We start from the raw sequence: 72,089 nt of genomic DNA on the forward strand, positions 1-72,089 counted from the left end.
CTTACTCTCTGAAGGAGATAAATTGAGCTCCATGCATTCTTAATGTGAACAGGGTCTACTGGATGAAGGACTGTTTGCTCTGCATTGACCTAAAGATCCTATGGCACTTTTCATAAAGAAAGGGTGTACCCCTGGGTCTTTGGCTAAAATTTTCCTATTGTCACAGTACACTGAAGAACTGTGGAGGCAGCTGGTTACCTGACTATCACCCCAGAGGTAGTTCAGCTGTATTTCAGAGATGGAGCTTGTAAAATGCTTTGGGGTCCTTTGAGATGAAAGTTTTGGTAGCAATGTAAAGTATGACTAAGGGGAGAATGCGTGCAAGTGCAATTAGGGTGACCAGACGTCCCGATTTTATCGGGACTGTCCTGATATTTGCTTGTTTGTCCCGTATCCCGACCAATGTTAGGTCAGGACACTGGACAAACAAGCAAATGCTCCAGAGCCCGGAAGTGCTCGCGACCCCCCCGCCCTGACTCCGCCGCCTCCTTCCCCCATTGGCTCCCTCCCCAAATCCCCACCTCTTCGCCTAGCACGCCATTCCTCCTTCCTCCACAAGCGCTGGAGGGAGGCCCCGGAGACGCAGGGGAAGCATGGGGCCAGGGTGAGTGAGAGTCCGGCCTGGCCCCAAGCGCAGGCAGGACTCAGTCGGGTGATACTGGAGGGAGAGGAGGGTGCGGTCCGCGGGACCAGGCGGCGGCTGTTCTCCCTACCTGGGCAGCAGGACTCGGGAGCAGCCGCTGCTGCAGTTCCCACTGCCGCGCGGAGAGGAAGCAGCCATGGCGCTCGGCGGCTGCGGCTCTGGCGCCCGCGTACCCCCCGAGCCCAGGCCTGTTGCAGGGATCCAGCAGTGCGCACGCTGCACGCGCCCAGCCCCTGGCCAGTTGCGTCTGGGCTGGCTGCCCAGCTGGTGCAATCCCGGGGGCGGCCCCGGAGTGGGGGCAGCAGGCTCCAGCCCCCCCGTCCCGCTCGGGTCCCGCAGGGGAATGAACGGGGCTGGGCTGCCAATGCCTCCATCCCGGGGCTGCCGCGGGATTGCACCAGCTGGGCAGCCAGCCCGGACGCGACTGGCCAGGGGCTGGGTGCAGCATGTGCGCTGCTGGGTCCCCGCAACAGACCCGGGCTCGGGGGGTTCGGGCCCGGGCGCCAGAGCCGCAGCTGCCGAGCTTGGCCATCGGCCGCTTCCTCCCCCCGCGGCAGTGGGAGCTGCAGCAGCGGCTGCTCCTGAGTCCCGCTGCCTAGGGAGGGAGAACAGTCGCCGCCTGGCCTGCGGGCCGCCCCCCTCCTCTCCCTCCAGGTATTGCCCAACTGAGTCCTGCCTGCGCTTGGGGCCAGGCCGGACTCTCACTCACCCTGGCACCGCGCTTCCTCTGCATCTCCGGGGCCTCCCTCCAGCGCGTGGAGGGGGGGGGGGGGTTGCTCTGCCACTTTTTTTTTTGCTCCCCCCCCACTCACCCCCGCGTCCCGATATTTGACCTGGGTGATCTGGTCACCCTAAGTACAATGGATGTTGTTTAAACAAATGATTCTGTATCATTGCTGCTTTTTTGCTATAATAGTTCTATATTTACTTGTGCATTTTACTTTGTCAAGCCCAACACAATGGTTACATGGTTTTAATTTAATAAAACTTCTAAAAAATCCTTTGATGTTTCAAAGAAAACAAAAATGTTTAAGAGTCAAAGACATCTTTCCAAAATGCTGGCCAATGTACTTGTCTATGGGGCATCTTTTGTGCTTTCCAGTGGTGAAAAGTGGTGAAAAACATTCTACATGGGATGGAAGAAAATTTTATTCAAAGAGCAGGAGCAGGGAAATATGATTGCAATGAGAGTTACATTTAATATAGTTCCATATTCAGGCCCCAATATAGATCTATATCCATATATCCTCTTTTCAAGTCACGCAAGACTGTAAAACTCAGCTGGTGTGATTCCTCAGAGAGCTGGAATTAATAGGACTTGAAGCTCCATACTTCTCTCCTCTCTTTCAGCACTTAATTCTCTGGAGAGATTGGCATGTCATAGTGACTGAGTCTACGGAAGTTGTTTCTTCAGTAAAAGAAGACATCTTGAGATATTGAAACAATTCACATTCTTGGAGAAAAAAGTTCATACTCTTGGTCTTCAGTTTAATATGATTGAGGAGAAGCTGGTTCCTTGATGCCTACTAGTGTTAATCCACCAACAAAGAAGTGCTGTTATACTTTGTTATTTATTTTAGCAAACAAATTGCACTGCTTTGTAATTAAACCCATTAAACCATTCTGGCACCCTATCATGTCTTTATTATATTATTTGTTTATCTAGAATGGTGGGCAAGCTAGGGACGTTGTGGAGTTCATGAGCTGTGCAATGCACTGGGCCTGGGGGAGTAATAATAAATAATTACACAAGGTTCAGAGGCAGTGGAGAATCAGGCTCATGGTTTATATCTGGAGGAGGAGGAAGTCTCTGACACACTGTTAGAGGGTTGTTAGGGAAGGTGGAATATCTGGTCCATATAGAGAGAGTAGACTGTGATATACAATGAATAGATTTTGTTTCTAGATTATGTGTGTGTGTGTGTATAAATCTCTGTATGCACTGATGCTATGGTCTGGGTGTTCATCCCATACACTAAAATACACAGTGTTAAATACAGTGTGAAGGACTGTTCATACATTGATTCTCTGCCTGTCATATTTAAGTATGTGCTAATAACTGGTGGTTGGTGAACTGGAGAATGGCCTGTGGACCACATGGTGGGTGGGGATTTGTCAGAGTTTGTAGCTCATATTGGAAATCCATATGATGTAGGGTGGGGTGGGTATAAGGAGATTTCTGATCTGATGCTTAGCTAAGGATGTTTCTTTGTAATGTGTAATGTGATATTTCACACATGTACACTTACTTAAGAAAATGCATGAAACATGTTGGAATGGTTATCAACCTTCTCTTAGTTGCTCATTTCCATACCTTTAAATATTTAGATTCTTAACTAACACTTCATGGTAATAATCATTCATAGTTATAATCTTAATGTAAGTTACTAAGCTTTTTATTTGTTAAGAGTAACACAAGTTACTTGGATTAAATTTAGCATTTTCTGGAATCTACTCAACCCAAGGGGAGGATGCAGAGACATTTGCTGTCCCTGGGTTGGTATGTAGGATACAACCAATGTGCACCCCCAATGCAGGGGTTTGCTCATAGGCATAGTTTGACTTCTATATTTCTGAGGGGTGGTAGCTCCAGTCAGGCCACGGGACCATGTGTAGGGGGGGCAAATTCCACGCCTGTCCGAGGCAAGGAGTTAGGGCGGGGGGCAATGGCCCTTCCCAACTATGTCCATGGGTTTGCTCATGGAGCTAAAAGTACAGATTTGCCCCTCCTGTGGTTTACCTTAAAATACTCCCTGCCTATGCACTAGTTCTTGGGAGCTGCTGCAAAGTCTAGCTCTGCTATGCATAGGGGATGTGGAGTCCATCACAAGTCTGTTCTACAGCCACCCCACCCTTGTATGAATCATAGTGCCTCTGCATTGGGGGGCTTCTATGGTATATAGGCTGCTTGGTGAATTTCACCATTTGCACTTCTGAGAAAAGTGAATAATTTGCAATTAATCAGAATGGAATTACTTTTATGTTACAAGATCTGTTTTGGCCTATCAACTAAATATTGAAACTAATACATAGTTTTGGTGTCTATGATCCCTGCCAGTTGATATGGATTTGTTTTGTTGGTTTTATAGTAGACCATTTTGTGGAGAAAATGTTCTTTACTCTTTTATATTTGTATTCTTATCAGCTATTTTCTCAAGTTTAATTTTTCATTGACAAATGATAGACAAGTGTTTAGTATTCTTTTTTAAAAAGTTGGAAAAGCATGTTAAATAATTAAAAGGCAAAAAATGCCAATAAAATGTTAATAATCATTGGATGCCTTTATTTAAGATTAATATCAAGATATAAAATGAAGAGAAATAAGCTCTAGTAAATTTTGTAGTAGTTAGGGATTTTGGTACTGTTTAACTCTGGCACAAAACCCAAGTGAGTCTACAGAAGATATATTATAGCTGCATTCATATAGTTCTTATCCAATGCCCGCTGAAAGCAACAGGAATCTTTTCAATGACTGAAATGGAGCTGGACTAGCTCCACAGTTCCTTTGAAAATGTTGTGAATTGCTTTTGACATTACTGAATAGCATAAAGTAAATGAGATCCATCCTGCACTGCTTGCATAACTAAAGCTCCTTCTGAAGGGATATAACACTCCAGTTTTAGATTTCCTAACTTTTTAGTTGTAGATGATTATCATACCCTTTTCTTACATGGCATACATACAGTAGCACAGGCTAGATTTCACAAGAAGTTGCACTTTCCAGTGCTGCTAGAGAGATTATATTAGAGATTCTCGAGTCCTGAATTTTTCCATTCCCACTTTTTGACATTCACAAACCCACAGAACTTGCAGTATGAAATCTGGTTGATGTCATATACTTTAAACAAACCCAAAACACACAGAGAGCCTCCTTTCGCTGGAGTTTTTTTAATGGCTGCTTACCATTTCCTGTTGGGTGGGATTGTATTTTTAAATTTGTCTTTTCCCCCCCTTACACTCAGAGGCCATTTCAAGCAGATGTCTTTCATTTAAAGCAAAGAATTGTTTTTAAATGATTGGGGCCTTTTATGGGAAATGTTCTAATATAGGGATTTCAATAACTCCATACAGGGTTTTTTTTTATTGTATTTATCTCTTTTCATCCTACAGACATGGACTGTTAGCAATTGTAGATAGATTCTCAAATGTGTGGCTGTTACCCACTACTCAGGCCCCAATCGTACAATTTGATTGCACATGTGGACCCCTGTGCAGTCTCATTATTCTGTGAGGGTGTAGAACTGTGGGATTGGAATTGTTGACAGTGTTACCTCCTAAGAGTTTGATCTTGCAAAAACTTAGACATACAAGTCACTTTACTCTTATGAGTGGTTCCACTTATGTCAATGAGATTACTCACATGAGTAAAGTGACTTGTATGCTTAAATGTTCACAATATTGGGCCCTAAAATAGTATGTCTCAGGAAGGGAGACCCTTACAAGACCAGGTCACCCCATGCAGTATGTTCAAGATTCCCATTCTGAGAATAGAGCTCTTTAACAAAAATGGACATTTCTTCCTCTTCACGTGAACATGGACATATACAGATAGTCGAAGGCTCTGGAGTGGGACCTGAGCACACAGTTAAGATCTCCATCACAGTATTGCAGTATATTTTCTGGTTCTAGAGAGTAATAGTTGAAGTAGCTAGTGAAATGTACAAAATATATTCCTAAACATATGCTATGGGTGCTGACAGCTGATATTTAGACTCCCTAAAATCTAATCTCATTCCATAGGCTACAAATATTTGATATATGTTCACTTGGAAATCTTTTTATATCTTGCTACTGTTTACATGAACCTTTGTGCTGAAATTCCAAATACTTGGTATTTTGTCTGGAATTATTGTAAATGCTTATTTAACTTAACAGGTTTTTGTAATGAAAAATAGTAAAGTGAAAGCACTTCTATTAACAAGAAAAAGTCACTCTCCATGGGATTAATAAATATCTTGACCTTACTAGCAGCTACCTACTATCACTCTCTTAAGTAAATTTTTGGTAATCCATGTCTGACTTCAGGAATTGCTGAACTAAGAACAACATGGGAAATCACAAGGATGGAAATGGACCAGTTCATTTACGTTTTTCCATAGTGTTGAAATCCACTCAGTTAACTGTTATATTGGATCAGCCATATGGCTCAGTGGAGAGGTATGTGCACTGCTATCTGAGAGTGACACCTTGAGATCCTGATCCCTTGAGCTGGAGTTGAGAGCATAGCAAAAATGTGACTCTCCACTTTCTTAGGGAGGAGGATGTATGCCTCTTGCTTTCACACCTCTCTGGGGGATAGTTACAGTCTCAGAGGAAACTACTTGTCCTCCCATTGGCAAAATGTGTCCAGTGATCACAGCTGTTGCTATAAAAACTGGAAAAAAAAATCTGTAACTACATCTCCTGAGCAGAAATAAAATCAGGCTGACTTAACCCACCTTGTGCTATTACAGAATTTAATATAAACTACACTGTACACAATGCTTCACACTGCCTTGAGATAGTGAGTGGTATGTAAAATTTGAATCCCATGCAAACTTCTACATATATACACAAAGTTTGATGATAAGCTTTAATATAAATTTTATGCAAACTTGTTTACATAAATAGAAGTAACGTCTGTGTGATACAGGAGGGCCAGGGAGCAGTGGGAGAGAGAAAATATATAAGCCCTAGGCCAATTAAGGCGTGGTTCCCTGTAGACTAGGGAGGGTTGCTACAGATTAATTGAAGCACCTGTAGTCAATTAAGACCCTGTCAGGAACCTAATAAAACCCCCCTGCTTCAGGCAGTCAGGGGAGGAGGAGGAAGGAGAGAGAGAACTGGAGCTTGGAGGCATGCTGTGAGATTTGAAAGAGCAGAGAACCAAAATAAGGGAGACCCTGGCCCAGCAGGGGAGGGAGATTCCCTCCCCCAGTGTCTAAGGACCAAAGGTACCCTACCCAATGGGGAAGAGGGTAAGAACCCACAGGGGTTGAGAGGGGCTGGGGCTCAGAGTGAGGAGCAAACCCAGACCCCTCCCCTGCTTCCCTCCTCTACCACCTTCCTGGGCCACTAGCGGGGACCTCGGTGTCTCATGAGCAGGGGTAAGGGTTAGCATCTTAGCCAAGACAAGTGCAGGACCCACCATAGTAACATTGGCCATCTTGCCACAGTCTGCTTTTTGTATGCAAGACAATAAAATGATTGCTCAACCTGGTAACATAAATACATCTGAAACAGACCCAAATATTTTACAGATATTAAGCTCACAAAGTTTACATTCAGATTTAGTTTGCAAACTTCCCATGTACTGTATGATGCCTAATAAGTTACTTGTAAATTTGCATGCAAAATGGCTTTCAAAGTTCTTCTCCCTTAAAAGTTAATGTACTTCTGTGGCTTACTAAGATGATTATATTTAATGCATTGGTTTGTTGACACTGTGTTCTTTTTTAAGACTGATTATGCTTAAAGGCTAATATAGAGTCTGAAGTAGGATCCATAGATTAAAATGATACTGCACACTGGCTAATAAACAGCCTTGTTCAAAGCTCCACAAGGTAAGCTTTGTCTGTTCTGTTTTCAATCAGATACAGTTTGAACAGTTGTAGAATGACTTTGGTTATGCAAAACTGAGATACAAAGTTGTGGTCAATTTTAGATATTTGTGTCCTCTGCTCAGTAATTTTCATTGTTTTAAATAAATTTTATTCAGATTTAAAAAAAAAGAAATTCTAATTTAGTTCAAAATTAAACATTAATAATTTCACTGATATTGTGGCCCCAAGGAATGAACAGGAAGAATTCTGTGAAGAGGGAGCAAAGCTATGTCAGAAAAAGAATCAGCAAGGCACCAAGGTATGTCAGTTGGCTAAGGACAAGAGTGATGTGACGGTGGGTGCAGAAACATCAGGTGACCAAGAATTGGAATGTGGAACAAGAAGGAAACAGAAAAGCCTGTAATGACCAGAGAGCTGTAAGATACTGTGCAAATGGAGATGATGGAATCTACCCCAAAGAAAAGAAGATAAGAGTATCCCCACTGTACTGAACATCATTCACCAACTACTGTGAATACAAAAGGAACAAAATGAGTGTTGCTGAGTGAGCTACTATGAGCTGTAGGCAATACTATGCAATGATTAGTCTGTGGGACCCCAAAAGGAGTTTGAACATAGATTAAAAATGTCCTGTGTTCAGAGGTGCATGTGTGTAGGCATACCAGGGGGACTCCTCTCAAAAAGATCAGGGGTAGTCTTAACACAGATTAAGCAGCATGAAGTGCCAGTTTTGAGGACATTAGAAATGGTTGTAGGATTAGATGGTCTGGAGGCCCTGCATATTGTAAATTATTATATGCCAAAGACTACAGGGGACTATGCTCACCAGATGAGGTACCTGCAGCAAAGAGGAAGCCTGTCCTGTTTTTCTTATTTTGGTGATCAAGACAAGGGCATTGCTAAGGAGCAAATGGACTTCTTGCAGCAGCCAGGCAGGAAGTACCCCCCTGGCTGGAGGTCATGACCAGGTGTTAACTTTGGTCAAGCCCATCTTTTGGGGTATAAGTTGGTTCTGGGGAGGGGGAAGAGGGGCAACATTGTGACAGGGTAGTCTGCTTTCTTATGGGTAGTAATGTCTAGAGGACAGGCCATCCCATCATGTGGCATGGCCCTTTAATATTTTGGAAGGTCTGATATATCTATCTATATATATATATATAGATAGATAGATATATACACACACACACACACACACAAGGACCTAGGAGATAATGATAGAGAGGAAACAGTCCCAGGAATAAGTGGTGCTTGGGAGACAATCCCATCACTGTGTATTTAAGGGATTGGGGCCAAGACCTTGCAGAGTGGTGGGGAAGCAAAGCTCCCCTCTCGCCCAACCAATTGGGGAGGAGCTGGGAGAAGGGAAGATGCTGCCTCCTCTCTCATAGCAGGGAAGACAGTGGAAGGAGAAGGTTGGCTTGGCCTGTTGAACCCCTTGAGCCTGATAATTAATAGAGAGGAAAGGGGGCCAGCTGAGGGGACAGCAGGTGAAGGCCCTATGGCTGGCCTAAATTATAACCCAGCTCCAAGGAAGAGAGCCGGGGACTCCCCATTTGAGAAAGTAACCATCTGAAGTACAACCCCAGCTCCAGGAAGGGATCTGCGGGGTCTCCTATGTAGCCTGATTTAGGGTGTACTGATAATATTAATTTGGATAATATGGGAATTTAATTAATGTATTTAATTTTTCTTTGATTTTAATATTACTAATTATTATCAATATGAATTAGTATGGGTTTTAGGCTTGCCAATCTGTTTGATCAGAAGATAAAAGTTCTTGTCCTGAATTAGGCTCCACAGAATTTATAAAGGACCCTCGGAAGTATGACAGGAAGCTCACACTGAGACAGATATAGCCTTAAAGACTTTTTATTAAAATCAATAATAGTAAGTAAATGGTAAAATACCCAGTTACAAAGTTACAATTATATTACAGCTATTCAAAAGATACGTATGATAATATAGTATTATATGCAACAAAGCTTTGGTTAATATACTCACACCCTTTCTTGATAACCTGGTGGTAAGAGACACAGGAACAGCCTTGCAGGTCAGGTTTCTCAATTCTTGAGTGAGGGATGCAGTGCTTAGAAAATGCTAAGAGCTATCAAAGCTGACTAGGGTTTACTTGACTAACTTAAACTTAAATCAAAACCTAATAAACAAACTAAGAATAAAACTTAGGGAAACCAAGCTTAGCCTAGTTCCTTTGAAATGTATAGTTTAAGAAGAACAAATATAGCCTACTAATAGTAGCAGTCAGTGTAGATAGAGTGGAGGAAGTAAGTGAGAATGGAACTGGAGTCAAGTAAGAACTGGAGTACTCTATTGAGGTGGGTTACCTCTTTTATAGGGCAAATGCCGGAAATCCTTCCTCTTATACCCAAATTTCATTCCTCACCCGCAGAAATGTTAGGGTACACTTACCCCATAGGCTAGTATGTATGTGCGTATTGATGACAGGTATGCACGCCCATCAGTCTCTTGTGGTGTACTTGTTAAGTCTGTGGGTACAACACTGAAAACCCCCCTATGCCATTCTCCATTGTCTATTGGTCTAGATAAAAGGTCATGGACATAGATGAGTACCCACGCCTATTTAGGTAACAAGATATAGGTCAACTTTGCTTTTTGAGTAAAAGGTCTTAATATAGATATGCTAACTTTGCTTTAGCTTAACATACAGGATATAGCCTGTAGGTCTCTTGCATTACAGCCAAACTTAATTTAATATAAATCTATAAACCTATTACAATAAACCAAATACTTAAACTATAAGAAAAGATATATATATATATATATATACACATACATACATACATACAAGCAAGCAAGTTAGTCCTATAGGCTACACCTAAATGGGGGAGACTCCTATGAGCCTCAGAGGGAGGGTGACCTAGAGCAACTAATAAAGTAAGTTACTTTGTAGAAAGACTTAACAAATCAGATCCCGGGAAGTGGGTACTTGTTTTGAACTAACCTCAGTGTGGATAATTGATTGAAAGAACCAAGGGGGATGCTAAATATAATGCATCTGCAGGGCCAAAAGTGGCCACATGAGGGCATGCTGGAGGGCAGTGCCCTATGACATGGTTCTTCAATCTAGCAGACAAAATCAAAGCAAGATCCAATGGCTGGAAGTTGAAGCCAGACAAATTCACACAGGAAATAAGGTGCACCTTTTTAACTGTGAGGGTAATTAAGTATTTGAACAATTTACCAAGGGTCATGGAGGATTCTCCATCTTTGGCAATCTTTAAATCACAGTTGAATGTTTTTCTGAAAGATACAATCTATTCAAATAGGAATTAATTGAGGGAAGACCTATGCCCTCTGAAAGCATGCCATACATTCTTTTGAAGATCTTCCCCTTCGTGTGCAGGTGGTCAGGAAAATCTAGACTAGTCTGAACTAGCAATAAAATATACCTCTTGAATAATAGAATTTTCTTGTGGCTACTGCACATATATTTAAGCAACTCCTTTGTGGCCAAATTTTACAACCCCTGTATGACCAGACTCTCTCACTGTTGTGTAGCTGTGTTGGTCCCAAGATAGCAGAAACACGAGATGGGTGAGGTAATATCTTTTATTGGACCAACTTCTGTTGGTGAAAGACCCGAAGAAGAGCTCTGTGTGGCTCAAAAGCTTCTTATGTTAGACCCACAATAGAAGTCTCACTACAGGATGGGGAGCAGGCAGATATCGGACACAGTGTTGGTATATAGTACTCTAAGTGCTCTTTATTGATTACAAAACAAACCTTACTCACTCCACATTCACACCCCAAACATACTATACCAGAGTCAGAATGGTCCTGATGGCCAGTTGAGATTCCTTCCGATCATAAGATTCAGGAAGCTGGTGAAAACCACATCTATATCCACCCGGGACTCTGGATCAATAAATGACTCTGATTTGCAGAAATCATAGGCAACCATTTATAGTCCATTCCATCACATCATCAGTTCTTTGCCTTTGTTTACTAGGCCTTCTACCCACACAATTCCAAAGATACAATCCTGGGCGTGCCGCCACGATCCAAGGCGTGCCATTTCCTCCAATTCTTATACAATTTTATATCAGTCCAGTGTTGTTTCCTTTTCTGCTGATTTTCCGTATTTTTCTCAGAACATAAGATTGTTTTTGCACAAATAGTTCTAATAGTCCTTGACCTTAAATTCTTGATTGGTTGCTAACTTGCACGTATTCATGTCAAGCATGCATCATTCATACCAGGCCTCAATGACCTATAAACATATTACATGGATATATGAATCACAATGTATATTGATATATATCCCAACACTTTTGCTAACAGAAGCTAGTCCAGTAAAATATACTACCTCACCCACCTTGTCTCTCAGACTCTCTGAGGCTTTTTTGACCTTTAACTTGGTTTTCTATATTTATTAGATTTGATCTAAATGTCAAAGCAGTGTATGGGAACATGAAGGCAAGAGATTTGATTTAAACAATCGTTCTGAGAAACCCAAGGATTTTTTTAATAGAAAAAATAAATCTTTGCATATTAAATACTTTTGAATAATTCACGCAGCATATAGCGGTTTGCTTCAGAAGGATTTTGGATAGCTCTAGTCATCAGTAAAGCATTACAGTGATGAAGTGATGAGCATTTCACTTCCAAGAAAATATCAACCCTTTATTTTTCTACCCACTAGTGCAAAATCCATCCAAAGTGGGGTGATAGGAGGAAATGTCTCGCACGTTTTACTTCTCTCTAATCCTGGATGCCCCTCCTCTATCAACCTCCACAGGTCTACAGGTGGCATGTTTCCCTCCTCATATTACAGACTCCAAGCATATATCTTGGCTCCAAAAGGCATTCTCTTACTCTGCATCTGCACTCCCTTTGAAGAGGAAAGTGGGTTTTTGCAGATGGGCAAGCCAATGTGAACATGCTTCTAAGGGGGCTACATTGACATGGGGATGGGGCAGGCAGCTTTGTTGAGGGATACTCTCAGTTGGGTTATTGCTTCCACTCCCTGCAGCTCCTTGGGATCCATAGAACGTGGAGACTGCACCTTCATGACAATATATTGCAACTAACTCTTAGTTTCCTAACTATTAGGGTTGTCAAGCAATTAAAAAAAATTAATTGCAATTAATCACAAGATTAAAAATTAATCATGGCTAATTGTAGTTTTAATTGCACTGTTAAACAATATTAGAATACCATTTATTTAAATATTTTTGTGGGTTTTCTATATTTTCAAATATAGGCTTGGGACTGGGGTCTCTGGACTTCAGCCCCCCTCAGGGTGTGGGGTGTCGGGCTCTAGCCCAGCTCCAGACGCAGCTGCCTCTGCAGCTCCAAGGCTGGGGCTTCAGCCTCCTCCCCGCCCACTGCCAATGCCTCCCTCCCCACCCAAAGGTATGCAATTAATCCATTAAAAAATGAATAAGTTCATTTTGTTTTCAGTTAATCGCAAGTGTTAACTATGATTAATTGATAGCCCTACTAACTATCCATACTTTTTTTCTTTCCTTTATGTAGGTAGTTAAACATTATCACAAGAAGTCAGGTTGGGTTAATAAGCAAGACTTTTCTGTCATTTACTTATCAACTACCAACTCTTATGAGGTCTTACAGGGACAAAAGGGAATTACTGCTTGGCTGTACAAATATGCCTGTGCTAGAAGAGTGAAATAATTGTTTGGGAGAGAGCTCCTCAGTTGTCTTCTGAATAGAAGTTTTGAGAGGCCTCTTGAGGGTTGGGGTGGTCTAATCAACAGAGCAGTAGAATCAAAACGACTCTTGTTTCTCCTGAGCACTCAAACCCAGCTAAACTAGTGATTTGCTGTGCAGCCTAGATAAGTCACCCTGGGTAGGTCTACACTGCAAAGAAAAGCTCATGATCCCGATCCTCAGAGCCTGTTTCAATTAACTCAGGCTCACAGGTCTCCGGCTGCAGGGCTAGGAATAGCAGTGTAGATGTTCCTGCATGAGCTGGAGCCCGGGCTTTGAGACCCGGTGACGGGGAAGGTTTTCAGTTTTTATTTGAAGTGTGAATGTATCCTTAGGACAAAGTTTTAAAACCTGTGAGTTAAATCTTGGTCTTACTGAAGTCAATGGGAATTCTGAAGGCAATGGGGTCAATGTCACCCTGAATGCCTGGAGTTAGGCTCATAAATAAAAGTGGCCTGATGTTTTCAAATGTGATGAACACATACAGTGCCTCTTGACTTTAGTGGAACCAGTCTTGGTGTTTCCACCTTACAAAACCAAGAACCTTGGATGCTGTATTATATGTGACATCTCTGAGCTTCTGCCAGGTTGCCTTAGTGTCTGTGGAATTCTCTGGGACCTCAGCTAATGCAGTCTCCAGTGTTTGTTCCGACTTTGCTTGTTTGCTGGGGTCTTTCATGGCAGTCACACTGATTTTCTTTGGAGGGTTGAGGCATCTTCTGGGGCGCTTTGGTGAGAGGTGTAGTGACAGGTGCTTCTCACAAACCGAATATCTGACCAGCATTTGGCACAACTCAAAGAGTGGGTAATGTACACATCTTTGATGTCTTTAGACCACACAATTACATAGTCCAGCGTGGGCCACTGTTTTGACTGGGATGCATTCATGTTGTCTTATATTTGTTGGCCTGTTGGAAGACTGTGTTGGTAACATTGAGATTGAACTTGGCACACTTGGAGAAAAGTACTTGGCAGTTGGAGTTTCACCTTCCAAATGTGTGATGGCCTAGAACCCTGCTCCACGTGTCAGAGTCAGCTCCCACATCAGCATTAAAGTCTTGAGACAATGAATATGTCCTGGTATGGCACCCTTCTGAGATCTTCATAAAATCCTTCCTGCTGGCTGTTAGATAGGGCTCTAAATACTCTAGACAGTACTCGAATATTCTAAATACTGAAGATAGACAGATAGTGATATTACATCTTCCATTCACTGTCCAAACAATGTACAGTTATTAACTATTAAGTTTAATTCAGCCTAAGGTGCTTTGTCAGTTGTTAATTTCCACCAAAAAACTCTGGGAAAATGTTCTAAGAATATAAATGCAGCCTTTTGGTAGTGATGTCATTGAGCTAGTCAGTTGGATTTATCTTGTGGTGGTGCCCTATGCTCACTGCCTTCTCCTCTGGCTGCCTGATACCTTTAGATCAGTGTCTCTCAACCTTTCCAGACCGCTGTACCCCTTTCAGGAGTCTGATTTGTCTGGTGTACCCCAAAGTTTCACCTCACTTAAAAACTACTTACTTTCAAAATTGGACATAAAAATACAGAAGTGTCACAGCACACTATTACTGAGAAATTGCTTAATAAATCAATTGGAATATAAATCTTGTACTTACAAGTCAGTGTATAATATATAGAGCAGTACAAACAAGTCATTGTCTATATGAAATTTTAGTTTGTACTGACTTCGCTAGTGCTTTTTATGTAGACTCTTGTAAAACTAGGCAAATATCTAGATGAGTTGATGTACCCCCTGGAAGACCTCTGAATACCCCCAGGGGTACACGTACCTGTGACGGTACCTCCCATAAAACTTTACAGGAATATGACATAACTGGAATATGTTTTGTGCTGCCTGTGCCATGTAACATATCTCTGTAAAGGTTATGGTCTACTATATCTGTTCATCCTATTTGTACACACATAACATTTTGTACTTGAGGTTAAGAATATTGGCTATATACTTGCTTGATTTCTAAGTAAGCTTTGTGAGGCATTTGGTCAGCTTCTTTAGGAAGGAATTCGCAAAGTTAAGTACCCAGTTAGGAAGCACTTGGGGAACAATGCATCTTGGAATGCTCCAATCCACATAAGAAGTCTTCCTGGAGACATACAAGATACCATGTGAACAATGGCTTCTGCCTGTAAAGACTGTGAGTCATGCATGGACATGTTACTTGCCCAGGTGACTCCAGAACTCCATCTTGGAGCTGGACTTTGCATAGGAGTGAGGAGGGGGGTCTCCACCCACAAAAGAAACTCTATTTAAACCTGTGGGAGGCCCTTCCATTTCGGCTTCAGCTGGCTAAAGAGGGAGCCTCTCCACCCCCCAGGATACTAGGAAGAAACTGGAACAAAGGACAGTAACTACAGGGGGTGTGAGTGATTGCTGGACCCAGGCTAAAAAGAGATTAGTCTGTAAAAGGGAGCATTCTCGAACTGGTGAGGATCTTATCTGTATTCAGTTTGATTAGACATAGATTTGTGCATTTTATTTTATTTTGCTTGGTGACTTACTTTGTTCTGTCTGTTACTACTTGGAACCATTTAAATCCTACTTTCTGTATTTAATAAAATCACTTTTTACTTATTAATTAACTCAGAGTATGTATCAATACCTGGGGGAGCAAACAACTGTGCATATCTCTCTATCAGTGTTATACAAGGCGAACAATTTAGGAGTTTACCCTGCATAAGCTTTATACAGGGTAAAATGGATTTATTTGGGTTTAGACCCCATTGGGAGTTGGACATCTGAGTGCTAAAGACAAGCACACTTCTGTGAGCTGTTTTCAGATTAACCTGCAGCTTTAGGGCAAGTAATTCAGACCCTGGGTCTTTGTTGGAGCAGAGGGGAGTGTCTGGCTCAGCAAGACAGGGAGCTGGAGTCCTGAGCTGGCAGGGAAAACAGGAGCAGAGGTAGTCTTGGCACATCAGGTGGCAGCCCCTAGGCGGTTTCTGTGATCCAACCCGTCACAGTACCCTTGGTTGAGAACCACTGCTTTAGATGAAAAATGGACATAAAATTAAAGTCCAGGGATAGGAAGGTTTCATGTATATACACAGCATTCAAAAGCTAAAAAAAGGAGCCATAATATGTTCTCTTTGGCCTGGTCTACACTAGAAAATTAAGCCGGTTTTACTGTGTCAGTCAGTGTGAAAAATGCACACCCCTGAGCAGCGTAGTTAAGCAAACCTAAGTCCCCATGTAGACAGGGCTAGGTCAGTGGAAGAATTCTTCTGTTGACCTAGCTACCAGCTCTCAGGGAGGTGGATTATCTACACTGATAGGAGAACCCCTTCCGTCAGCATAGGTAGTGTCTACGCTGAAGCACTGCAGCAGTGCAACTGTGCCATTGTAGCATTTTAAGTTTAGAGTAGCCCTTAGTGTGATCCATACTTACAATGTCACTCTCTGGCCCTCTCTAGTGGCTGGATCACAGAGATTGCAGTCTTTTACCATAGGTGCCACAGGTTCATGCTTTTAGATCCAGAGATCCAATGTTCATTCCTGACTGCTGACAACCCACCCAGAGCTGTTGCATTACATTAGCAATCCTAACCACAATACATATATGCACTCAAGTGCACACACAGAAACACAAGGAAGCCAAGTACAAAGTGCTAGTGAACCAAAAAACCCACCTCAAAAACCTACTTAAAGCAAAACAAGATGTCTAGCAACCAGGGATTGCACTGAAAAGGAACTAATGGGAACTGAATACCTCTTATTGAAATAAATTAGTTTAATAGACATGGCTAGAGGGAGAGGGTAAGGGGTATTCTCCTTGTTAAATATTCATTGTTGGTGTTCTATTGGCAGCCAATAATTGTGCCAGCAATAAGATTTGTTAATGGCGTAGCAAACTAGCACATCCTATTTAGTAAAGCTATTCATATGAACTCAGAAAACATATGCAGCAAAGATTGACTTTCCTCTGAATTAATAACAGAGGCCATATAAAAATTCAAACAGATTTTTCATAAGATCCATTTTGAAAATGTTTTAGTCAAGATCATCTGTTCTAATTTTACATCTTTAAAATTTCAGTTTGATGTACATTTCCACAGTTGTGTACAGATTTGAAAACTAAATGCACCCACGTTACTTCCCTTTATAAACAGTAGACTCCATTCTTAATGAGCCCTTTGTTGAAGCCTTCTGACGTATTGATCAGTTTTCTTCATGCCTTAAGAAGGTCCATTGCTGGACATTTTTCTTTAGCTGTTCCACTGCTTTATAAATCTATGAACATGCCTATTGGAATGCCCAGCACAGACAGCACCTCCACCAGTAGGTGGTGTTCTATTGTTATCTTGGGTGGGGAAGAGGGACTATGAGGAAGTTAAGACCTGCCTGTATGTATTGGAGTTGTTAACTGAAGTGTTCCAATAATTCCTCGGAGTACTATAAGCTACTTGTGATGGGTTACCCCCGCCCCCAGGTGCCACCTGATGCACTGAGGTACCACTGAGTCTGCCTATTCCACCAACCTGGGCTCCTGTCAACTGTCCTGCTGGGCCAAGCCCTCAAGCCTCCTCCAGCACACATACAGGTAGGGATACAACCAGCTGCAGAAAGACACAGACTCTGAAATCAGCTCTGCATGGGAAGACTCAGCTAGGGAATTGCCCAGCAGTCAAGTGCACACCCCCTCTGGAGTGTAAACCCAAAATTGTATTGTCTTGCACTGCACAGAGAACTGTACAGTGTAAGCTCATAAAAATCACTCCCTCCCTCAATGTGGAGGAAAATATGCACAGCTTTTTGCTCCCCAACAAAACAGAGAAAACAAAAACAAGTTTATTAACTACAAAAGATAGATTTTAAATGATTATAAGGCTTAGTAAACAGATCAAAGCAGATTACCCAGCAAATGAAACAAACATGCAAGCTAATCCTTTGTTTTCCAGTGTGGTTCCTCCCTCCCTAAGTGGAAAAATACTGGTATTCTCTCATGGAGTCCAGTACCAGGTGACATGATCACATGATCCTGCAGTGTCAAAGCAGCCATGAGTCAAAGGCCATTTGTAACATCCCAGGAAGGTGGGAGATTAGCATCTTCAAAGATCTATTGTTCTCCCTAATGGTTTATTGACTTGTCCCCAGCTAACCAGCCAGACTGACTGCACCTGGGGAATACCCACCAGACAAAATGCAAACACTTTTGTAGTACAGATGTCTAGTCAATATTTCTAACTTTAGATACAAAAATGATACATGCATACAAATAGGATAATCATATTTAGTAAATCATAACCTTTCCAATGAACCTCACATGACCCATCTTGCATAAAATATATCTTAGATATGCTATATTCATATTATAACAATATTTCTATGAAGAATATGGGGCATAGTGTCACACTAATATTACAGTACACACACACACAAGTGATATGTAGCCAAGTAAAAGAGATGACAAGGAGACTTCTATCTCAAGTCTAGGATTGTATGGTGAATACCTACACTTCATCGAAACCACAGGCTTTCAAGCTGTGGGGCACTGCCATGAGGTTACTAGAGGACATGAGGACCTGACATTAAGTAGATCATTTCTGCATGCTTGCTACTTTCTGGGAAGCAGGAGCTGGTGAAGGCAGCACCTCTTAGCAGGCAGGAACAGCAGCAGCTGATGCACAAGGGGTTGCTTTGGGGGAGGGGATGGAGAGTGAGCCCAGCCCTGCAATGCCTGTTACTGGCCTGGTGCGGAGGGGAAGCCCCAGTGGGAGGGGTTGGAAAGCAATCTGCATCTTCAATGCTGGTTACTGCCCTTCCCTCCATCTCACACCCTGCCCCACACGGTGCCCCAGATGCTGGGCTGGTGGTAGCAGCATGGAGAGCAGGGTCTGCACAACAGCAACATGGGGGAAGTGGCTGGAGCCAGCAGGCACAGCCTGGTAGGGATTGCAGCCCAATCATGGGGAAAGAACAGCTGGTTCAGGCGACAGGCTGGGAGAGTAGGATACCCCTGTATTCACATCCTGCACACTGTTACAAAGATATTTGTACAAAATATGTGTAACCCTTCTGCCCATCTAAGTTGGCAGCAACAAGGGCCGGGTTCTGTATCTAGGGGTTCCATTTCAATAACGCAATGCAAAACCGGCTCGAGCCCCCACCCAGTGACCTGGGACAATTACATACCATCCCCTGGGTGCCTCTAAGAGGCAATACTTTCCCTCTCGCAAGCACAGAGTCTGAGAGTAGCAGAAAATGTTTAATAACATGAGATAAACGACATCAGCATTAAATTGGAAAAAACACCACAAACAGGATTCCTAACACAAACCATGAGCAAAAAAACCCACCCCAGCAAATTGGGCTGTGTCCTTTCCCTTTGGTTCTTGAATCCAGCAACCCAAAAATCACCCAGAGTCCCCAAAGTCCAACACCCTCAAAGTCTCTTGGGTCCAACAACCCCCAAAGTCTCTGTCCCTGGTCAGTGCAGCCCCAGAGTAAAAGGGGGGCACACAGGGTGTTAAGGGGCACCTTACGTGGTCCGAGGCCGGAAGTCTCTCCGTGGGGTTCTGCTGCAGCCTTCACCACGAGCCAGTCCACTTCCTGCCGTCCCACAAACTGCTCCGCTCTACAAGCTGCTCCGCTCCGCCCACCAACCTGTGAGCCGCTCCAGCCGTCCCCGCAAACAGCTCCGCTCGCCGTTCCTTGGGCTGCTTCAACCGTCCCCGCAAGGCTCTGCGCCGCTCGCTGCTCCTCCAGTCATCCCCACAAATTTCTCCACCAGCTGCTTAGCAATAGAGCTTCAGGCTCCCCCACTAGTTAACACAGCACTTTATAACTTTAACTCTTTTGTGATTTCAGCTCTTAGTGATTTCAGCTCAGAGTAGGGGGGCCCCAGTGCTGGTATACCATTGGCCCAAAGTGAATTCAGCTCAGCAGCCTGTAACTAGACTCCTAATAGAATCAAAGTTATCTCGGACATTGAACAGTGGAGAGAGGAGGTGGTGCAATTGGTGTTTCACGCCCTCAGAAGGGGCCCATACCCTCAGGTAAAAATACCTGTCCCCATCCTCTCTCCATTCACTGGATTTTGTAACCCAAGCCCTTTGTCAAGCAAGTGCTACTTAGGTAATTGTGAAGGACTCACTCAGTCCTTCTGTCATACAACAGAATCAGGGTAACAAAACTTTATTCTTCCTGCCCCAATAACAGAGAAACTGTGGATCCCACACCAGCCAAAGTAACCACTTTCAGTTGTTGTTGTCCCAGGCTAGGTGGATGGGTGTGCCTATGCAAACAAGATCAGCCCCTGGAGTTCTTTTCCACACTCGCCATAATTCACCACCAGATGTCAGGGTAGAGCTCATCCTGACTCTGCTTACATCTGCCTTGTGAGGTATCAGTTATTGAAAACTAATAATATGCTGGTCAATAATATCATTGTGAAGTGTATGTGAGAACCATGTATGTGGAGTTATGGATGTTCTCTGAAATTATGTTTTCAAGTCTGTATTTGAACAAAATAAACTTGAAAATAGGTCTGCCCATGTCTTGAATACAAGTGAAGCAAGGTTGACCAGCAACAATGGGATTGCAATTTACACATGCTAGGAACAGAACCATCAACACCTACAAGGTGGCTGGGGAGTCAGCAGGTATGGATCACAGAGGAAGGACAACTCCTAGTCACTTGGGATCGGGAATTGCTACAGTAACATTTATATTGTAAAACTGCAGCAGGAAGCATCACACAGAAACACGCCAGGGAACACCTTAATCAAGATGGAGTTGACCCCCCTCTCCAGAGGAGGAAGAAGATTGAACCCCAAGGGATCAATTTGATCCTTGAAAGAAAGTCAGATTTTGAGATAAGGACATGCAGAAAGACTAAGTTATTCCTTCACCTGAGGAGACAAGGAAAGCCAGTGTCTTGGATGCTATGGAGATCTTGGCTAAGAGCTAGTCAGCCATTGCTGGAAAAGGAAGATTAGTAAGGAAACTACTTTTAACAAAGACTGTAGTTTATTACGTTAGGTCTTAGTCATTAGAAAGCATAATTTTACTTTTGCTGGTTTGTAACCCTTTCTATCTTTACTCCTTATACCTGGTTTCACTTAAACTTATGATGTTTTAATAAACTTGTTTTACTTTACTATAACCCAAATCAGTGCTGTGATTGAAATAAGGGTGTTTGTCAAACACCGGTTAAATTAATGAATTGCAGTGTATTGACTTTTTAAATGAGCAAACTTAATACCCTCTGTGAATGTACAGGAATAGGGGCTGTCCATTGCACAATGAGGAGCTTAGGGGTTGGAATTCACCAATTGCTACCTGCTATGCAAGTTAAGACTGGTAGATTCTTGAGGAGTTTGCTGGTGAAAATGACAGACTGCTGTGGCAGGTAGTTGACACAGTCTAATCTCCACCAAAGTTCACTCTTGCTGAGATAGAGAGGTAACGCAGTGGCTTACAATTCCAGCAGCATATTACAGAGAGTGAGAGCAAGAGGGCTAGGGAAGCCCAGCAAAGGGCTTGAGGGCAGCGCCAGGGAGGGGAGTGTGCATGGGACATGAATCTCTGAAGGGGGCTCAGCAAAAAAAAGATTGGGGACCTGTGTTCTAAACTATCCTCTGCCAGTACTGAATAGCTTAATACAGTACAGGATGGCTTAATACCGTATATTCTCAAGTGCTTTCTCCAGTCTAATTTTAAATGGCTCACATGATGAGATTTCCACCATTTCCCTTAGACGATTGTTCATAGTTTAATACATCTCACCACTAGGGAGTTTTCCCAAATACCTACCCTAATTTTATGGTGGGGAGACCAATCCTCTAAGCACATTGTATTACAGCAGTGCCTGGGGGCCCCAACTCCATTGTGCTAGGCCCCGTACAGACTTATAGCCAAAGATAGTCTCCACCATCGTGCACATGCATAAGTATTTGTAAGTTCACACGAGTAAAGTTAAACTCATGTAAATGTTTGCTTTCAGAATAAGGGCCTAAGTTTGTAATGAACTAGAATGCCCCTTTCTATTGAAGTTACTGCAGACAATTTTCTCTTTTTCTCATTGCTTCTGGCCTGCCTTCAACTTTTTCTTTTTGGCATCTGACCCCAAACTTTGGGGGTTTTAAAGCTGCAACCCCTATAATAAGTGGTCTCTGATTAGCAATCTTATTCAAAGTAGCAAACACATACATTAAATTTACATTTCAAAAGTAACTAGCAGATCACAGTCTGTGGCTATTTCTGAGAAGTCTGCAGAAGGACTTGGATCATTTCTATTTCAAATTGCTCATTAAAACTTTTATTAGGTCAGCAAAATGTTTTGTTTCAGTGAGAGTTACTGAAATCCCTCTGGGTAATGTGATAGAATAATTAAGGATTTTTATTAATATAATTTGTGTTGCTTTAAATATTTTCATCATGGTTTAATTTTGTTTCTTGCCAAAGAACACTCTTATTTTTACCGCAGCTGCTGTTTTTTCTGCATATGCGTGAGAGGTAGAGTACATTGGAACCAAATCCTTCAGTCTCTACACAGGCAAAATTCCCATTAATTTCAGGATCAGGTCTTTGTAATTAATAATAGTTTATTGAACGTCAGTGAGAATGCAGAGGTAAATATTTGAATAAATGCTTTAATGGAATCATTTGTTCTCTCAGAGTTAAAAATCTAGCAGAGTGACATCAAAAATGGTGCCAGTGAAATTGATTTATACACACTTCCCACCTGGTGCCAGGAAAGCAGCATTCATAATACTGCGGTCACTGGCTTTTAACCTGGTATTCTGATGCCAGAGAAAATTATTTATAGCTACCTGGCACCAGAATCACTGCCCTACATTGTAGGTTTGCTAACTAGTATTTAGCATGACACCATAGTTACGGTTGATATATTAACGTCTGTGAGGTCTGAAGCTCCCCTCCACCATTGTTGTTAGAGAAGGCAAAGCAGGAGGAGATGGAGCAGTGAGCACCAAAGGAGCTTTGGGGGGACAAAAGCAGAGGTCTTTGCACACTTTCTTTACCTCCTTTCTGTGGTTCATAGAAGCCCTTCCACCCTCATTCTGTAGGATTGAGGATCTAAGAAGCAGCTGCTTCCTGTCGTACATTTTCCTCAGTATCTCCCAGCTACCCAGAAGGCTTTCTTTTCCTGTGCAGAAATTACTAGTGGGCTTAGTAGCATTAAGTCCTATTCCTTGTATATTTTCCCCATCACCACTCTTTTGTCATGGGCAGAACAGTCAGCTCTTCAGGCAGCCTCTCTGGGGGGTTAATGCTTCCTTTTCTTCCTTTCCCTGTGAATCACCAGGTTTCATAAAATTTGGAAGTTATATCTGCTGACATTTCCACGTTCTCAGTCCTGAACAGCTTCCTACCCAGATGGAAGCTGTAGAAGTCCCAGGAGAGCACAGCAGAAGGGGCACGTGTCACATACCCGTATTTTAAAGAAACGTTTGCTCAGTTTGACACAGGTATTTATTTTCTTTAAAAAAACCTCTTTATCCATAGTCACCAATCCAAGCTCTCTTTCACACTGCTGCTATTCCTTTGATACTGACAGACTTACCTTCACTATTGGTCAGGTACCTTTCATTGAAGGTACATCTGCCTTTACTCTCTCCCTTGCGGAATGGAAAAAAATGGTTACCTTCCTTCTCCTAATTTGTTCTTCGAGATGTGTTGCTCATGTTCATTCCAAGTAGGTGTGCGTGTGATGCATGCACAGTCGTCGGAAGATTTTTCCCCTAGTGGTACCCATCGGGTTGGCCTTGGTGCCCCCTGGAGTTGTGCCTTCATGGTGGTGTATATAGGCCCCTGCCAACCTGCTGCCTCTTCAGTTCCTTCTTGCTGGAGCACTCTGACAGAGGGGTAGGCGAGTGGGTCTTGGAATGGACATGAGCAACACATCTCAAAGAACAACAATTACGAGAAGGTAGGTAACCATTTTTAATTCTTTGAGTGCTTGCTCATGTTGATTCCAAGTAGGTGACTCCCAAGCATCTCCTAGGAGGAGGGATCGGAGCTCAGCGGGTCACAAACTGTAGCACTGCTCTGAAAATGCGGCATCGTCTCTGGCCTGCTGCATAATGGTGTAGTGCGAAGTAAAGGTGTGGATTGATGATTATGTCGCTGCCCTGCAGATGTCTTGAATGGGGACTTGCACCAAGAACACCACCGAGGATGACTATGCCCTTGTGGAGTGTGCCGTCAGCGCAGGGGCAGGAATTTTTGCCAGGTCGTAGCATGCCTTGATGCAGGCCATGATCCATTAAGAGATTCTTTGGGATGACACTAGGAGCCCCATCATCCGCTCTGCAGTCACAATGAAGAATCGTGTTGATTTCTGAAACAGCCTCGTTCTTCTAACCTGAGATCCAGGGAGTGGGGCATTCGCTCCTGGTTGCTAGCGTGTGGCTTAGGAGAGAACACTGGAAGAAATATGTCCTAGTTCATGTGGAATTGCAAAACTATCTTAGGGAGAAAAGTTGGGTGTGGCTGCAACTGCACCTTGTCCTTATAGAAGACAATATATGGGGGCTCAGAAGTTAAGGCCTTAAGTTCAGACACGCTTCCTGTTGTGCCTCATTGCAAACAAGTTTATATGGGGAAATCCCCACCGTTGGAAGATGTTGATCATAACAGCTGGGCAGAGGGACCATTTGTGATTGTGAAAGGACCTGCTGAGATGATCAGCCAGATCGTTCTGAGAGCCCAGAAGGTACAATGCCTCTAGATGTATCGAGTGCACAATGCAGAAGTCCCACAGTTTGAGGGCTTCCTTGCATAGGGGAGAGAAGCGAGCACCACCCTGTCTGTTTATATAGAACATTGCTATTGTATTGTTGGTCAATACCAATATACATCTGCCCTCCAGATGGGTTTGGAATGTCTGGCAAGCAAGACGAAACACACACAGCTCAACTGATGTTGATGTGCAGCAAAAGTTCTGCCTTGGACCAGAGACCTTGAGTCCTGAGTCTACCTAGGTGCACCGCCCCATCCCATTGCGAATGCATCCGTGACTAGAGACAGCGAGGATTGGGGCCTGGAGAAGAGTACTTCTGCACACTCCTTGTTGAGCTACCACAGAAGGGACTCAATAACTGGAGGAGGAAGAGTGACTACCTTATCTAGGCGGTCTTGGTTTAGCCTCTATACTGAGGCCAGCCAGGCCTGAAGAGGTCGGAGACAGAGTCTCACGTGCTGAACTACATTCGTACAAGTGGCCATATGACCGAGCAGTTTCAGGCAATTCTGCGCTGTAGTAGAGGGCTTTCATTGTAAGCCCTCTATGGTGGCACCCATGGTCAGAAAATGCGATTCTGGAAGGAATTCTTTGGCTTGACCTGAGTCTAGGAGAGGTCTGATAAACTCTACCCTCTGAGTGGGGGTTAGAGTTGACTTTGTCACATTCAGTATCAATTCGAGCCTGTCAAAAGTCTTACCAGGTTCACATGCTCCTCCACCTGAGCTCTGGTGCGACCCTTGATTAGCCAGTCATCTAGGTACGGGAATACTTGTACCTGTCACCTCCACAGGAAGGTCGCTACGACCAACATACACTGGTGAACACCCGCGTGGCCACCGATAGCTTGAAGGGGAGAACTATAAACTGATAATGGGTGTTGTTGACCACATAGCTGGGGAACTGCCTGTGGGATGGGACTATAGACATGTGAAAGTATTCGTCCTTCAAATCAAGGGTGGTGTACCAGTCCCCCAGATCCAGGGAGCCAGGGAGACTATGCAGTACTTCAGCTTTTTCATAAATCCGTTCAGGTTTTGCAGGTCTAGAATAGGCCTGAGCCCACCCTTGGCCTTTGGGATTAGGAAATATTGTGAATAAAACCCTTTGCCCCTTAACTCCTGAGGGACCTCCTCTATCGCTCCAGCTTCTAGGAGCATTTGCACTTCCTGTATGAGCAGTTGCTCGTGAGAAGGGTCCCTGAAGAGGGATGGGGAGGGAGGGAACAGAATTGGAGAGAATATCCCAATTCTACCATGCATATTGGTCTGAGGTGATCCGGGTCCAGGCATGGTAGAAATGGGATAGACAGTTCACAAAATGGGGTAAAGGATCTGGGATTATGCCTGGTGCGTTGCCCCGGGTGCACCTTCAAAAGCTTTGCTTGAGGCCCAAAGACTGCCTCGCCAAGCCCTAGCTCCAGTTGGAAGAGGGCTGAAATGGCCTCCTCCTATTATTCCTGCCCCCTTCCTGTTGTAATCCTATCTAGGATAAGTAGGGTAGAAGTGTGGGGGAGGCTGAGGTTTGCAATGCTTCCTTTGTGCAGCTAGTGTATGGAGCCCCAGAGATTTTAATGTCACTCGTGAGTCTTAGAGACTGTGGAGCTTGGAGTCCATTTGCTCTGAGAACAGCCCTGATCCATCGAAGGGCAAGTCCTGAGTTGTTTGTTGGACCTCGTGCGGGAGGCCCGAAGTCTGCAGCCATGAGCTCCTTCACATGGCTATAGTGGTTGAGGCAAGAGTGGCTTGCAAGGAGGTCCTTGCTATAACCTTGCCCTCTTTGATGATGGCCCCAAAATCTGACTAGGACTCAGTAGGAAGCAACTCCTTAAACTTATTCAGAGTGTTCCAAAAATTGAAATTGTAGTGGCTGAGGACAACTTTCTGGTTGGCAGCCTGAAGCTGGAGCCCTCCAGTAGAGTAGACTTTTCGGCCTAAGAGGTCCAGCTTCTTTGCCTCCTTAGACTTGGGCGTTGGTCCGGGCTGCCCTTGTGTGTGTGTGTGTGTCTCTCTCTCTCTCTCCTTTTCAGCCACCATGACTAATATGCCCGGCTGACGGTGGGTAAATAGGTACTTATACCCTTTTGAGAGTACAAAGTACTTTCTTTCCACCCCCCTTGGCTGGGGGGGGGGCAGAGATGCGGGAGTCTGCCACAGGATCTTGGTGATGTTTTGGATGGTTTTAATCAGGGGAAAGGCCACTCTTGAAGGACCCTTGGGTGTCAGAATAGCCATCATTGGGTCAGTCTCCTCTGACACCTCCTCTGCCTGCCAAGTTCTGTGCCACCCCTGAGCATCTCCTGATGGGCTCTGTTGTCCACAGCTAGCAACATGGAAGACAAGCCCGCTACTGCCCCATCCGGGGAGGATGAGGATGGTGCCCTCAGTGGCACCGGGACCTCTTGACTCTCCAATTCGCAGGGGTCCCCCTGTGCTGATGTCTCTTTCGCGGTGCTGGGGGTGGTACTGGGCCCAGTCTAGGTGCCGGCTTTGGCATGAGCCTCAGTAACAGCCTTGGTGCTGGCCTTGGTGCCAGTCTTGGAGCCTCACGGTGGTTCCCAGGCCATAGAGGACGTCAGGGAAGCCTGCCTTTCTGAGGCAACCAACAGAGATCTGGAGCCCAGCCCCTAGGCTTGGTGGTACACCCATGGAGTCCGGAAGGGCCACTGCGCCAGCACCTGCCATTGCAGTGGCCAAGGCATCACGGGGAACTGCTGTCCCCTGTCTCGAATGGTGCCATCTCCTTTTTGAGACATACGACTCTGGCTCTCAAAGATGACTCCGATCTCGGAGACCATGGTAGCGCCGAACGGGGTGGTGTCGAGGAGCGGTGTCAAGGGAAGAGCAACCGGTGCTGCAGCATGGCCAGTTTGCCCTTGGAAGCAGTGCTTCTCTGCGGTGCTGGTGCCTACGGAGCTGTCATAGCTTTGAAGTGCCTGGCCGCCTTAAACGTGGCCAGGGTGGACGGAAGATCCAGGTCCTCTACCGGACTTTCCCACGCAGGGGAATCCACCAGTACCGGACTCAACAGAGCTCTCTGTGAGGCTGGAGTCGACGGTGCCGGTTTAGCCAGAGCAGGGGCTGAGTGTCCCAGCGCAGAACGCACTCTGCTAGTGCTTTCATGCTCTCCTGCTCCAATTGTGGGTGAATGCCCCCTCTTAGCTCTCTTCTGTTTCTTGAGTGGCGCTGGTGAGTGCAAGCAGTGCTGGGTAGCCACAGTGGAGGTCTTCGGTGCCGAGGAGTGGCAGTGCCAGGGGTCTCTGGACCCAGAGTCCTTTTTTGGCACTGCAGTCTCTCTCATCAAGGCGAGTGTGCTCTGCACCAAAGTGCTGGGCTTCGGGGCCAACACGGGCTGTGCTGGCTGGGGATGGAGAGCTGACACCATGAGGAGTAGTTTTAACCTAAAGTCTCTCTCCTGTCTGGTTACTGAGCAGAAGCTTTTGCAGATCTTGCACCTGTCAGTCTGGTGGGCCTCCCCAAAGCACTTTAAGCAAGAGTTGTGGGAATGGCCCCTGGGCATAGGCTTCTGGCAGGACCCGCACGGTTTGAACCCTTGAGCCTGAGGCATGCCTTGGTTCCTGGGAGGGGAGAACGCAGCGGAACCCCAACAGAAATTTATCTGACTAACTCTATAAACTACTTGAAACACTAACTAACACTAAGTAAACTGATTTCAGAGTAGCAGCCGTGTTAGTCTGTATCCGCAAAAAGAACAGGAGTACTTGTGGCACCTTAGAGACTAACAAATTTATTAGATGCATCCGAAGAAGTGGGCTGTAGTCCACGAAAGCTTATGCTCTAATAAATTTGTTAGTCTCTAAGGTGCCACAAGTACTCCTGTTCTTTTTACTAAGTAAACTATTTACAAGTACAAAGAGAAAAGGTACTAGGGGATTGCTTGCTGTAACAAGAGAGAAAAAGCAGCTCCAATGACCGTCACGGGCAGTAAGAAGGAACTGAAGAGGCGGCAGGTTTCCAGGGGGGGATCTACAGCTGACCTGAGGAGTACCACTAGGGGAAAAACTTTCTGACGACTGTGCACACAGCATGCATACACCTACTTGGAATCTACATGAGCAAAAACTCAAAGAAGGACAACTGTTTACATACCCAGATAGTAGAAATGAAAGGGTGATGATGAGATTGATTTATAAATTTGAAGCCCAGACGTTTTCCCTCAGCTGCGCTCTGGAGGGGAGGACCCATGCCTAACCACTCTATAGGAGGTTAATTCCTAGGACCCTACAAAATTTAGCTCAGATCTGGATCAGGGTATACCCTCTTTGGGAGCAATACCCCAGCAACGGCCTCCTTGTAGTATTTACTGGTTCAATGTTTTGCCCGCTGGTAGTGAGATGGGAATTGGCTGCTTTTTTCTGAGAGAGTTATTCTCTTATACCCTGAAGAGCCAGTACACCTAGTCATGGGAGCATAAGTCAAAACTGCTGTATCATCTTTCCCCTCCCTATGGGTTTCACAAGAGGAGGGTTTTCTATGGTCTTATAGACCTTTGAAGTAGAAAGTTTTTGTGATGCCCCCTCCCACGGGGTGTCACCTGGAACTCGGGTACCACTGAGCCCACTGTCTCACCAAACTGGGCTCCCTCTCACACTGTGACTTTGTGACAAGCTACAAAGCCCTCCAAACTTGCCCTCACACAAACATTCACAGGCAGGGGCCACAACCAGCTGTGTTCATGAATGCTCTGCCAACCACTCCATGAACCAACAATAGAGAGACTCCGGTCAAAATACCCCGAGCTCCCCATCCTAGGATCCCCAGAGCTGTACCATCCTGCCCTGGTCAAAAGCTGGACCAGTATGAATTTAATACACAGTCTGCCCCTCCCTCGATGTGGAGAGGAATATGCATAATACTCTTTTGTTAACTGAGCTGAGATTTTTCCCAAACACTTCACTCAAACCACACTGGTTTAGGTACAAAATATAAAATAGATTCATTAACTACAGAAAGAAAGATTTTAAGTGATTATAAGTGACAGCAAACTGAACAAAGTAGATTACCTAGCAAATAAACAAAAACGCAATCTAAGCCTAATATACTACACAGGATTTGAATCAGGGTCTTACCCTATTAGATAGTATAGGCAGTTTGTAGAAGTTTTATACACAGGCAGGGTTTTCCTTTTTCCTGCCTGGGACCAGCACTTCCCCAGTTCAAAGTCTTTGTTCCTAAGGTGTTTCCAGGTGTTGAGTTGTAGAGAGAGTGAAGCCCTTTTATAGTTTCTTCCATCTGGCAGGAATCCCTTTGTTCCCATCCCAGTTTGTGGAAAAATACAGGTACCAGAATGGAGTTCAGTAACACATGGTCTAGTCACATGCCCCTGCATATTTGATGAATCATGGCAGCCATTATCCATAGGCTGTCTGAAGCGTCCCCAGGTGAGGACAAGCCTTTTCCATGGTCCATTGTTTTCACTGATGGGCCATTAGCACAGTCTAGTTTCTTCACTGTTATACCTGAAAGGCTAGTTGTGGGTTTTACCTAGGACAAGCACATTTGAAATACAGATGAATAGTCAATATTCATAACTCCAGATACAAAAATGATTCATGCATACAAATAGGATAATCATATTCAGCAAATCAGAAGTTTTCCATTGACACCTCACATGACATCTTGTACAAGATGCAACATAATTATATCATAATCATATTACTATGGGGTGCAGACTGCCACAGTATTATTTACCCATAACAACCAAACTCCATTCACCCACCCTGCTTCTCCAGGAAATTGCTAGTCCGCTTCCTGGTCTCACTATGCCTGAAGCTTGAAACTATCAGCAGTATGCAGTTCTCTACTAAATATTCAACAATCTAAGGCGCTGAACTCTAGATATGACAAGCATTCATGGGACTGGAACTTCCCAAAGAACTAAAAGCAACTGCATTTTGACCTCTGATTACATATTCAATTAAACCCAGTTAGTCCTGATTCTGCTCCACTTACACTGGTTTTAACACTAACTTTAGGGGAGTTATTTCTGATTTACACCAGTGCAAGTGAGAGGAGAATTGGGGCCCCCCACAGTTTGTGGTCTCAAATACCTGTGAGAACATTCAAATAAATACACTCAGTTCATTTATTTGAATGTGCAATGGTTCAATCACTTAAATAAATGTACAGACTGTGTTAGTTTGATTGTCCCTCATGCATTCTGTTTGAACATGTGCTCAAACACACTTTTTCCCTGGAGAAAAAAATGACATAAAATGCAAAAAGACTTATCATAATACTCTGGTTGAGATTTTAAACACACAAAAGTCAAGACATTGAAAATTATGGTTCCCTAGGACCTGTAGCTCAGCCACATTGTAATTGTGATAGATATTAAAGCAGTGGTTCCCTCCTTTTCTTTATGTTCTTTTTTCTCTTCTATGCATTTTTTCCATTTCCTTTTTGCTCTTTTATATCCATCTGGCTGACTCTTCTCCTCCTCTGTCCCTCCCCACTCACCAGAAGGTTCTATGCCACTGAGGTGAGGATGCCCTTTGATGCCACGAAAGGCACAGGTGAGTGCCGCAGGATCAAAGCAGAGAAGCTTGGACTGGCAGTCTGCTACCTGAGCCTGCAGCCCTGTCAATGTGAACTACTCCTGTCACAGACTACTTTGGGGAGCCACAGCGGGAGCAGAGAGCACAGGTGGGTGGCTTCCAGGGAGATGCAGCATAGTTTACAGCATGTATGTGGGAGATGGAGCTGGGGTCTTGCAGTTGTCCTGAACCCCCAATAAATCTGCTCTGCCTCATAACTTCCCCACACTATAGCTCCCTACTCAGTCTGGGGAGTACTGTATTAACACATACACCATGGACTAAATATACAGTACATGCTGAAAAATGCCTGATATGAAAATCATAACTTGAATTTCTGGACTTATGTCCCTTAGAAATGATGAGCAATATATTACAGTACCTTTTTATTATTTTTTTCATGTATGTGTAATTCTACTGACTCTCTTCCTGGACACTCCTTTCACAGCCATGGCACAATCTCTCTAGTTTAGAACAACAGTACATTTTATTCTGTTGAAATGTTAACATATCATTAACTTGGATCCCTGATCTGGCCTGTGAGTGCAGTGTGACAATATTTTCCAAAACCCAGATTAAGATTAAGTTGAACAATGATGAAGATTGGACTTGTCCGATGATGCTTCTCAGCATTCACCTTTGCAAACCATATAAAAAGTATATGTGCAGCCCCACTATTTTATGTTTTATTTCTTGGTATGCAGCAAATAGTTTCTTACATTGGTACTCTGTTGTGCTCAACTTTTATAGATATATAAAATGTACCATATATATTTTTATGTGGATTCAATTACTTTGCTGATTTTATAAGTGATTTCTGTATATTCTGACTTGGCATAATAAGACTCCCCAAAGTGTCTTAGCAATATATGATTATGAATGCCTATAGGTGTAAACTGCCTGTAAAGGGGCACTCACGTCTTGAGTGTGTCCAAGCAAAGGAGTGTGGTACAACAATCCCTTTGGCACCCCCAGTACCCCCTGCAGGCCAACCTTGGTGGGTCATCAGTGGCTTGAAGGGCTTTAAATTCAGCCCTTTGTTTAGGCTCCCAAATAACACCTGTTCCCTTCTTGGGCTTTACACCATTTTACCTGTGGCTGTAGGGGAACCCAGGCTCACCCACTATTCCAGGTTCCAGCCCAGGGACTTGCTCACCTTCCATCCTTCACTCCTATTTCCCTGGGCTTCTTCCTACCAGCCCCTCTATCTCCAGCCTTATCTCAGGGCCAGCAAGCTCAGGTTCATCTGTCTCCAGACAAGAGAAAAGCACTGTTCTTCACTTCTCTGGCCCCAGCCAAGAATTGAGGTGCTAAAGTCCCGCAGCTCCTTTTAGCTGAGCCTGCTGGTCTCTGATTGGCTGTCGCTAGCCCTTGGAGGACCAGATCTATCTAGCTGGCTGCCAAGATGTTTGCCCCAGTGAGGCCTCTCTAGGCAGGCCTGGAGAACCCACCTGGCTGCTTCCTGGGTTGGGGTGTAGCAGAGCAGTGAGATATCCAACAGGGACTATGAAGGCCTGGTATACCCCATCATGCTCCCCCTGAAGAGAATGTTGGTTTGTTTACAGTGCTCTAAGCCAAACCTCAGCAGTGGAATAACTTGTCTGTCCAACAGCCATTTTCTTTCTTACATGCTTGTATCATGACACCAGTATGTGGATTTTACCAACAAGAATGTAATTGAAAGTGTCATTACTGGTTAAAAGTTCCCGTTTGTTTGGATCAATAAACGTTAGGAATATTAAAATTTCAGTACAAATCCTTTAAAAATAGTAATTTTGGATTGGGTACTGCTAGTTGAGTACTTACAGCAGTGCAAATTAACAATTTTTTGTTTGAAGTTACAAAAGAAGGATATTATTTCCAAGATCTCCAAGGCAGGGATTGTGCCTTCCTATATCTTCACATAGCACCTGTGCCAGTGGGGGTCTGATCTTGACTGGGACCTTTGGATGCTACCTCATTGTAAATATTATGTGATGGTGATAATGAACCTATTTAAAGGGGAAGCATAGCGTTTGACTACAGGAAATCTTATGAATGCAAGCAACTTATTGGAAAAATGTGAGATCTTTTCCTCTGTCAATCTTTCTATTGTCTCCAGTTTCTTGGTTCTGCTATTGCTTTCTTTGATCCCACTGTTAACCATTGGTCACAGAACACAAAACTGTCTGCCAAAGATTTCTGGACCAACACCTGAAACACAGATACTTCCAGAATTAATCACAGGTCTATATGCAATTTTCTGTTCAATGGTTAAAGGCCTGCCATTGAGGCCCACCCTATGCTACGGGTGATGGGAAGCCGCACTGCATTAGGGGAAATTGTGGGAGGAATGCTGCCTTGGGTGGAGCTCTGGGAGAGGATTTTTGTGGCAAACAAGGGGAGTATGCTACTGTTACACTCCTTCAGGAAGTGTGCTAGGCATGCTCATCAGTCCTGTCCTCTTTGGAGTACATGAAGGGACTGATTATGACAAATCTTTGCTCTAGATGCACCAACTTATTGCACAATCCCTCTCCTCTGTGCAGCACAAAAAGGACTGTCCCAGCAGGCCATAACCTATAGTAATATTGGTTTCAGAGTGGTAGCCCTTTTAGTCTGGATCAGCAAAAAGAACGAGGAGTACTTGTGGCACCTAATTTGTTAGTCTCTAAGGTGCCACAAGTACTCCTCATTCTTTTTCCTATAGTAATACTGTATCTCATCCCACTGTGTCCAGAGCATTGGATTATACTTCTGTTTAATCTTACCTCTCATCCCTTCAGATACCTTCCTCCCTAAATGCCCGTGAAAAGAGTTAAATGTTGCAGTTTGTCCAGAAGGCACTGGGTGCACTATTCCACCACACTGTCATAGAGTTTTATGCCAGAAGGGACCACCAGATTGTCTCATCTGAACTCCTGTATATCGCAGGCCACCAACAACACCAACACCCTAAAGCCAACAACACTGTCCAATAAAATGGAAGTGGGAATTATCAGCATTATGATGGCAAAGCCACCAATATCTCCTTAGTAACACTTCTAATGGTTTAATATACATATCGAGATGGAATGGAACCCAGTAGCACCATGCAGGATAAACCACCCAGGGACAATGAACAATCATCCATAATTATCTGTGGTCCTTCAAACAATCTGTGGTGTAGTAATCCTTACCCTGGCACTAGCACCTACTGCAGCTGTGATGCAGCAGCACAGAATGCTGGCCTGGAGAGAGAGACAGCCAATGAGAGAGCAGCTCGAGCTTGGGAGGGGGACTTGGAATTCACCTACAGGGGCAGCTGGAAAAAGCTGTTAGAGAGGAAGAATTGAGATGCTGAGTTAGTGGATGAACTGGAGCCTGAGTAGGAGGTGATGTGGTAAAATAAAAGTACAGGAAAATAAAAGTAGAGGACTGGGAAGTAAGAAGGAGGAAAGAAGGAAAAGAGGAAAGGTTTCAGGTCAGGAGAAGCAGAAAAAAAATAGAGAAGGGTATGTGAGCAGGCATTATTGGAGAAGGGAAATAGAGGGAAATAAAATGTACAGACTTACCAGAGAGAGAGTATCAAGGGGAAAAAAACAAAGGAAATAGAGTTGGCAGGGCTGTCCTAGGGGGAGTGCAGGGCCTGGGACAAATCAGCCTGTATGGGCCCCCCTTAACATGTTTTATACAGGTGAAATCTGGTTACAGTGAACTTCAAGGGCAGCTGCAGGCTGCAGGTTAAATATTGATAGCACCTAGCTGTATAATTATAATGCAATTATATTATATTGTAGCTTTTATGTATCATTATAATGAAGTTCATATAATTAAAAAAAACCCTCACCGATCACGATCAGTGTCGTGCTGCTTACATTCTGAAATCCACCTTCCTGGACTTCCTTGCAGCAAACTCTGTTATCAGATCGTGGTAATCCAGGTTTGATGCTACTTCCTTCTCAATGGGCAGAATTGCAAGTCCATTCAGCCTCTCTTGAGACATAGTTGTCCATTTTAATTTGGAAAAGCTTTGCTCCCCTGAAGCCACTGTGATTGAGATTGTCAGCAAAATCCTGTATGCTATTACTGTATTTGGGAAGGCACTGTCAAGTGATTTAAGAAACTGAAGGGCTTGAAGTGCAGTACTTGTTCCTTCAGGGATGAATTCTCGTAGAACCCGAAGCTCTGAGAAAAGGTCTGCCCCATCGATATTGTGAGATTCTCCATCAGACAATGCAGTACCCAAATCCATGCACTGCTTTCTCATGTCATCTTCTGTCATTTCTTTGAGTATCTTCATATCTTACAGGAAACCAAAATTGTCAGCGTACCCTTGCATTTGTTCGAATCATGTGATCAGTGACATGAGAGTCTGATCCATGATGACCAGAAAGTAATTGGTTTCAAATACTTTCTTGGGTGAATTCTCCAGCTCCTCGTCACCTCTCTTTCGTTTCACACGTCATTCTTTGACTTTAGGTTCAATGTCCATTTCAGATGCTATTTCTGTTGCTGTGTTCTTGACTGAGGTAAATCCAGTGTTCCTGTATTTCCGCAGAAAGACAATTAGTCCTTTGATGTGTGTGATAGCCACATCAAGCTGCATTTCCCTGGATTGAAGTGTCTTGCTCACAGTGTTTACGGCAAACATAATGTCATAACGCATAACCATTGCAAACAGAAATTCAAAATTTTCAAGTTCGTAGTTGACCAAGGACTCAGCCTCACTTTTAGCTTTTGAGTTGTTGCATTCTTCAGCAACTTGAAGCAAGGTGTTCCTGATATCATTTGTCTGGCAGCGAATTGCTTTTACACTCTCTACTTGACACTCCCACCTAGTGTCTGACAATGGCTTTGGCATTAGAAAGGGAGCATGCACTCTCAGTATTTGCCATCTGTTAGTTGAAGCTGCAAATATATTGTAAATTCGCTGTACAACTCCAAAAAATGTCATGGCTTTTGAACTACATTTCGCTATATCTTCCAATACCAGATTTAAGTTGTGGCAGCCACATAGAGTGAAAAAGGCTTGGCAGTTGAGTTGAAGGATGCACACCTGTACACCTTGTTTCTGGCCCTTCATATTTGTCCCATTGTTGTATCCCTGACCCCTACAATCACTAATATGGAGTCCAAATCCATCCAGCGAAGCTATGAGAGAATCTAGCAGTCGTCCGCTTTTGTCTTGAACCGGAAGAAAGTCAATAAAATCCTCCCTTACTGTCACTTCTTCAAAAGTCACGTCAGCATAACGAAGCACAAGGGACATCTGCTCTTGGTGACTCAGATCAAGGGTACAGTTAAGAATAACTGCAAAGTATTTTGCAGTCTTCACCTTTTCAAGAATTCTTTTCTTCACCTGCAATGCCATCATCAAGATTAGCTCATTTTGAATACGAGTCCCAAGATAATGGTCATGGATTTCTTCATTTTTGATGCATCAGACATGTTCTTGCATCGTAGGATTGAATTTAGTTATCATTTCAATTAATCCCAGAAAGTTACTATTATTATGTTCATAAAGCCTTGCATTTGTTCCACAAAATGCTAAGTTATGCTCATCTAGGTACTGCACAACTGCTATAACACGTCAACACTGATTGCCAATGTTTGTTCTCCTTGTTTATTTCTTGCAATGTATACTCATCTATTGCTTTCATTGCAGACAATCTTCTCTGAATTTCACTCCATTTTGTTGAGTTTACAATATGCTCATTGGATAATTCGTGAGATAGCAATCTATCATTGAGATGTTTCCAGTCATTGCAGCCTTCCTTTACTAATTTGTGTGCTGTTTTTGCGCCATACAATTTGCAGCAAAAGTAAAAAAGTTGCATCAGCTTTCTTTGAGTATACCAGCTAATTTCTTTCAACCCTTTCTCCCTTTGGTAAATTCCGTGTGTGTATAAGTCTTCTGAAAAACGTTGATTGTCATCATTCTTTGGAAAAACATGGTCATTACCAGTTATTTTCACAGGCCCTCTCTCCACTAAAATGTCTATTGTCTTGTTGTTGAGTAAATCTGGCCAATTTGCTGGATCATACATATCTTCTTCAGCGAAAATAGCATTGGCAGATTTTCCTATTTCAACAGCCTGTGCACATTTTGCACTATTGTCCTCTTCCTCAGCCTTGGTACAATCACTGGAGTCCATTAATTCAGCCTTTTCCTCACTAGCCAGAACACTTTTCGAAACCATAAACTTTTCCAGTGAACCTTTCAGTGTCTTATCCATTTCTTCTCTCTTCTTTTTTTTGGGCCTTTTTTCCACACCCAAGCTATATTTTCTCCATTTGTCTCTGTCCCTGCTAGTGCTAGCCATTGTATGCTACTGTATATAACAACAGGATTGGTCCTTTGCATTAATTAAATGATGCCTTTGAACTAAACTGGATACAAAAGGTCGCACCTCCCGCACAACATACGCACACTGAAGCACGGGGTCCCCCAAAGTACGGGGCCCAGAGTGGTCACTCTGATTCACCATACCCAAGGGACGGTTCTGGTGAAGAAGGTAATTGATCAAAAAGCTGTGTTAGATTAAATCAGATCCTGAAAATGGTAAACAGGAAGCCTACCCACCAGGGACCTAAAGTACGTGAACAGAGAGAATGACTGTGAACAAAATACAGCTCAAAGGTGCCTTGTGGACAAGTGAGGGCCCACTAGGTGAAGAAACCCCACTTGTGGATAAACTCAGTGAAAATAGGTACAGCCACAGGAACATCTAATCAGCACTTCAAGCCAAACAGAAGCAAAGAACAGGACAGCAAGAGTGGAGCAGGACTTACAGCCAAGGAGAGGAAAAGTTGATTCGTCTCTAAAATGACACAGTATATTGTTAAGTAATCTCTTTTGTTCTTGTTAATAACAATGTGTTTGGTCTTAACTGCACAGCACATATAAGCTGACAAAGGTTAATGAGTTGGTAACCTAGAGATTATTGTTATAAGTAGTAAGTCTTTCGTAATGTTCTATATTATTTATACTCCTGGTTCAATTTTGGAGTTTTCCCTTATTAAGTTCTAAAAATTTAAAATGATCCCTTTTGTCTTGGTTAGCCTCTGCCTCATCTCACAGTTAGCATAGCCTAGCCTAGCTGGGTCACCAAAATGGAGCACTTCATAGTGATTCCATCTACTCATAGGGTACATCTATACTACCCGCCGGATCAGTGGGTAGCGTTCAATGTATCGGGGATCCATTTATCGCGTCTCATCTAGACACAATAAATCGATCCCCGAATGAATGCCTGTAATCCACCTCGGCAGGAGGAGTAAGCGGAGTCAATGGGGGAGCCACGGTGGTTGACTCGCCGCCTTGAGGATGGCCAGGTAAGTCTTAGTTTGACTTACCTGGCCATCCTCAAGGCGGCGAGTCAACCACCGCGAATAGCGTAGCTGAAGTTGCATATCTTAGTTCGAACCCTCCCGCCCCAGCTAGTGTAGCCCAGGCCATAGAAACTGATAATTTGATCCTGCTCTCACTGAAATCTATTGCAAAACTCCTATTGACTTCAGTATACCAGGTTTGAGGGCTGAATGAATTTTAGCAACACTTTATAGGCTGGAGAATCACAGGCAGCTAACAGATCTAAAAGAATCAGCTTGAGCACATTTTTTAAAATGAAGTATTGTACATAAATACTCAAAAGGCTGTCAAAGAGCTTACAGTTTAGCCACTGTTATATACACATCTAATACTTTTTAAATTGTTGCCATAGTTAAGTGAAGAGATTCTACAAAAATGTACTTTTTAATGTTTAAATAATCCCTGTCTGTTAAATTAATAAAATTTGGTATTAAGAGAACCACAAGCCATTTTTTAACTTTCTAAAAAAGGTGGGTTTTTTCATTATAGGAATGTCTGATATTTTACTGAATTGGATTTCTTTAAAAATAGTAAGGAATTATGGAAATGATTTGCTTTCTTCATTTTTTCTGTCACTGGCTTCCATTTTAACCATATAATACAATGTATAATAATATCTTTACACAGGGTTGGGAATTGAAGGCAAAATACCATGGAAACCAAAAAATGCATGTTTTTTGGTCAGTAACTGTAATCGGTCCTAGCCGGGGCTCGACCCTTCCGGGCAGGAGGGGAGCCACACCGACTCACTACTGGGGGAACAAGCAGTCAGTTAGTCCCGAAGCTCCGGCTCTCTGATGCAGGGCGGAGCAAAGCCGGCAGTTAGCTCAGGGCTCAGGCCCTCAGTTGCAGGGGACTGAGCGAGTAAATAGTTCAGAGCCCAGGCCCTGGATCAGGGCGGGGCAAACACAGTTTAGCTCAGGCCCTTGTTTGCAGGGGCTGAGCGAGCAAATAGTTCAGAGCCCAGGCCCTGGATCAGGGCGGGGCAAACACAGTTTAGCTCAGGCCCTTGTTTGCAGGGGCTGAGCGAGCAAATAGTTCAGAGCCCAGGCCCTGGATCAGGGCGGGGCAAACGCAGTTAAGCTCAGGCCCTTGTTGGCAGGGGCTGAGCGAGCAAATAGTTCAGAGCCCAGGCCCTGGATCAGGGTGGGGCAAACGCAGTTAAGCTCAGGCCCTTGTTTGCAGGGGCTGAGCGAGCAAATAGTTCAGAGCCCAGGATATGCCTAGGCTGCTGTAGCCGAGCGTTGGGTGAGGGGGAAGCCTGCCACCCGTGAGCAGGGGGTGGCAGGGGGGAACGCAGGCCCACCCACTCCACTGCGTTCCAGCCCGGGGCCCTAGCAGCGGTTGCTGCCGCTGCTGGTCAGTGGGGTATCCAGCCCGCAACACACTGACATTGGCTCACACTCAGTTGCAGCCGGACTGGGGTCGGCTACCCCCGGGCCACTTCCATGATCCCCCTCAGAGCCTACCTCGTTCGTCGCGCCGGGCTCGGGCCAGTCCATCTGCATGGGCTCCTCTCGGCCAGGGCTCGGTGGCAGGTCCGGTAGCTCTGCCGGGAAGTCAGGCCAACGGTCCTCGGGCGGCTCCTCTGGGTAACAGCAGGGGCGGAGGGGTTCGGATGCAGTCTCGCCCTCCGTGTTGCTGGGATGGGGTTCCCAGGGATTCTCCCAGTGGCGGGCGTGGACGGGCTCCGGCGGCTCCTCCTTGTAGCGTGCCCGGGGTAGCTCAGGCCAGTTAGGGCTCGGGCCTCGGAGGTATCCTGGTCGGGAGCTCCCGGCCGCACGTCTACTCCCTGCGGTGGCTGGCCGCCGACTGAGCTCTGGCGGACGGCCTTTATACTTCCTGTCCCGCCCCTTGACTTCTGGGGGGCGGGGACAGGCGGCGGTGGCTCCACCCACTCTGGTGCCTGCACGTGGGCTCCCTCTTCTGGGCAGGAGGGGAGCCACACCGACTCACTACAGTAACCCAATTGTCAATAACGTTTCTTATCTAGTATTTGATATTTGCCTTGAAGTAGCTTGTGAAATGCATCTCACAAAGGCTTCCCCATTGGTTCATTCTTCTACAGCTAGGGCAGGGGTCGGCAACCTGTGGCACACGTGCCAAAGGCGGCACGTGAGATGATTTTTAGTGGCACTCTGCTGCCAGCCGGGGTACCGGCCGCCGGCCCCACTCAGCCCGCTACCGGCCTGGGGTTCCATTCATCCAGGCAGGCAGTGGGCTGAGTGAGGCCAGTGGCTGAGACCCCGCCTGGCAAGGGGCCGGTGGCCGGAACCACACACCGGCAGTGGCCTGTGCGGGGCCAGTGGCTGGAACCCCAGACCAGCAGCGGGTTGAGCGGCTCAGCCCGCTGCCAGTCTGGGGTTCCATCCGCCAGCCCTGCTCAGTCTGCTGCCGGCCTGGGATACCAGCCGCTGGTCCCGCTCACTTCACTGCCGGTCTGGGGTTCTGGCCCCGTTCAGCCTGCTGCTGGCCTGGGGTACCGGCAGCCAGCCCGGGGCTCTGCTCCTGGCCTCAGCCCAGCACTTTGCAGCTTCCCCCAACTGTGGCCCACTGGCCCCAGCCTGTGTCAGTGAGGAGTGCAGACAGGGGCAAGATGGGAAAACTCAGCAAGGAAAAGCAAGGGCAAAGATCACACTAAACTTATAAGATCAGCATTTTAATTTAATTTTAAATAAAGCTTCTTAAACATTTTAAAAACCTTATTTACTTTATATACAACAATAGTTTAGTTATATAATATAGACTTATAGAGAGAGACCTTCTAAAAACATTAAAATGTATTACCGGCAGGAGAAACCTTAAGTTACAGTGAATCATAGAATCATAGAATATCAGGGTTGGAAGGGACCTCAAGAGGTCATCTAGTCCAACCCCCTGCTCAAAGCAGGACCAATTCCCAACTAAATCATCCCAGCCAGGGCTTTATCAAGCCGGGCCTTAAAAACCTCCAAGGAAGGGAGATTCCACCACCTCCCTAGGTAACGCATTCCAGTGCTTCACCACCCTCCTAGTGAAATAGTGTTTCCTAATATCCAACCTGGACCTCCCCCACTGCAACTTGAGACCATTGCTCCTTGTTCTGTCATCTGCCACCACTGAGAACAGCCGAGCTCCATCATCTTTGGAACCCCCCTTCAGGTAGTTGAAGGCTGCTATCAAATCCTCCCTCATTCTTCTCTTCTGGAGTCATGTGCTCCAGACCCCTAATCATTTTTGTTGCCCTCCGCTGGACTCTTTCCAATTTTTCCACATCCTTCTTGTAGTGTGGGGCCCAAAACTGGACACAGTATTCCAGATGAGGGCTCACCAATGTCGAATAAAGGGGAACGATCACGTTCCTCGATCTGCTGGCAATGCCGCTACTTATACAGCCCAAAATGCCGTTAGCCTTCTTGGCAACAAGAGCACACTGTTGACTCATATCCAGCTTCTCGTCCACTGTGGCCCCTAGGTCCTTTTCTGCAGAACTGCTACCTAGCCATTCGGTCCCTAGTCTGTAGCAGTGCATGGGATTCTTCCGTCCTAAGTGCAGGACTCTGCAGTAGTCCTTGTTGAACCTCATCAGGTTTTTTTTGGCCCAATCCTCTAATTTGTCTAGGTCCCTCTGTATCCGATCCCTACCCTCTAGTGTATCTACCACACCTCCTAGTTTAGTGTCATCTGCAAACTTGATGAGAGTGCAGTCCACACCATCCTCCAGATCATTAATAAAGATATTAAACAAAACCGGCCCCAGGACCGACCCTTGGGGCACTCCGCTTGAAACCGGCTGCCAACTAGACATGGAGCCATTGATCACTACCCGTTGAGCCCCACGATCTAGCCAGCTTTCTATCCACCTTACAATCCATTCATCCAGCCCATACTTCTTTAACTTGGCGGCAAGAATACTGTGGGAGACCGTATCAAAAGCTTTGCTAAAGTCAAAGAATAACACATCCACAGAGCCAGTTATCTCATCATAGAAGGCAATTAGGTTAGTCAGGCACGACTTCCCCTTGGTGAATCCATGCTGACTGTTCCTGATCACTTTCCTCTCCTCTAAGTGTTTCATAATTGATTCCTTGAGGACCTGCTCCATGATTTTTCCAGGGACTGAGGTGAGGCTGACTGGCCTGTAGTTCCCCGGATCCTCCTTTTTCCCTTTTTTAAAGATGGGCACTACATTAGCCTTTTTCCAGTCATCATCTGGGACCTCCCCCGATCGCCATGAGTTTTCAAAAATAATGGCTAATGGCTCTTCAATCTCATCCACCAACTCCTTTAGCACTCTCGGATGCAGCGCATCCGGCCCCATGGACTTGTGCGCGTCCAGTTTTTCTAAATGAAGACTTGGCACACCACTTCTGCAAGGTTGCCAACCCCTGTGCCAGGGTGACCATATTTTCCCAAAGGGAAAACAGGACATCCCCGGGCTGGTCCGCACCCCCTCTCCGCCCATGTGAGCCAGCCCAAGCCCTCCCTGAGGTCCCCCAGCTTCTCCAGGCGCGGGGCTGCCGAGGCCACCCTCGCCCCGCTGCGCTTGTGCCGACCAGAGCCCTTCCTGCCTCCCGCCATGCTGGGCCAGCGTGAGGTCCTCCTCCCCACTGGCGCCCGGGACTGGCCCAAGGTACCCCGCTACTGCCCGTGTGCGGGGCTGGTCCTCTGAGCCTCCCCGCAGCCACCTTCCCACCCAGGTGCAGGGCTTGTCCGAGGGTCTGAGTCCCCCCTTTGTCCTCTGCGCGTGGCTGGTCTTCCAAGCTCCTCTGCCGCCCACCTGCAGGGCTGGTGATCCAAGCCCGCCCCCGCTGCATGCCCGCCCTGGGGCTGGTGGTCTAGTCTCCCCGCCGCTCTCCCTAGCCCTCCCTCCAGCGCAGGACTGGCGGTGTCCTCCCCTGTTCCTCCGGGCCCCACTAGGTGTCTCACGTTCGGGGGGTCAGCAGCAAGGTGAAACACGTCTCGCAGCCTGCTCTCTCGCCAGGGCTGAGCAGGGTCCCCCCAGCAGCCCCGTGGGCTGCCCCAAGCGCTGGGCAAGGGGCACAGTGGGTGCATGGAGGAAGGGGGGGCACGCCCTGCTCTGCCTTGCCCCGCCCCGGCTACTCAGCCTTGCAAGGCGGGAGCTGACAGTGGCGCGGTGGGGGGGCATCCCGGGCAGCGGGGCAGGAGCAGCAGTGTGAGCGGCGGAGCCAGGTGTAGAGTCACAAAATGAAACCCTCCTTAGCGCTGCTGCTGCCGCCAATGCTGCTACCGCTAGGGGAGGCGGCCAGGGAGACTCAGACGCGGGCGCACACTGGGGTGAGCAAAGGGGGTGGGGACAGCTGCTTGCTGCCCCCCGCTGCCTGTTCTGTGCTGTGATCCCAGAAAATATGGGACAATTTGCCTGTATTTAAGAAAACGTTGGGACACATGGAAGAAGGCTTAAATACAGGACTGTCCCTTAAAAACAGGGTGTCTGGTCACCCTATATAGGGCCATTGTTGCAAACTGTTAGGCTCTTCTGTGCCACAGAAAGGCTTGATGTAGTGGGACTGAAAAAAATTCAAAAGGAATAAAAGAAATGTACAATGACAGAAAAGACCTGTTGGGTCACCTAATCCTCCTTGCTACTAATGCAAGCTTATTCACTGCATTATTTGCCCAGTCCAGTTTTAAAGAACATGAGAAATGGGACTCTGTGTACTTTTCTTGGGAGATTATTCCACAATCAAATATATATTTTGTGATATTTTCTTTGCTTAACAGAATCTCATTATTTCTATAGATCACTCTATAGAATTCTTCTCCTTGAACTGGATCCTTCAATTACTTGTCATTTAGGGTGTTATACATTTTCAGATCCTTTAAAATCTCAACATCCATCAAACCATATAGGCCTTCTATAATTTTGGATAGATGGCCAGTAAGGACTTTATTTATATGTTAAATTAATTGACTCAACATCTACTTGTGCACATAGCTAGTCTCTACACATGTATTTTTCTTACCATTTTTATCCTTGACTGATCTCTCCTTTTCCTCCTGATTGTTTGCCAAGTCTTGTCTTTGACTGGACTGCAGAATTTTGTGAGCAGGGGCTGTCTTACTCCATGTTTGTATGGCCCCTAGCAAGTGAGGCTCCATGGATGGGGCCCCTGGGCATTGCTGTAATTAAGAATAATTGTTAGTGGTGTTCTTTGAATTCCTGGATATGAATGTGGTCTGCTGTTTTGTTATAAGAGGTCATAATTAGAGCACTTTGAACATCTTCCAAGTTAGTATTACCTGCCAATTCCACTAATTTCCTCCTTTCTTCCAGATCATTGATGGAGATATTGGATGGAAGGAGGCGAAAGGGGTTTGGGTGGAAAAGGCATAGCTGGCATAAGCAAACAAGTATTAAATGCATCATATAAATATTTTTTGAAAGTATTATGGGTCAATTTATTTGCATAACTAATGCTAAGATGGAAGATAGTTCAGGCTGATGACACTGACCCTTGCAAGATTATGGGGCAATTTTTACACAAGGCGACTTACTCTTGAACAATTTCTTCAGTGCATTAGACACAAGCAGGCTCTCCTTCCGCACCATGACTTCTTGCATGTCTCCTTTTCCCAAGTCCCCCCCTATGCTACAAACACAGAACAAAAAGGCTGGGTTTGTGGGCTAGTCAGAGATTACTGTAGTATTCATTAACTTATATATAGATTTTATAAAAAAAAACACAAACAAACCTCTCCAATAATTTTGAATCATCAGGTTATTCAACAGCTACCTATGTAGTCACATGATATTATTCCCATTATCTAATAATGTAATTTAATACAAGAACTAGGGGCCACCAAATGAAATTAATGGGCAGCAGGTTTAAAACAAATAAAAGGAAGTTCTTCACATAGCGCACAGTCAACTTGTGGAACTCCTTGCCTGAGGCGGTTGTGAAGGCTAGGACTATAACAGTGTTTAAAAGAGAACTGGATAAATTCACGGAGGTTAAGTCCATTATGGCTATTAGCCAGGATGGGTAAGGAATGGTGTCCCTAGCCTCTGTTTGTCAGAGGGTGGAGATGGATGGCAGGAGAGAGATCACTTGATCATTACCAGTTAGGTTCACTCCCTCTGGGGCACCTGGCATTGGCCACTGTCAGTAGACAGGATACTGGGCTAGATGGACCTTTGGTCTGACCCAGTACGCTGTTCTTATGTACAGGGCTGGCTCCAGGCACCAGCTGAGCAAGCTTGTGCTTGGGGCGGCAGATTCTAAGGGGCAGCTTCCCTCCAATCCTTTTTTTTTGCTTCGCCGCTCTGGCTGCCCCGCAGGTTTTTTTTCTTTTTGGTTTGCCGCTCCGGCCACCCTGTGGGGGGTGGCGGCGCGGAGGAGGGGAGCGCCCTGCTGAGAGCGGGTTGCACACTCCATCTGCCCCAGCCGGTGCCAGGTCTGCAGCAAGCTTGGCAGGGCAGCCCGCGTCCTTCCCTGCCCGCCGACAGGAGCGGCGCAGAGCCCTCCCAGCAGGCGGTTCGGAGGGAGGGGCTGCGTGGCGAGTGCCCCACTGAAGGAAGCCCTGGCCGCCCCCCTTCTTTCTCTCTCCCTCTCCCTCTCCCCCTCGCTAGTCGGGGTGCACACTCCGCTGCTCGGGGCACATCCGCAGCGCAGGGAGTCCCCCTGCACCCTGGCTCCGGCCGCCCCGCACAGTTTTTTTTTTTTTGTGCTTCGCTGCTCCGGCTGCCCCACAGGGTTTTTTTTTCCCTTTCTTTCTTTTTTTTGCGCGCTTGGGGCAGCAAAAAAACCAAAGCCGGCCCTGCTTATGTATGTTCTTATCTTCGTCCCATCTCCCTCTACGTTAGAAGTTTTGGGGAAATCTCCCACCATTGCACTACCCCTGATGTGGCTCCAGCAATGGGAGCAGCTTGAGACACCTGAATATGAATGGGAGATGAGCACAGGAGCCCTTTATTTCCACATAGAAGAGTGCAGAGAACCAGCTTTGGTTTTGTATAAATTAATATTGTTAGGCTGTCATTGGACACTTCATGTTCTAAATGTGCATGTTTAAAGGCAAGGTTCAACACTCAGTGATGGTTTTGCAGGAATGGTGTGGGGAACAGCAGAAATGAGCCCCTACACACACACACACATTGCCACATGATGTCAAGACCTGTCAAAACAGCCACCAAAATTGGTGAGCACCTCCACCTATTTTGATCCACTTCCTTCATCCCCATTCTGCCTATTAAACAATGTGATCTTCTGTCTCAGAGCTTGGAGCTGTGGGTGGTATGAGCTGAAGCTGCAGGAACTGCAAAAGAGGGTGGCAACCTTAAGTCTGAATTTTATTAGTCTGAAAACTATTTATAATCTCAATGAAAAGAAATTAAAGTTTCGTCTCATGCTATGCTAGCGAGCTTTATAAGTCTCATTGAAACTTAACAGAGTTAGTTTGGTTTGATGGAGTCTTGCTTTGCATTTTTAGGTCCACATAAACCTCAAACGCAAAGCAAAACTGGCAGTTCCACAAAGGTACAAAAATAATCCACCAGTAATTTCCTTTGCAAATTGAAACAAGTGGGCTTAATGCATAACTTTTAAGCCCTGTGGCAATCAGTTTCCTCCCTGAAGCATGAGATCTGATAACCTTTTCAGTAGCATGCATAACTGCAACTGTCATTATTAATCATAAATTTAGCAAGACCTGTAAAAATATCCAACAGCAGTGAATGTCATAGGCTATCTGCTGAGGGAACCAATATTCCTTTTATTTGTACTGAACTTACCTGCTATGAATTTCACTGAGATGCAAATGAGGACAGAGGACAATAGAGTGATTCTGTTCTCATACAGAGAGCAGGTTAACAACCTAACAGACATGGATTCAGAAACAACTTAGTATTTTTAAAAGCATCTAGTCTGAGCAGAATCACTTTCCACTTATACATAAAATAGTTAAATAATGCTTTTTCTTCTCCTCCTTTCCCATCCCTGATTGCAATGAAATGTTCCAACAGAGCTTCCAATCCAAAGACATCTTTATTTGACAAAAAGGATGAGCCAAGTGATGGAGGCACTCTCTGGTGTTTGGTAAACAAGGCGTTAACCTCAGCTTCTCCCTCTTCTTGCATAAGGGCTCTGGGGGAGGATTATAAACGCTCTACTTGGGGGAGAGAGAAGATAGAATCCCAGTAAGAAGATCATGTTCTGTATCCCAGGACCTAAGGTTGAACGAACCCTTGACTGTATAGTTTTGTTTCTTTTTCTTCCCACGTTAACTTATTTTGCTTTCTTGTTATAAACACCAACTCTTGAAGAAATTCTCCTACTGATTGCATGTATATATTTCCCTGCATCACTAGATATTGGAATGTTCAGCTAAACAAAGGTTGCCTCTTGCTTCCGAAGGCTTTCCGCCCCCCCATCATTTCACCTTCCTTACTGAGCACAAACTTACGATGCTGTAACATGGTGGCAGAATCTAAAATACCACATTGGGATGCAAGGCTCTTCCCTTGACCTACTTAGTTAGCAGGAGTTAGGAATCTGCATAAAGCTGCTGATTCTGGTGACTCATACTGGCAGGTGCCACTTGAGGAAACTAATGCCAGAGATAGGGAGGTCCTGCAGGAACAGCTACATTTGAAGAGAAAGTTTGGACTGAAGTTTATGTTTTGGTATTATCTCTGTAACCAATACAGCCAAATCTCTGGATGGGTGTAATTTTGACCATAAATAATACATATGGACTTTATTAGGGTTAAATTTAACTTTCTCACAGATGTATACAGGGACTGGGCATTGTAGTATTGCTTGACTAAACATTCTGGCAATTTTCAGCATTGCGTCTAGTTTCCATTACAAAGCCTTATTTTTGTGTCTATCAGTAGAGAGGCTGTTATTACATAAGTATTCCAACATATTTGGATTAATGATTTATGACCAAGAGAAAAAGGAAACCAGGAGGCATTCAACTTACCTGAAAGTATCCAATTGCTATCAAATAGTCAACTACTGAGGAACCTGTCTCTGACAGAATGGAACTGAAAGCTACAGGGGACATTGCAGTATGAAGCAAGCAGCTACCAAGAGAGTTTCTTCAACCACCCTAAGAAGGCAAGCAATCATCATCAGTGACTCCACATTAAGAAAAGTGAACAGAGAATTCACTAAGGGACACAAGGACAACAGGATGGTATGCTGTCTCCATAGAGCAAAAATACAAGATGTAACTGCAAGATTATGAGGTTGTCTGGCAAGTCTCCACTGGTGATGATACCTTTTGGAACCAAAGACATGGCATCATGTGGAAATACACAGATTACAGAAGACTAAGTGATCTTGGAATAGAGCTGAAGAAGAGGAAAGTCCAAGTGATCTTCTCATAAATCCTTCCAGTCCCATGATAAAGCGAAGGCAAAAGACACTGGAGGTGAACCACTGGCTGCATGTTGAGTGTGAAGGTGAAAGTTTTGTGGAGCATTGGGACATATTCCAGTGGAAGAGGGGTCTGTACAAATGTGATGGCCTGCATCTCAGAGGCCTCATTATGACTAATAAAGATGAATTAATCACTGGACTGGACATTGGTGGTTGCCTAATGACCAGTGATTACATTCAATATGGGCAGAGGAGAGTCCCAACCAGTAATCTAATCTATCTATATCAAAGGAGAGTCCCAACCAGTTTATATATATATATATATATATATATATATATATATATATATATATATATATATATATATATATATATATATATGAGGTTGTGTCTCCACTTGTCCTGTAACCCTGGGTGCCTTAAAATGCTTTGCTGTGGTAGCTCTCTGTCTGGATGCTCCCAGCCAGCATATAAGCATGCACTGAGTGCCTGTGTGATAAGCAGCCCTAGTTCAGCAACTCTGACACCAGCAGACTGCTTGTTACACCACAGCCACACTCTGGTCTTCACCAGACTTGGTTACTACTAGCCAAGTGAGCCCTGCACATACCCAGTCCCAAATTTCCCCAAAACCTTCTGCCCTAAAACCTTCAGCCCTATCCTGGAAAATTTAGGGAAGTAATAGGGTCAGTTGCTCCTGTAAAGAGACAAAACCACAGTAGTTTGTTGCTTTAGCTGGAGTTAACAATCACTTCAATTCAAACACAGCAGTGGATTTGTTTAGATTAAAAGTAAAACAAGTGTATTAAAAATAGGATTTTAAGTGAGTTCCAATGTAATGGATAAAGTCAGAAATGGTTACAAGCAAATAAAAGTGAAAAACACTTTCTAGTGACTATGATTTAACAATACTGCAATCTTGCTTTAAGTTAAGATTTTTACCATGCTGACTTTTAGCAAGATGTCTGATCACCCCTGTGGTCTTGTTGTTCCTTGCCCCTCTCTTTTATAGTCCAGTGAACTTTTGAAACGTATACAGCTCAAAGTCCAGTGCCCCTGCTGTGAGGAAAGGTGTAATGGGGTCTGATGGAGAAAATTCCATGCTGGTTTCTTCCTTTCTACCATGAAAATTGATCTGTCCCTACAGCCTCTGATAGTCAAGTGTCCATTCACTGGCATGTGATTGCCAGTTGTATGATTGCACCTGGATGGAGATGTTGACCTTCCCTATGTCTGGAAAAAAATCTGGAAAAAAAGTAATGGTGTGGAGATTGGCATCTGTTGTAGGGAGGAAGTATTCTATAGGGGAAAGAAGTGGTGACTTAATCCTGGACCCAGATTCACTAAAACTTGGGTCTAGTTTTGTCCACCACGTATCCCAGTTTAATTGAAAGGAAACAACACATTTTGGGCATTGTTATGAAGAAAGTTCTAACTGCTCTAATATCTGCAAAAGTTGATTTTGTTTAGAATATTTTCTGACCTTTCTCCTGATTTTTTGGAGGGAATTTCCCCTCAGGTATACCTGAAGTAGGAGTGATGATTACAATAAGAGGAATTGTAAGAGATTTTCCAGAGCTGGGGGTCAGTGGTGACATCTCCATAAATCATGAGTAACCTTAACACAGACAGTCTTAGAGATGCTTAACTGTCATGAGCATAATATACATAGGTAAAAATGTTCCCATTGTATTCATCTTTTATTCTGCTGCTTACAGAAACCAAATTTCTGTCATCGACAATTATTAATCATCCATTTACCCTTCAGAGACTTTTAATAAAGCGTCAAGTACAGAGTATGAACATAAGAGAAAGGAAGAGAAAATATGATCCAAATTTTTAAAAGCAGAGGAAAAAAACTCAATGTAACATCTGTTCAACACATGTTCATGAATTACAGTGGGATTTTGAACATTTCTTCTCTCACCTATATGTCACTCAGTTTTTATAGTTAATAATTTTACTAAAAAGAATATTATTATCTGCCACGCTCAAAAATGACATTGGATCAACTATACAGCAGAGCTGTTGCAAACTGCTACCCATCAGCAGCAAGCTCAGGGTTGTAAGGGTCTTGTGATCTAGCAAGCTTTAGCCTGGGTGGCTTGCTCTTCATGGCAAGTTTAAAGAAAGTGGTTCACGCCACAAGACTGGATCTGCAGAATATTATAACCTTTAGGCCTCAAAGGAAACTACGCTTTGTGCTTAGACCACAAAAGATGCTGATGGAATACAATATTCCATTGAGAACACTCTTGCCTGTTTTGGATAAGGTTTTGTAATCTGAATTTTCAAAAAGGTGGCCTCTAGTAGCCACAGTTTACACCGATAAAATTTGTACCCACAGTTAAATTGCAAGAGTTAATCTAAATCCTGGTGCCGCTATCTATTCAATTATGAGACAAACCAAGAATGCACATGCACAGGGAATCAGACTTGCACCTAGGGTTGCCAATTTTGGTTGGACATGTTCCTAGACATTTCATCACATAACATAATCTCTAATTAAAGATTAGTCTTTAATTCCTGGAGACTCCAGGACAACCCTGGAGAGTTGGCAACCCTTCTTGCACCTGCAATTCACTTTGTGCGAAATTCAGCCCTGTGCAGAAGGCCAGCACAAAACCTGTATACTACTTAAGTCCCAGCTATTGGGATAATTATCCACACAGAGTGAGTTTTACTCTTTGTAAAAGCAAAACTGCGAGCCCAGATTTTCAGACTACAAACTGTGTCTGCATAAAGGGAAGCCAGATATCTATCATATCTTTTAAATATTTAAATAAACTGGAGATGGGTCTAGGAGTAAGAGGGGGAGAGAGGAGTTTGGGGAAAGGGAAAATAGTGCTATAGAAGAAAACTAAGTTCTCTCTATTCTCCTTCCTTGTCCCTATAACAGAAAGAAAGAAACAAAGAAAAAACACAGGTCTGAGAGGAGAAGAGGTGGATGCTGTAATCATGGAGGGTGATTTTCCTGAATATTAGAACAATGCAGTTAATAAAAATTATCCAACAATATTTTATATATATATATATATATATAAAGAAAGTAGACTGATACAGAAGCAAAAAACAAGATTTATCAAGGAACATACTTGCAATCAAAAAACTGAAAGATTTAAGACATTCAGGAAAATGGTACACTAAGTACAATTAGAATTATGAAGACCTACAACGTGTAAGATCACCCCATTTCTAATATATAACGATTCAGCTGATTCTTAAGGGTGCTGAAGAAAAATATGGTTTGGAAGCAGCTGCCACCATGAGAAATTTCCATAGGCTCTGTTTCTCTGCAGCCATAGACCATATCTCTGATTTATCTCGAGAGTTCGATGGATGCAAATGCTGCATAAAATATTTCACTCTGACCACCCATCCTGGTCTATTAGGAATGTGCAGGTACACTACTTAGGCCTTGGTTTAGCAAAGCATTTAAGTAAACGCTTAAGTGCTTTGCTGATTAGGGATGGACTTAAGCAGTAAAGTTATATAGTCTGTCAAAAGTTGTGTAGGAGATGCTCGTGGTTAGATTTGTACATCCCTAACTCCTGCAAGAGTTTGATAGATGATTCTCCTAAAATCAGATCTTCATATTTTTCTTCTTAACTCTCTTGAGGTAGCCACTGAATTTCATAAAAGTCCATGAAATTACAACCCATTGCAGGCAATGCTTTCACCAACAGTAAATAAGACTTTCCCTTGCTGAGCTCACAGCTGAGGTCTACAAGCTACCAAGAAATTTCACAACGCTCTACATATGACAAGTATGCCAAAGCAAGGAAAAATAATGGAACCCATCAACAGGTGGGAGAAACTTCCTTTTAGCTGAAGATCAGGTAACAGGAAAGAAAAAGAAAATCTTGATGAAGTTGGAACCTGGCCAGCTGAGAATTATCCTCTACCTGCAGCTGCATAGGGTAATTATTCCAGTCATTCCCAGGGTGAAGAAATCATTTGCTTATTCATGGTGAGGAACTGGGAATACTTGGGGGATGGTTTAGTGGTCTGAGATTCAGGTTTGAAATATCCCTGGAACCAACACTTCAGGTCCCAGCCGGGTAGGTTGAGCTCTGCATCCTTCAAAGGTAGATAAATTGAGCCCTTTGTATGTGTGTCTGCTACCATTCTGATCTGGTAGCTGAGCTCTTTACGCCTATTTTGCACTCCCTTTGCACACAGTGAAAGAGAATCAGGGCTCCTTGTCTCTGGTCTACATTGGGGGGGTGTTGATGTAAGATATGCAACTTCAACTACGGGAATATTGTAGCTGAAGTCGCCATATCTTATTCCGACTTACCTCCCGTCCTCATGGCGTGGGATCGATGGCTGCGGCTTCCCCGTAGACTCCGCAATCGCCGCTCGCTCCGGTGGAGTTCCGGAGTCGACGGGGAGCGCATTCGGGGATTGATATATCGCGTCTCGATGAGAGGTGATATATCGATCCCCGATAGATCGATCGCTACTCGCCGATACGGCGAGTAGTCTGGACATACCCTAAAGAGTTAACCCTTATGCTCACTTGCATTACTATAGTCAAATTCTGTCAGGCATTTCTGCTGTCAATCTGTCTGCTTGTGGATTTGATCACACTGGAGAAATTCCCTCTGCCCTAAAATTGTAGGATCAGGATCAAAAGACCTTAGTGAGGTCAATGAAATGACTCCCCTAGGGCTCCAGTGGACTTTGGCTCAGGATCTTAGTTTGTAAAGCATGGTAGGATCTTTGAGCACTATATGAATGAACGTTACTATTGTTAATATTTATTTTATTACAATCACATAAAATACATTGTAAAATAATAAAATATTCAGTGGGCTGATTGAATTCCTGATGAAACAGCTGGCTGTGAAAAGAGCTAGATGTATGAAACTACCCGTGTCTTAGAAAAAATGGGTAATTGCATGTGTCAAATTCACCTCTCCATTAAACCCAAGCCACCTCATGGACTTCAACCAAAAATAGTATCTTAATCTGAATTAAAGTTTTTAATTTGAAATTTTGAAAAATCCATGAGATTTACTCCAAACTAGGGTTATTTCTGTGTAAAAATATTTTCAGCCCAAAGAGGTCCAGTTTCTAAGAGGGAAAAAAACCCTGACATTTTACAAGTTTTTTATTAAAATGAATCATTTTTGTGATCTGGCAACAAAATATGAAGACCTCAATTTTCATGTTGTTCATATTCTGTGGTAAATGTTTTATTTAGGCCTAGAAGAGACCCTGCTCAGTGTTTGGCAGAAGAGGTTCAATACTCTGTCCCACATGAAGAGACTGATAATAGGCATCTGTTCTCTTGCCAGTGACTGCAGAGGATGCAGGGAAGTGGTGTAGCTCCAGTAGTAAATTCCCCTCTTAGGAAGGGAAAGTATAGTGTATTGTAGGAGGTGATGTGATAACTGTATGCTCAGGGAGTTGATCTCAGACAGGACAGAGAGACTGACTGACCTAAGAGTGTAGGATCCAAAACAGGGAAGTGTAGGAGCTAAGTGAGGGAAGATCTCATTTATATCCATCTAAAGTCCTTAGCTGCACAAAGCTTTCTATTTTTTTTAACCCTGGTGGTGAGAAGACATTTGCTTAGAGTTTGACTTTTGCAGCTGGGTGCCTTGTGACTGATCAGCCAGTGCCTGCCACTGATAGAGGACCAAGCCATTTTTGACAACATAATTAAAAATACATGACTGAAACTGATTTATCATAGAAGAGACAAGTATGCAAGAAGGAAAAGCACCAATAACTAAACTGCAGTTTTCTGTATTTGCAGGTGGGACATCTTGCAGGGATAACAAGGAGTAACGTAGGTACAGTACAAAACCAAAGTCTGTTTGAAGAATGTGTTCACTGTAATTAGGGGCATTGACTGTAAAATGACATCCCATATGTTAAGATCTCACCTCATCATAACCTCAGATTATTTCATATCTATCACTGTTAAAACACATTATTTTGATATGGCTGCTTTTAGCCAGAAGCATCTTAAAGAACTCTATAGACTGAAATGATATAGGGGTTGCTGAAATGTTTCATCCCTGGGGTTGGAAACCTAGTGGCCTAAGTACCCTGGCAGGCCGGGCCGGTTTGTTTACCTGGCGTGTCCACAGGTTCGGCCGCTAGCCACTCCAACTGGCCGCTAGCCACTGCCTCACTGATATTAATTAGATAAAAGTATGGAGCAGATTAAAATTTGAACATTGGATCCTATTAAGAAAAGTTTACAAAGAACATAATGTCTCACCTACAAGCAGGCAAAATAAAAAAGTGAGTTGAGAAATTTTTCCTGGGTTCACCGGGTCTCAAAGGAGCGGTAACTCAAAGACCTAGGAAGCCCCAAATAAAAGTCAAACCTGAATTTTTCTAGTAATGGAAAGCAGCTTTTTGTTACCTACAGGGGAATTTAGCATTATTCACTGTGTTCCAAACTGGAAAAAGGAACCTCCCAGAATAAATACAAACGAAATTACCTGTATAACCAAAGTAGATTAAAACCAGTGGTGAGATTTTTGGATAGAACAACACAGAAGCTGATCCACAGCCTGAAGTCAGTTGTAGTCTTTCCATTAACTTAAATGGGCTTTGGGTCAGGCCCCTTGTCACAATTGTGTATCTCAAATGGTTCCTCTTCCTAGAACCAAAATTGGGAGGGACAAATGCCCAATTCCCCTTGATTGTTTCACTATAGCTCGGAAATTGTTAAATCGTGTCTACTCCTTTGTAAAATCCATGCTTGATCAACTCCCACCAAAACTAAAACTGCTACTGGAGCTAGTGGGAGTTTTGCTTGCTTTAGGACTGAGATTGGGCCATAACTTTGTAGATCTAACATTCCAACAGCCCTGGGGCAGACTGCAGTCTATCAGCCAATCATCACTGGCAACAAGGGGTTTGGACTGACTGCCTTTACCCACTCTCAGGCTGCCCCTGCAACCCCAATACTTATATGGGCCTAGGACCAGGCCCTGCAGCCTGGGGAGTTGCTGGCCTAGGGCTTCCCAGCCCCAAGGCCTTTCCCTAGCCCTGCCTTACTCTAGGTTCCCAGTGAGCTCCCTGCAGCCAGGCCTGTCTCTCTCTCTCCTGTCAGAGGGAGACTCTTCTGCTCTGGCTACCCTGGCCTTCTTATAAGGCTGAGTTGCTCCGTTTGGGGCATGGCCCCAGCTGGAGCCACTTCCCCAGTCAGCCGGGGTTTTGTTCCTTTACTCAGCCCCAGCCCTCTGCAGGGCTTTTCCAACCCCTTCAGGGCTGGAGTGGGCGTTCACCCCCCTACACAGCTATACTTACCTACCTGCCTCCAGCTTTCATCCAGACCACATCACACGATCCATTGTCTACTGCCAAGCTCTAAGATAAAACTGCATTTGCTCCGATCCCTCAGACAGAGACAAACACCTACAGAATCTCTATCAAGCGTTCTTAAAACTGCAATACCCACCTGTTGAACTGAAGAAACAGATTGACATAGCCAGAAGGGTACCGAGAAGTCTCCTACTACAAGACAGGCCCAACAAAGAAAATAACAGAATGCCACTAGCCATCACCTACAGCCCCCAACTAAAACCTCTCCAGGGCATCATCAAGGATCTACAACCTATCCTAAAGGACGATCCCTTACTCTCACAGACCTTGGGAGACAGGCAAGTCCTCGCCTACAGACAACCTCCCAACCTGAAGCAAATACTCACCAGCAACTAAACACTACACAACAAAAACACCAACCCAGGAACCAAAGCCTGCTACAAACCCTGGTGCCAACTCTATCCACATATCTAATCAAGGGACACCATCATAGGATCTAACCACATCAGCCACACCATCTGGGGCTCATTCACCTGCACATCTACCAATGTGATATATTCCATCATGTGCCAGCAATGCTCCTCTGCCATGTACATTGGCCAAACTGGACAGTCTCTACGCAAAAGAATAAATGGACACAAATCTGACATCAGGAATTATAACATTCAAAAACCAGTAGGAGAACACTTTGATCTCTCTGATCACTTAATAACAGACCTCAAAGTGGCAATTCTTCAACAAAAATACTTCAAAAACAGACTCCAATGTGAAGCTGCAGAACTGGAATTAATTTGCAAACTGGATACCATCAGATTAGGCTGAATAAAGACTGGGAGTGGTTGGGTCATTACAAAACCTAAACTTAATTTCCCCAATACTAATTTCTCCCTACTGTTACTCACACCTTCTTGTCAACTGTCTGTAATGGGTCACTCTCTTACCACTTCAAAAAGTTATTTTTCGTCCCTTGATATCCTGCTGTTAATTGATTTATCTCGTTAGATTGACCTCACACCTTCCTTTCATGTATTTATACCTGCTCCTGTATTCTTCACTTCATGCATCTGATGAAGTGGGTTCTAGCCCACGAAAGCTTATGCCCAAACAAATTTGTTAGTCTCCAAGGTGCCACAAAAACTCCCCATTGTTTTATCTGTGGAATGAGTTCTCTTTTAACAAGACACCTCTACACAGTAGTGAAATGAGCAAATCTTTGATCTAAATTTTCTGTAAAAGATAAAATCCCTGGTGAAAATAAAATGTAGATTCTGCCGGAATTTAATCTAGAACTCCCATTGATATCAATGGTTGCTGTCCTGCATTTGTGTTGCTTGCAGAACTTGCATTGATTTTAATATGGCCTGATCCTACAGGGCTGTGCATGCATTGATTCCATTCATTGGGAGCTGACACCCATGGACTGCAGGATTCAGTCCTATTAGCATAATTAAGAGAGAGAGAGAGAGAGGCTTGTAAACAGAACATTTTAATGATAACCATTCTCTCACTAACCCTGAAGCTATTAGACCCATTTTGGATTATTTAATTTTCTAAATTAATGAGCACATGAACAAATCCAGTAATACAATAGAGGAGACTGTGTCATAGTGTTTTTCACTTATTTGAGCATGTGTACTTTAGTTTTAATTATTTATGACAATGCTTCACAGTATCTGGCTCCCAGACAATAGTGAGGTGGGTATGTATGGCCAGCAGCAGCACCGGAGAAATATCAAAGAATGCAGCAGACAGGTATATTGGGGGAGGAAATTCATACTTTTGATGGTAATATCTCCCAGGTGCTATCTGGCTGCTCTCTCCATCAAGCAACAGGACCTTCACTACACAGAGGGTCTTAGAGGAGTTCCTGCATCTGTTAATAGTGCATGAGCCAGGGCTTAAGGTGGAAGGGTTCAATGTCTGCAGTGGGTTTTGCTGAAAGGGTAATGCATGCATACATTCCCCTCCTCCTGTGCCCTATTACTACACTGTTTTTGATGAAGGACAGTGGTGAGTCATATGTGGTGATGACAAAAATGGAGAGCAGCAAATTCAAACAGTGCACTTGGTAGATCCATGAAATATTGTATTAGGAATGGGGCACTGTCACCGGATGAATGGAGCCTTGGAGAGGAGTTCACGCTCCAGCTCTGGTCTTGTCTGGTTTCCTTATAGATCAAGGGAATTCTGGGACTTGTAGTCCAGGAATCAGTGGAGTTGTAGACCTGAGAGCAAGGGTATAAAGGCAGGTAAACCAGTGGGAGCAAAGAGTACCTTGTGGGTTTCTTCACCCAAGGGCCCTGGAAGGGGCTGTTGGAGGAATTGCATGGAGAGCTGTATTACTGGAGAAGGCAAACCCAGAAGGAGATTATGTATCCCAGAAAGGACAAAGAATTCTGGAGCAAGAGGGAGAAATTCCCCTCATTGAGCCTGTCAAGGCTGTATCCCCACTTTGAACTTTAGGGTACAAATGTAGGGGCCTGCATGAAAACTTCTAAGCTTAACTACCAGCTTAGCTCTGGTCCCGCTGCCACCATTCCCTCCCTGGGAAGCCTTGAGAAACCTTTCACCAATTCCCTGGTGAATACAGATCCAAACCCCTTGGATCTTAAAACAAGGAGAAATTAACCATTCCCCTCCTTCCTCCCACCAACTCCTGGTGAATACAGTTCCAACCCCCCTGGGATCTAAAACAAGGAGAAATTAACCATTCCCCCTCCTTCCTCCCACCAACTCCTGGTGAATACAGATCCAACCCCCCTGGGATCTAAAACAAGGAGAAATTAACCATTCCCCCTCCTTCCTCCCACCAACTCCTGGTGAATACAGATCCAACCCCCTTGGATCTAAAACAAGGAAAAATCAATCAGGTTCTTAAAAAGAAGGCTTTTAATTAAAGAAAAAGGTAAAAATCATCTCTGTAAAATCAGTATGGAAATTAACCTTACAGGGTAATCAAACTTAAAGAGCTCAGAGGACTCCCCTCTAGTCTTAGGTTCAAAGTACAGCAAACAAAGATAAACACTCTAGTAAAAGGTACATTTACAAGTTGAGAAAACAAAGGAAAACTAAGACGCCTTGCCTGGCTATTTACTTACAAGTTTGAAATAGGAGAGACTTGTTTAGAAAGATGTGGAGAACCTGGATTGATGTCTGGTCCCTCTCAGTCCCGAGAGCGAACACACTCCCAAACAAAGAACACAAACAAAAGCCTTCCCCCCCCCCCAAGATTTGAAAGTATCTTGTCCCCTTATTGGTCCTTGGTCAGATGCCAGCCAGGTTACCTAAGCTTCTTAACCCTTTACAGGGAAAAGGATTTTGGAGTCTCTGGCCAGGAGGGATTTTATAGTACTGTACACAGGACAGCTGTTACCTTTCTCTTTATAGTTATGACAGAGCCAAAATAGTTGAAGACTCTTGGAAGAAAATCAGTGGCTCTGACAGAGTTAGAATAAAGTTTGTAGTTTGTATTGAACTTTTGCTTACCTTTCAAGTGGAGAACTTCTTGGTTTAGCCTGAGGGCTAACTACTGTACAAGCAGTGGAGAACCAAGGCATGGAAGAAGGAAACTGAGCAATGGCTTACATCTGATGTCAGTGAGGTAAGCCGCCCTCACCCAGCCACTTAAAATGGTGGTTTCCCAAATCCCCTTAACCAGAGCTCAGGCACTGTTGCAAATAATCATAAAAGAGTTAGAAAGATATGTGACTATGTTTTGCAAACACAGCTGTGCATATATGATTGAAAAAACTGGGATTGAGGTGTGCTAACCCAATACATCCGCTTTTGATTACTTTTTTCCTTGTTCTCTCAGTTAGGAAAGAACCCTATATTTTTAAATATATGAGCAATGTATATAGCCATGTTTTTATTCATGGGGCGGGGGGGGGAAGACTCTCCTAAAATGTCCTTGTTCTACTTATCTCCTGCTAGTGTGCAAACATCCACACACGCTTGCTTGCTTGCTTGCTTGTTTTCTGTCCCTCATCTCACCCCCAAGAGAAATGCTCGAATGATTTAATGAGGCTCTCTACTTGTTTTATCAAGGTTAAGTCATCCAATCAAGGAACAAAAATAATGCCATATGACTTAAGTGACAAATCACACAATTTGAATTCTAAATTTCAAGTATCAGATGAATACTTAAGATCTGAGCTTTACCACAGGCGGAGTTATTTATTTATTTATTTTATTTAACATCGACAAATTTTGATTAGATAAAAAAATTATAGAACTCCTTCTGTGAAAAGCATGTGAAGAGAAAAGCATTAAATTTACTAAATAAATTATGTTGTCAACTACCATTTTTTTACCTGTCTATAATCCTAAATATATAATAGAATCCTAGCAATATGAAACCTCCTTTCAGCATTTTGCTATCAAGCCTGCGTGGATCAACCCATCGTAACTTTTTTGGAATAATTTATTGGATTTTCAAATGATCAAATGTAAATTATTTTTATTTATGGCAGCCTTGGGCTGGAGCACGCTCAGCCGCTCTGTAGGATATGAGTCACACATAGGAGCTATGTAGGGCTAGAGCATATTTAGTACAGATGGAATCTTCAGGAAATTTAGCAACCTGACACTCACCAGTCTCTAATAAGCATGTGCACACTGGGATTTTTCCCCCAGAGGTTCATAATTTGGTCAAATTGGGGTAGTTTTTCTCAGGAACAACAAAAGGTGCATCCCTGACACTACGACAACCCATCCCCTGCCCAATTTCAAGTTTGTGCTCTAAAGCATGGAGGCACTACAGCTTCAAAAAATATTCTTACAACTAATTCATTAACATGGGCAAAAGAACATTGTGACCAGGGTCTCAGGGAGGCCACGCTGAGATTGCTCAATTAGGGCAAACTGCAAAGAATGGGGCAGACAATCCCCAAAACTGGTGGTTTTTCTAATACTTTAGATTCACCAAGCCAACCATAAAACAGCTTCTACAATACTTTACTGATTACCCAAAAGCCAAACACAGTTCCCTTCAAGCAACCCAGCCTTGAGCTCCCACCCAAACAGCTAAATCAAATATGATGAGGATTACTGAAAATCTTGTTTATCATATAAAAAGTTCTACCAATCCCAAAGGATTGGACACATTACCCACCAGGTTAATGAATATTTCATATCTTACCCACATACACACTTATAGCCAATTCTTATTAACTAAACTAAAATGTATTAAAAAGAAAAGAGTATTGATTAAAAGAACATTATACATACAGATATGAATAGAGTTCTTAGATGAATTTTATAGTAGAAATAGTGAGATTTAGATTTGCAAAAAGTTCTTTCAGAATTAGTCCATAGATTACAGTCCGATGTCCAATATCAGAGTGATCCAGATGGGATTGGAGACCTCAGTGTTGCAATTTAAACTTCAACTTGCAACTTGCTTGAAGCTTAAGCATCTCTGAGATAACAGTATCAGAGCCCAAAAGTATTTTTTATAGTTCTCTAGCAGGCTATCAATAGCCTCTTGACAGCAGGCATTCCTTACATGAAGAATAGTGGCTTTGAAGTAACCTCCTATTTCCTAAGCATCACCAGTAATTAGCTACATGAATTAACATAAGGCAACTGCCCATCTCCAGCCATTTACAGGTAGTTTACTACATGCTTCAAAGAAAAATGAAGATAGTGATATTACTACATTCACAGTTCATCTAAATGTTCATCTCTGAATTAACAGAATACAGTGACAGACAGGAACCATTTGGTTATATTGTCAACCTCTAACAATATATATGTAACTACACAAAACACCACAACTATTATCTACTAATATGTCTCTAAAGGTTGAATCTGGATCAATTAGCCTGCAAGTTGCTTAATCCTTTCTGGCTCAGTGTCACAAACATATTTGTCCATAATCTCATTCTCAGAAATGGCTAAACCGTTTTGGCTGAAACATTCAGCATGAAAAATTTCAGCCCAAATGGCTAGTTTGGCAAAGTTATAAGCAAATTAAAGTAGAGTCTTATAATGAGAAATATCAGGCATCCTTAACTGTAAGCATTGCTATTTGCACCCCCTACAATAGAGCTCTCTCGTAACTACCTTGGTGCATGCATATATTTATAATTATTGTCTGTACCTGTATGTAGACATACTGTATATTTCCCAATACACTTTTTTGTTGTTATCAAACAAATGGCTCTTTTACAGTGGCTTAAAGCTAGCTAAGTGGGGTTGGTTAAGTGAAGATTCCCATTGATGTGATTGTAAAAAGGGATTGGTGGTTTTGTTTAAAATCTCTCTTGTTTAAGGTCTAGGTAGAACAGTATTAGACTTTTTCAGCTGTAGCCCCCAAATTAAGTGTAGCTCACTTCAGCCAAGTCCAACAGGAAGAAGGAACAAAGCCATACCCTTGGCCCAGTCTCTTTGCAGCTGCAGCCCTCTCCCTAGAGTTCCTTTCTCCCCATCCTCCCAGCCAGATTTGCCCTTTTGAAATATGCTGGGGAACTAGCTAACAGCTGGGTCAGCCCTGCTACTTGGCACATCCTTATATTTAGAGCGGGGAGCTCTAAGAAGGCTAACTCTTTCCCATCTATCATGAGAATGGGCGTATAGATCCTGTCACACTGCAATCCTTCCAAAAAATATGGATTAATTTCAAAAGCCTCTGTAATGGCCAAAAGAAGATACTGTCACCAGAAGCTGTTGCTTATATACATGTGTTGCCTAGTGTGAATCATTCTTGGCTGTATACATAAATAAACCTCCTGTAATTGCTTTAATAATTTTCAAATAAAAAATGATATAGCTGTAGACAGCTATAAATAACTAAAATGAAACACATTATTTGCACCATGCTTTCACATGCACTTGTTTAGCTCTTTTGCTGCTAACTTAAAACATGTGTCTCTATGGAACTGGAGCATTCCACTGCAAAACACAGTTATAGAAGTGACCCACATATTCAATGACAACATTTGACAAGTTTTAGCAGTTAATTTCTGGGAGGGAGTAGATTGTGGTTATAATCAGTATAAATGAAAAAATGTGTACCTATATAAACCTAGGGTTTAAACAAAACATCTGTATTGAATAATGTTGATAGAACAGCATTGTATCCAGCCACCATACCATATGATAATGGTGTGTTTCTAACAATCCCTATTTCCATCTCTATCCCCAAAATCAGATCCAGACCATACCCACTGGTATGAATTCTGTTGGAAGCCAATTGGGATAATTCCATGGCTACAATGGAGGTCATGTGACCCTGAGTAAACCTGAGATGTTGTCCGCTTAGGCATGGAAGATGCCTTTAACAAGAGAAACTCAGGGATTTCAATAACTGATGAAGTTAGTAAGACCAGATAGGAGTTAAGGTGAGCATCAGGATGGTCTATAAACTATAAGAAATTCCCAACTTGTATCCTTTATGAAATGGGAATGTTCAGCAGGAAGATGGATGAAAAGTCACTGACAGCAGAGGTGCTAGTGCTTGGCAGAGATCAGGGTGGGGCAGTCGTGCCTCATAGAGCAGGAATGAGTAGTCAGAAATAGGAATCTAGGGTCAACGGTCAGATGACAGAGCCAAGGGTCAAAGCCAAAGTCAGGAATCAGAGCTGAGTCACCTGGAGTGAAGCAGGGCAGGGTAGGCACTATCACATCTATGGACAAATTCTTTAAGAAGCTACCAAACTGCTGCTGCTGAAGCTTCAAAAGCTGGTCTGCTGACTCTTTCCACCAATCAGGCAGTGTAGCCAATCAGACAGCCTATTACAGACCAGCTGGACTCAATAGGTTGCCTGGAAACGGGCTCTAATGGAGGCCCTGATTCCTGATAGTGCAGGTCAGCTCTCAAAATGTCCAGTGTCCGAGATTTGGAAGTTTATCTAAACTTTATTATAATCTCTTGGGTTTGTGTAGTCTTGTTGGCCAATGGGCAGGTTTTTAAGATAATAACTGATAACCAGCAACTTAAAAAAAGCAGAGTTAGAAAAAAATCATGTAGAACAGTAGTTTACAATATTCGTTTAATTAGCATGTGGGATTAAACGTATTGTTTTTCTATACTCAAATCTTTTATTAAGAAAGTTTTACAAAATTAGTAAGAAAATGTACGAGTGGTGAGAGAGTGACATAATAGGAATAGAGACAATTAGATGAATGAATTCAGGGATAGTAACGGACAAATGGAGATTTAAAAGTCACAAAGAAAGCAAAAACAATGTACATAAGTACACAGCAAAATCTGAAGGAAAACTTCAACTACTCACAGTAAAGGCAAAAGAAAAAAGGTTTAAGCTCAAAGTACTTGGAAATATATAACCACTTCTGACACATTTTTCATAGAATTTTAAAGCCAGAGAGGGCAATTATTCCTTTAGTCTGGCCTCCCTCTATCTGCTTATGCATTGTTGTTTTTCTACCAAAATCTTTTCAAACCTGATTTTAAAATGTTCAGAGAACCTCCTGCAATAGGTTTTCTTCTTCGTTGTCTCTGATACAGTGTAACCAATGAATTACAATGCAAGTTCATGAAATGAAATGCTTTGTCACATTCATCCTTGGTTTCACAACTTGCATAGTTAATTTGCTGAGCAGAGTCTTTGGCATGATGATGTTTATTTCTCAGTTCAATGCAAATCTTAATCCCCAATATTTACCTGACTTTCACTTCATGCTCTTTGCCTGTCGTGTCATGGCATCTGGCAAATATACAAATATCCGCAAGGAAACCACATGATCAGAGCAGTCTAGGTTTTTGTTCTGTGATTGTTAGCCAGAACCAAGCATATTACGACATATTGCTGTGTGAGTCACTTACAATGGTATAGCTGTACCCTAGTACAGGTTGAAAAGGCATTTTTAAATATGCCAAGATGGAAATCATTGTCTAGTTACTTAAAAAGGCACACTTTTAGCCTGAAAGATTTTATATTGGCATCTATATCTTTGTTTAATAAAAAGTATCACCTTAATCTACCTGGTCCAGTACAGTATAATATAAACACTCTCCTTGCATTTAGTAACTGGTAAAATCCTTCCAAATTCAGAATGGAGCCAGGGTTTTCGAGGATCTTTTACCCCATTATGTGAAAATTGCAAGTTACAGACGATACTTCATCACTCATGATTTGTGCACCCTAAGAAATAACTAAAGCAAACTGAAGTGACTTTTAGGGTGGAATTTTATCCTTCAATGCTCAGGGTAAATTATGGTTGTGAGCTCTGTCTTTAAATTACGTTGGAGATCAAGATTTTGTTTCTCTGATAAAGGCTGCAACATCTGAATATATAGCATCCTCATTTTCAGAGCTTTCTGTTGTTAAATACATTACAACCACGGAAGATCTAAATTCTGTAGTCAGTGGGTGTGCCACCATTCTGTGAATCCATTACATTTTTCTTGTAGTATTGTGTGCCATTATTCCATTAATTTTACTTAGCCACTTGTGTTATGTGGAATACTGTCTGTATGCCATGATGGTTGAGTGTCTGGCACACACTGTTGACAGCTGTTTTGAAGTTAAGAATATGAAGTGTGCTACATCTGGCGATGCTGATATTGGAGAGGAGACAGTGGAAAAGTCCAATTTCTCTTTAGGGACTCCTTGGAAGGATTTACAGTATATAAGCCTCCTATGCTGCAAAGGGACTCCATTAGCACCCACCCATGCAGATCATTTTGCAAAATCAGAGCCAAAGATTGTATGGCTGTGACCCAAAGCACCCTGTATTCACACCCTACACACTGTTGTAATAATCTTTGTGTAAAATGTGCCTTGTGAGGTATCATTTGAAAACTAATAACTCACTGGTTGATATCATGGTGAAATGTGGTAACATTATATGTAAAGTTATGAATTCCCCCTGTATGATGTTACTTGTTCAAAATAAGACAGCCCTGCTTTTTTAGGCAAAAGTTGTTAAACAGGTCTATCTTAAACGAAGGAATGTGTGTTTACCTCTATTTGTATATAAGTAGTAAACCAGGGCATCAAGACAGCAGGAGGAGGAGAGGGCAGGAAACGTAACAATTTGCATTTCAGCAAACACAAGTGGGAGAAAAAACAGCATGGAACCTCCTTCACCATCAGAGTCCATGTTGCCATCCTCACTGCTTGAATAATCTTTACTTTAAGGGGTAACCTTCAGAACAATCCACTTCAAAGATTCAATGGACTATAAAAGAATTTGGGGGTTTCTGCCCCTTTATCTCTTTCACCTAAGAAGAAAAAGGCACCAGTGCCTTTGTTCCTTTAGAAGAGATCCTGATTGAGGAGCGTGTCAGTTACTATCTTGCCGGAAGGCTGTGCGTGAGAAAGCCCCATCTTGAACAAAGCCTTGAACCAAAACTTGCTAGATTAAGTTTTAGACTTCTAGAGGCATGCTTTCACTTTTATTTGCTTGCAACCATTTCTAACTTTGAACTCACTTAAAATTCTGTCTTCTCTTGTTAATACCCTTGCTTTACTATTAATCTAAACCAACAGTGCTGTGTTCATACTAAAGCGAATGTCAACTCTGGTTAATGTGGCAAACTGGTGTTTTGTCTCCTTAAAGGAGCAAATGAACCATATTATTTCTCTGAACTGTCCAGGAAAGGGCTGGGCATTGCAGAGAATACAGTTTAGGGAAAAATCAGGATTGGGAGTGTGTTGGAGTCACCCTGCAACTAGTAACCAAGCCTGGCAGAAACCAAAGTGGGGCCGTGGGGCTGTAGACAAGCTGCTGGGATCAGAGCTACTGAACCAAGGCTGTCTAGCTTGCAGACACTTGGGTCTGACCTGCATGCTGATAGTGAGTGGCCCAGGTAGATCACTACATCAGTGAAGCATTGTGAGCCACCCACGGTTACGGGGCAGGAAGTGATACAATCCCTCACTGGTCTGGACTGCACCCCAGAATGTGATAATGGCACATTATGTGACAAACGACCACTGAAGGGACTGACAAAATTGTTTGTTTAAAGCTGATCGGCAAAGGAAAAAAAGTTAGGCTTGTGCCCTGTGCTTTTTAATATGATTTTTTTTTAAATAAAATGTTTTCTCTGCTTGCTGTTGATATTAGAAAATCCTTGAGTGCCCTGGCGGACTGTATGTATGATTGGAGAACTGGTAGAATTGTAAAATTACTGACTCCAAGAAAGTGAAACCTGATTAATTGGGAAGGATACTTTCTGAAGTCTTTTAATTCAGACTGTTAAAAACTCTTTGTCTTTTTTTGGGGAAAAGTTCCCTTTGATAAGAATGTTATACCTTGTCCCCGCAAACTCCCAGTCCACATGTCTGAGTCATCCAAAAAGACTTCCAGAAAGCTGAGGAAAAACAAACCTTCACATCCCTAATATTTGCAAGAAGACAGAAACCTCCAGTCTTCCAGCAAGAAGAGGCACAAATAATTCCCCCCTTTTTAATGGAGATTGTCTTCTAACAAAGTGGAACAGAAATGCACTCATATTTGTTTATAGTCCGAGCAATAGATAAAAAAACAGTGAAGTTGCTGACTGAAGTTGTATATTATATTTGAATAATAGCATAAGCAGGCTCTGAACTAGATAAATTCATGGAGGATAGGTCCATCTATGGTTATTAGCCAGGATGGGCAGGGATGGTGTCCCTAGCCTCTGTTTGCCAGAAGCTGGGAATGAGTGACAGGGAATGGATCACTTGATGATTACCTGTTCTGTTCATTCCCTCGGGGGCACCTGGCATTGGCCACTGTTGAAAAACAGGATAATGGGCTAGATGGACCTTTGGTCTGACCAGTATGGCCATTCTTATGTTCTGAATGAGCTCTCCACTAACATCTAGTGATGAACTGCAGGAAAAAACTTCAGAAGACTGTATTGGTATGGACTCACCTACTCTGCCTAGCTGTTCAGCAGACAGAGCTGCTTTGTCAAAGTGATTGATTTTGGCTGGTTTTGGGTTACAGTTCACTGAATGCAGGGTAATTAAATGTTTTCCTTACTGTAAGAGTAAAGGGCAGCAGTACTGTGCTTAGCATGCCCTGATTGAAGGGGTCACCCTAAACTGTACCTCACTTGCTAAGCAGAGGATAGAGATGGCAAACCCCAGTTAAAATGAGAAGGGAATGGAGACAGGAATGCCTACTTGATGATGTGGACCAGTGGTCGCCAACGTTTTTTGTCTGGCGGGCGCCAGACGACGAGCCACGGAGGACCGTGGCGGCGGACGAGCATCCGCCGAAATGCCGCCAACAAGCGGCAACGTCAATAGGTGTCGCCGCCAAAATGCCGCCGAGAAGCAGCGCCATCCAGAGGCGTCGCCGCCGAAATGACGCCAAAAATCGGCATCATTTCGGCGGCGATGCCTCTGGATGATACTGCTTCTCGGTGGCATTTCGGCAGATGCTCGTCCACTGGCCAGTACGCGGGCGCACTTAGATGCCATGGCGCCCGCGGGCACCGCATTGGAGACCCCTGATGTGGACTCTGCCTCAAGAGTCCTAGACCCCTCTCCAGAGTTTAAAGACAAAGCTGATTAGCGTCCATTGAGAGTCCTTGTTTCTGTTCAATGATTACTAGAGCTGCAATCGCTGTTGAGTAGGTCTAGGGGCTAAGTCTTAGATGTGGTATGGAGACAGCGTTGCAGTGAAAGACACTAATGAAATCACTAAGAACTGGGGTAGGTGGCCAAATCTCAGAATTTGGCTTTGCAGAAGTGGCAGTGAGCAGCAAGCAGCTGCAGTGATAATACTGACAGAGCTGAATGGCAGTATAAATAACAGCAGCAGAGGCAGCAGTGAGCGGACCGCAGTGGCAGAGATAACAGCGTCAGGAAGTGGTGGACATGGCAGAGATAACAGTGGCAGCAGCAGTGGTGAGTGGTGGCAGAGTACAGCTGTAAGTGGCAGCAGAGCTGGCAGCAGCAGAGCCATTGCTTATCCCCCATCCCTTTCAGGGGAGCGAGGCAGACCCATCTGAATGCACCTCTGAACCCCAGGTCTTCACTGACCAAGGACAACCACCTGTGAGTGGAGTGCCACAGAGGGAAAGGGGAGTGGTGTGTTAAAGGGACATTTGGCTGTTGGCCTTTCACACCGCAACATGGGAAACTGGGGCAAAGATCACTGCCCAACGTACTGTAGGGTGGGTGTTTACTTATGGTCACATACTTTTGAATTGTGGTTGTGGTGTTTTCCCAAATTAATGCTGGGTTGCCTTTCCCTTTCATTAAAAGCTTTCTTTTATTATACAAAGATTTGGGGCTTGTGCATGGGGAGATATTTTCCCTTAGAGACACCCGGAGGTGGTCAGCTTTCCCAGATTACTGGGTGGGGGCTTGAGCCAGTTCTGTTTTTATTGTTAAGTGAAGCCCTTAGATATTGACCCCGGCCCTTGTTGCTGCTAACTCCACCTGGCAGAAGGGTTAAAATAGTGTGGATTAAAATTGTAGCCTCCAATGCTGTTGTACTAGTGCTTAACTTTAGGTATGTAAATAGTCATCCATCAAGTACTGTGGCTTCTTCTTGTTGCTGAAGAAATACAGAATGGTAAAAGTACTCCCCTGAAGTAAGAGTACCCAGTATCTTTTATAATATATGGGAAGAAAAAGGAAGGAACTCAGCTCTGCCATGTGCATTACGCAATTGGTTTCTCCTTCTCTCTCTCTTTCTCTGGGGCTACGTGCATGTTTTCATGGTTCTTGCCATCACTGATGGATTGCTCCATCTCAGACCTGAACAAAGCCTTCATTGTGAATCCCTTGAACACTGGATCTGAAGCAGAATCCAAGACTCAGGGTCATCTCTCCACCACTCCATCTGCAGAAAGGTTGGTCTTATAGCTCCATTGGTTAATATGTGCTGCTAATAGCTCCATGTGCAGAGAGTGGAATGTGCCTTTTTCTAGGTCAGCGTTTCCCAAACTTTTTTGGCCACGGAACACTTTTTAGACTATTACGGAATACTTATAATATTATTTTGTAGTCATTTGGTTTTCAAATAAAAAATTGTGTTATTTATGCTCAGATAAATTTTATTTTATAAAACAAGCAAAAATACAAATTTAAAATAACTTGAACTAACAATTTCTAACTGGAAAGTGCATATAAAGTAGTACAAAAATCAAGTGCAAGAGTCCAAATTAAAAACAGTGTTCTACTCAAAAAAACCTGTTTTTATATATACACAAACACCAAATAAATTAGATTTTTACTAGGAAAATCTATTTTTATAAACAGAAATACAAATTTGGATTTAATGGGATTGGTGTTTCTGCGTTCTGCCAAATTTAAAATTAAAAAAAATTTGAAGACCCTTTTTTTTTAAATTACGATTCTTTCATGGAACACCTATTCACATTGTGTGGAACACCAGTGTTCCATGGAACACAGTTTGGGAAACGCTGTTCTAGGTATTAACATTAGAGATTGTGACAAGCAGATGAGTGCCAAAGCTCAGAGGAAGATTGTTGGTCATCCTTTATTTTTGTGTAAACTTACATTTTATTGTCAGGCTTCCTGGCAGCAGGCTGGCTGAGAATTCCACAGAATTCCACAGAAGAGAATGTTAGTGGATGGCAATATGAAAGCTGGCATTAAGCTGTCAGTTAGCAATAGTTCTGTCAAATACTGGTGTGAGGTGATTGACTATGCATTTCAGAATTATATCATTTTTTATCTCACATTATTAAATAAAATACTCTAAGTCTTGCTAACTTAGGAGAATTCAGATCTAAGAAGACATCACATCATAGGACTATCTAAAGCTTCCTATAACTAGGAACAGAGAAGTCCAGTAGGGATTTGGGACACACTTAGGTGCTATGTATCAGAGGGGTAGCCGTGTTAGTCTGAATCTGTAAAAAGCAACAGAGGGTCCTGTGGCACCATTAAGACTGTTAGTCTTAAAGGTGCCACAAGGCCCCTCTGTTGCTTTTTAGGTGCTATGGTGATAATTGTTATAGAAAACCCTAAGATATCTGCTTGTTAACTTTGTCTCTGTGCTTGAAAAAGTAAACTAGTGAGCATTTCATTCTGTGGATTCAGGCACAGTGTCCTACTTTTGGTCCCTCTTTTAGTGTCTAGGGCATGTCCTCATTGGATGTATATTGGCATAGTTCTGTTGAAATCAGAATACCAACTTACATGAGTTTATAAACTGGCCATCCAGATAAACTTCCACTCTGTGATGTGTTAAGGACTATGTTTGGAACTGCAAGTCAGTACTTGAAGAGTTGGGGGATGGGGGGAAGAGATTTCCTGGTCCTGCTTGCAAGCAGGGGGCTCTGCAAGGAAGGTTGTGATCAGAGTAAGTCTGCAGAGAGCCAGCCTCGAGTAATGTAGGGTGAGTTGTGTCTCTCTGTTTTAGGGAGCAGCCTGCTTTGTCTTTCTCTGTTCTTGCTTTCTTGTGTGTTACTAGTGTAAATCCTAAGTAATAAAGCAATGTTACATTGCAACCTTCCCGTAAAAGTATTTTATATATTTACCTTGAACACAGCAACTACAGTCAACATTCACATATGTCAATATGCTGATATATAATGTGTATGTGTGTGTATATACACACACACACACACACACACACACACACACACATTCCACATAGGGCAATGGAGCCCTATAAAGTAACTAGGCAGCAAAACATAAGTGTTCATATTTTCTCAGAGTCTGAAATTCTATCCAATCCATTCCAGCACAGAGAAATGTGCAGCATCAACAAAATCAGTCTCTCCATTTGAAAGAAAATATTAATGTTTCTGCTGATGTACCCACTTTTCCCGAGGCATACTCCATCTTCAGCTGTTTTTAATAGAGTTCTGACACTCAGTCTAATCAATCCATATTAGAGAAACAGCAACAGGACTTGACATTACTTTTGGAAAATTACATAATTTAAGCGTTAGGTTGGGCATTTGCCACAGGGTTAGTCTGCATTAAGTGAAAGCCATTGGTAAGGGGAAAAAAGTTTGACCTAAGAAAATTTGGAACTAGTCAGCTAGCTTCATCCACTTTGCGTACTTTGTATTGTA

The 72,089-nt window shown here is 43.6% G+C and overlaps 1 long non-coding RNA gene across 1 annotated transcript; it reads right to left on the reverse strand.

Annotated features, from left to right (window-relative positions):
• Window positions 1-24,355: 24,355 nt before the first annotated feature.
• On the reverse strand, window positions 24,356-45,125 carry LOC135981790 (uncharacterized). Its single transcript, XR_010598955.1, has 3 exons — window positions 45,006-45,125; window positions 44,474-44,630; window positions 24,356-30,122 (listed from the first exon to the last, which is right to left on the reverse strand). It is a non-coding gene; the product is annotated as an uncharacterized LOC135981790 (long non-coding RNA).
• Between the last annotated feature and the right edge of the window lie 26,964 nt (window positions 45,126-72,089).

This window comes from Chrysemys picta, chromosome 2, assembly GCF_011386835.1.
Source record: "Chrysemys picta bellii isolate R12L10 chromosome 2, ASM1138683v2, whole genome shotgun sequence".
NCBI classification, from domain to species: Eukaryota; Metazoa; Chordata; order Testudines; family Emydidae; genus Chrysemys; species Chrysemys picta.